A 72,089-nucleotide genomic window follows, 5' to 3' on the forward strand; every position below is an offset into this window, starting at 1 on the left:
GGAACAAAAACAAGCATTGCCATTTCCATGAGGATGTTGGCCATGACACGAACGACTGCTTTAGTCTCAAGCGGGAGCTCGACCGTCTGGCCGACAAAGGACAGCTTAAATCCTATGTGAAGTCCAAAGTGACTTCAAAAGCAAATCCGGGGCAGTCCAAGAAAAAGACTCCCTAGCCTGCTGTGAGTGCCGAAACTGATGAAGAACCGGTGTACACCATAGCAGGCGGATTTGCCGGTGGTGGCCCGACCATTCGGGGTACCAAGGACCATCTAAGAAAGATGGTCAATTCTGTTGAGGAGGGGGATACATCTAGCACATCCACCTTCCCTAAAGTTGTCATCACCGAACAGGACAGAGGCAAAGTCCGTCGGCCGCATGATGACCCTGTTGTCATTGAGTGTAAAGTCGCCAACCAGCTGGTTGGCCGAATTCTGATTGACACAGGAAGTTCCTCTGACCTCATCAGCCTCAAATGCTTGTCCAATCTCAAGTACAAACCGGATAGCATGATGGAGGTCACCCACACCTTAGTTGGGTTTGGAGGATGACTTGTGCACCCAGTCGGACGAATCGACCTACCTGTCCGCCTGGGAAGCAGGGGAGACGGTCGACACATGACCATCCGTCTCCTAGTGGTTGAAGAGCTCACGGCTTACAACCTCATCTTTGGCCGACCCACTCTTAATGAGTGTAAGGCCGTCATCATCCCTGCTCTCATGTTACTCAAGTATGAGAAGGATGATGGAACAGTTGGTTCCCTTAATGGGGACCAAAAGACGGCTCGAGAGTGTTATCTCTCGGACGTCAAGCTTGCGGCCGCAGCATCCGGCCGGGGCAAGCAAATGATTGACCTCGACGATGTCGAGGAAGAACAGTCGGCCCCACCAGCCGGAAAGAAAAGAAAGACTGATCAGCTGGTGGTGGTCAAAAAAGAAAAGCAATAGCAATCACTGACCGGGGAAAGGTCGGATGATCTTCGTCCCCAGCCTACTGGAGAGCACATTGATATCCCTCTGGATGATAGCCGTCCAGAGCGGACTGTTAAGGTGGGGACGATTGCCTTTGCAAAGTTGGGTGAAAACCTTCACCAGCTGCTCAAGGAATTCAAAGACATCTTTGCCTTTGAAGTGGAAGAGATGCCAGGCATCAGCCTGGATCTCGCCGTCCACAAACTCGCCGTGGATCCTAAAAAGAAGCCCATCCGGCAAAAGAAAAGAAACCACGGCGAAGAAAGAAGTCAGGCGGCAGCTGCCGAAGTAAAAAAGCTGTTAGATGCCAAGTTCATTCGGCCGTGCAACTTCCCTGAGTGGGTGGCTAACGTTGTGTTAGTAAAAAAGCCGAATGGAACTTGGCGGATGTGTGTTGATTACACAGACCTCAACAAGGCATGTCCAAAGGATAGCTATCCACTGCCTAAGATCGACAGTCTGGTCGACTCAACAGCCGGACATGCCCTGATGAGTTTCATGGACGCCTATTCAGGTTTCCATCAGATCCCCCTGTGGAAAAAAGATCAAGAAAAGACGGCATTCGTCACTGATCAGGGGTTGTTCTGTTATACTGTGATGCCGTTTGGTTTGAAGAATGCGCCTGCTACCTTCCAACGAATGATTAATACGGTCTTCATTAATCAAATCGGAAGGAATGTAGAGGCGTACATTGACGATATGATAGTCAAATCCAAACAGCAGGCGGATCACCTTGCTGATCTCCGAGAAACATTCGCCACACTCAGGCGGCACAAGGTCATGCTTAACCCAAAAAAGTGTGTCTTTGGTGTTGAGTCTGGGAAGTTTCTCGGATTTTTGATTGACCAAAGAGGAATAGAGGCCAACCCTGAGAAAATACAGGCGGTAATCGACATGCAGTCGCCCCGTACTGTGAAGGAAGTGCAAAAACTAACAGGTTGTCTGGCGGCCCTGGGGAGATTCCTCAGCCGTTCAGGCGACAAGTGTCTCTACTTTTTCCAGGCAATCAAAAAGAAGACAAACTTTGAATGGGGGGATGATGCAGAGGCGGCCTTTCAAAGGCTAAAAACTCATCTGCACTCTTTGCCGAGGCTTGTCAGCCCTTTGCCTAAAGAGAAGCTCTTCATGTACTTAGCCGTCTCTGATCATGCCCTCAGTGCTGTCCTCTTAGCTGAAAGAGACGGCATCCAGCTCCCGGTGTATTTCATAAGCCATGTTTTGAGAAATGCGGAGCTTCGGTACCCCATGGTTGAGAAATTCGGCCTTGCCCTTTACATGGCCATCAAGAAGCTTAAACCTTACTTCTTGGCGCATGCGGTAGAGGTCTATACTGACCAACCGATCAAACGGCCACTCACCACCTTGGAGTCTTCTGGACGAATGCTCAAATGGGCAATCGAAATACAAGGATTAGAAATCACTTATGAATCAAGGAAGGCAATAAAGGGACAAGCATTCGCTGACTTTATTGTCGAAATGACAAGGCCGGTTGTTCCGGACAATACGGACCAGGTCTGGAAAGTATATGTGGATGGGAGCTCCACTGTGAACGGCTGTGGTGCGGGGATTATCTGTCAATCTCCTGAAGGAGATAAGTACGAATACGCACTACGGTTCAAGTTTCAGGTCTCTAATAATGAGGCCGAGTATGAGGCCCTGCTGGCCGGCATCCGGTATTGCAAGGCGGCAGGGGCGAAGAAGGTATCCGCCTGCTCTGATTCTCAACTGGTCGTACTCCAGGTTAATGGAACGTACGAGGCCACTCATCCGGCCATGATAAAATATTTGCAGGCGGTCAAGAGTGAAGTTGGGTCACTTGAAGAATTTCATCTAACTCAGGTGCCCAGGTCTTCAAACAACCAAGCGGATGCTCTGTCCAAGTTGGCATCATCCGCCTCCTGTGAAACGCCTCGGTCAGTCTTCTGGGAGGTCATGGAAAAAAGAAGTATATCAGAGGGAGACCCCATTGGAATTCTTGACCGAAGCTCAACCTGGATGGACAGCATCCGGACCTATCTTGCAGACGGCACGCTCCCTGACTCACCACGGGAGGCGGCTGTTCTGAAAAAACGAGCAGCTAACTTCGAGTTACGGCAAGGAGAGCTCTTCAGGGCTGGCTTTTTGAAACCCCTGTTGAAGTGTGTTACCCCTGAAAAGGGGAAGGAAGTTCTCGAAGAGTTGCATTCGGGATTCTGCGCCTCCCATATAGGCGGCAGATCCCTCGCGGCCAAGGCCAGGCGGCTTTACTTTTGGCCGACTCTGGAGTCGGATGCCATGGAAATGGTGAAAAAATGTGACAAGTGCCAAAAGTTTGGCAAGCTCATCCATCGTCCGGCTACAGACCTGACGGCCATCCACAGCCCAATACCCTTTGCCAAATGGGGCATGGACATTCTGGGGCCATATACAACTGCACCAGGCGGCAAGCGCTATATATTGGTGGCTGTGGATTACTTTACTGAGGCAGTCAAAAACATCAAGACTAAAGACGTCATTTCCTTTATCTGGAGGAACATAATCACTCGTTTCGGGGTGCCCATGTCTATGGTTTTTGACAATGGTCCTCAATTTGAGACGCCTCAACTCAAGACTTGGCTGGGAGACCAGGGGGTCTCAAGCTTCTTCGCATCAGTCGTCCGGCCACAAGCAAATGGCCAGGTCGAAGCCTTCAACAAGTTAATCTCAGACGGAATTAAAAAGAAGATTGAGCGGGCTGGTGGCCTTTGGGCGGATGAATTACCACACGTCCTTTGGTCCATCAGAACGACTGCTAAAGGGGCAACGGGAGAAACCCCATTCCTAATGGTGTATGGTGCAGAAGCTGTTCTGCCCATTGAGCACTATGAGCCTACCCTTCGAATCATGTTGTATGATGAAGAGGCAAATTGGGAGGCCATGCGCCTAGCATTGGACTCACTTCCAGAACGCAGGGGCAATGCTGCCTTGCGTCATGAGATATACCGTCTGAGAATGACTCGGGCTTATAACAAAAGAGTACACAAGCGTCCTCTCAAAGTGGGGGACTTTGTGCTACGGAAAATGGAGGCAGTCGGTAGGGCGAATGAACAGGGAAAGCTAACCCCAAATTGGGAAGGCCCCTACCGAATTTATGAGGAGATAAGAGACGGCACCTACCGCCTGGAAGAACCAGACGGCAGGCAGCTGCCCAGAACTTGGAATGTAGACAACTTGAAAAAGTACTACTTCTAAGTACGAATGTAAAGACCTCAATTTTGTAAATCTCACGTATAGTTAATGAGAAAATGCCTTCATTTCCCAACTTATCTTTTTATTTAAGTTTTTTAAGTGTCGCCTGTACCAAATACAGACGGCCAATATGTTTGGAAAGCGTCTGTCCCAACAGCAGACGCCCCAATCCCTCTGAAGGAGCCGATTGTTTTAGAACAGTCGTCCCTACGAAATTCATCAAGTTTACACCAACACTTGATGAATATTTACTTGATCATTTAAGAGGCCTAAGGCCAGATAAAATCATGATGAGGCCCATGGCCGGATGTTAATAAACAAAAAGAGACCGAATGGTCACAGTTTGCCCCAACATGAGCATGACCGTCTGCTCCAACATGAGTCAGATAACCGGCGACGTCCATTTGGGCGAATTCGTCGAGGAGAAGCATCTCCCATTTGGGTGGCACATTGCTCTACGAATATATCAAGCGGCCCTACCGAATGCTAAGGCAGCATTCGCAGTCGTTTGTTTTAATCGAAAGTGAAATCTAAAAGACCTGAATTTTCTATTTAACGCAGTCGTCACTGTTTCATGAGTAGAGGCTAATTGAGGCATAAAGCCGGATGCGCCTGTTATTGCTCAGGGGCAAAACAGGCGGAATATTTTATACAAGTTAAGTTAACTACTTAGCAATTATTGAGGCTATTGGCCGGATGACGTCTGATCCTTGCCTATGGGGCAAGACAGGCGGACAATTATTTTTAAAGAAAATTGGTTAAGTTACAAACTTAGCATTTTATCTCAAAGAGGCCTATGGCCGGAGGCGCTTGTTTTTGCTTATGGGGCAGAACAAGCGGAGGTTTACCCTTAGCAAATTAGCTAAGTTGGAAATTTGAGTTAGTTCGAGCCAATGGCCGAATGAACACTTATGTTTGCCAATTCTGGATGGACGTCTGCCGCGTGGTTTGGGGCAATCACCATAGTGATTGATTGACTTAGAAACCATGCATACTCTTCTAAGTATCAAAAATTTCTAAGTCAATCAATCCAATAAACCGAAACCACCCGACATCCGTCCAGGGGCAAGAACATTCGCATGGTATACAGGTTATAATACTTAGCCAAAAACATGTAATGAAAAATTCAAAATGCAAAGGACAACAACAATATGGATAACTTCAGCCAAATAGCCGAAGGATTTAAATTAAAGACCAATCGTCACCAGACGATTGGTTAAGATTGTTATCTGGCAAAGCCAGAAAGATTGTCAAATTACCCGACCCCTCGGTCGGTAAAGATACAAATACTCGGCACACAGGCCGGAAAAGAAAAGTACATGGCCATTCGGCCGCAGAAAAGCATAAAAGCTTAAGTGATCAGGGGAGAGCCTCTTCAGTGGCAGCCGGCTTGTCGTCCTTCGGCTGCTCTTCCTCCTTTTTCTCTGGCTCCTCCGCCTGATCCTCCTCCTCGCCGCCCGAGGACGACTCCCCAGAAGAGTCGGACCCAGAACTTTCCTCGGCCTCAGCATTCTCAGCCTCTTCAATAAGGTGAGCGTCGAATGCTTTGCTGGCTTCCTCAAATTTGGATTTCCAAATCTGATAGTCCGAGTCCGGCTGTACAGCCGCCCAAGTGTCCCGCATGATGGCTTCATAATCGCTCATCATTTGCTTAACAAGAGCCTCTCTCTCTTGATCAGCCACGGACTCAAACTTGGACTTCAGCTGATGCTCCTGGTTGCTGAGGCGCTGCTCCAGGCGGCCCACCTTCTGCTTGGCTCTCTCGGCCTCTTCTTTGGCATCTTGAAGAGGCTCGAGCTTCTCCTTAAGAGTTGTAATCTCTTTCTTAAGGGAAGTGATGCGTAGGCGGGCCGAGTCCAGGTCCTTCTTCACCTGCATATTGGCTTCCGCCTGCGAATACATCATATCAAGCGTCAGATACTCATTCTGAGCAATATCAAATTGAGCTCGATCCAAGGCGGACTCGGCCTGAGCTTTAGCGACTGTTACCTCTTTGGATTTCTCCTTGAGGGGTTGCCTGAGCCCTTGGACGCGCAGCATGGCCTGCAAAAGAGCCGAATGGTTAAAACCAGGCGAAAAAAGAAATAATGCTTAAAAAAAAAAAAAAAAAAAAAAAAAAAAGAAAAAAGAAAAAAAAGAGGGAGTTGCTTGAGCTAACTCATACCTCGCAGAGGTTCCCCAAGATGCCATCCAAGTCAAGGGTGCCGACTCCTCTGACAGACGCCTTGTCGTCAGGATCGACCACCCTCAGCATGGACTTGGCCATCTGGACTACAGTCGGCCTCTGCACCGGAACTGAGAAGGAGAGAAAGTTAGAGAAAATAACTCAAGTACATCTAAATGGAAGAACAAGAGGGGCGAATGGATTTTACCGTCGTCCTTCTGTTCCTCCTCTCTCCCCAGGCTTCTCTTCTCTCCTGCTGAGCCGACAGCAGTGGTGGGTTGCTTAAAGCCACCCTTCGATGCCCTCTGGGCATCCGGTTTGCTGATCTCCTTTTCAGCTTCGAGAGAAGAGGCGTCTGGGCCCTTCTTGGGCTTATGAGCAACGTGCTTCCGGCCGCCCTTGCCGGATGCGCTCACATCACCCGCCCTAGTCTTTTGGATTTTAGGGTCGGATGGTTTTGAAGGAGATTTGGAAGGCGCACCCTACATCAACACAAGATAAACGCAAGTTAGAAATCATTCGGGCAAATTTAATATTGGTCAGAAATGAAAGTATAACAATTTTCTACCTTGGAGGTGCCGCCAGTTTTCTGTTCATCCACTTTGGTGTGAGTGGTTACTTCTGCCCTGTTTAAAACATTCGACCTGTATCGAGCAGCAGATACAGCTGGCTTCCTTGTGGCCGAGAGCTTTTCCATTGCTTTATCTGCAAAAATGAACAAGTGATTAGCTTCCTTAAACAAGTACTGAAAAGCAGAAGTAAATTACATATAAAACAGACGGCCGACTACCTCTCGGCATCTCAGAACTTAGCCCACAGGCGGCTAAGAATGTCCCTTCTTCAAACCACTTGTACAAAGGGAGATAGCATTGAGGGGTGACCTCCTTGTCCCCCTCATCGTTCGTCCACACGCACACGGTAAACAACCCCGCGTCCATGATCTCCTCCTTTGCCCGCCTGGGAATAGGCGGCAATGCGCTCCTGCCTGCTAGGAGAGGTGGATCCTTATTCCACCTATTATACTTTTGGTTCAGGCGGCTGTCGGTAGACTTGACTATATAAAACTTAGTCCTCCAGTCTTTCCACTTGTTCTCTTTGCCAACAGCCATCATGTACCCCTTGCAAGTGGTCAAGGTGTACCAGCCTTCACCGCCCCTAGCAGGCGCCCTGCTCAGATAGTGCATATGGGCGAACGCTTCAAAGCTCGCCTCCACCTGCAGCATCTCACAGGCGGCAACGTACCCCAGAATATTGATCCAGGAGTTGGGTACAAGTTGCCAGATACCCAGTTGGTATCCGTCCAAGATCCTCTCCACGGCCGGATGGAGAGGGAAGCGGAGGCCAGCCTGGAAGGCCGCTTCATAGCAGCCGAATGCTTTGTCTTGATAGCTGGCCAGGCTCGGCCAGGTTATGGTGTCGCCCTCGTTAGGGACCGACAAAGTGTAGCCATAGCCTAGGACGACCTTGCGCCTAAAATTGGCAAGGCCGGATGCCATGGCACTCCGCCTGCCTGGCGGAACATGCTGATAGTAGGGGGCTCTCTCCAAGCGCCTGGAAGCACTCGGCTCGGCCCAGCTTTCCCCTCTATCCACTGCCAGGGACTCTCTGGCAGAATCTATGTTTGATCTAGCCTCCTCTGAAGCTACGGAGGCATTCTCTGAAGAAGATGACGAGGCCGACTCGTCATCAGAGCTCTCATCAGAGCTAGGGGACCGCCGACTGGTGCCAGCGGGGTCCTCCCCTAGACTCTCTTCCGGCGCCTGTCCAGAAGGCCCGGGTTGATATTCTTCATCCGCCTCCCCCAGGATTCCATCACTGGGAGTTCCACTAGATGTGGGCGAATGGTAATAAGTGGGGGTAGGAGGAAGATAGGAAGGGCTGTCAGGGTGTTCCGACAGCTCACTTCGAGGCACTCTTATTGAGCCGTCTGAAAAAACAGTCGACCCATCCGAATGGTAGAAAACTCCATCGGAGCTACACTGCCTTGCTGTTCTTTTGATTCTGGCCATAGTGTCCTGCACAGACACGGAAACGGTCGGATTCGGAGAAGTTCGCAAAGCAGGGTCTTTGGCCAAGCATTCGGCACTGCTAGTTCTAGACTCAGCCGTCCCCGGTGACCGGCTGATCACTATCCTACGCCGTGCCGCATGCAATTGGGGAACCATTTTTTTGAAAACAAAGAAAAAATGAAGAGTAAAAAGAAAATACAGGCGTTACCTTTAGAAGAAGGGAGAAAGACGCCTGGTTGACTAAAGAACAGTCGAACTGGTAGCCGAGCGTCGAATGCTTGAAAAACGCTTAGGGAATTTTGAGATTCTTTAAGTCAAAAAGTCCAAGATTCTCCAGAGATTCGCCAAGGTGTGAATCCAAGAGGGGGGTCAAACCTTACTATTTATAGGGGGGTAAAAACCCTACTTTTTCCCTCCAGTAATTTTTGAATCTGACCACTCAGATACTGACACCTGTCACAGGAGTCGCGTGCAATGCACGTGTCCCCTGTGAGGGGCAAATGATTTGGGTATTTTTATACCCGGCCAGGTGGCCCAACCAGAAAGCGCCACGTGTCCTCCATATAGGTGCCATTTGGACCTATGGAGTGATGACACGTGGAGGGTGGACTCTTCTCCGTCCTACGTGGACTGAAGGTCCAGCAGGGACCATTCAGTCGGCGACACGTGTCACCCAAAAGGTGCTTCAGAATCCTTTTGGGCACAGTGACACGTGTCACTCAGGTATTGGCCCTGGGATGGCGGCCTTCTAAGGCCCAAATCCCGAGGCGCCGCAAAACGACGTGACCTAACTCCTAGGTCACCAGATCCTAGGAGGGCACACTTTTCCCTATAAATAGGGACATTACGTCATTTATGACGATACACGAAAAAAGAGAGAATTTTTGACACACAATACGAGACAATACGTCACTTACCACAGAGCTGTCGTTTTCAAGGAACACACAGCACTTTACCTGAGATTGGAATCCAAGCAGATAACTTTACTTCCGCACGTTTTATCTCCGAATATTTACTGACTTAATCTTCGGAGGCGGACCACCGACCATCCGGCGGTCCGTTTGCTTTGCAGGTACAGGCATCCTCAGTTGAATCCAGTTTTAGTGTTGTAACTCTCCCGAGGGACAAAAACCCCCGAAACACTTGTTATATATGGAATTATGGCGACAAAAAAATAAATGATCTACTATTATTTTTATTAACAAAAAATATAAATGACTATGTCATAAAACTTTGCTTGCTTGCATGCTAATCTAAAGAGTATAAAAAATATATAAATGAACCTCAACCATCAGCTTAAGATTTTGATTGAGATTGTCCTTTAACATGGTATCAGAGCCAGACGTATAATATTATTGAACCTTAAATGACTAAGGGGCTTTGTTTCATGTAATTTTCTGAGCTAGATTGCTTCTTCACTCCCCCTCACATAAACCTACTCAATTTGGCCCAATGAACTATAGTCATTTAGGGACCTTACATGTGAGGCCGTAAGGACTATCAAAGCCAGGCCTACAATATTGGACCCTATATCTTATACCTTGTTATAAGCACTTTAGCTAGGTCTCATGTTTAAGAATAGACCTCCCAAGTATAACAACGTGTATGTAACTGTCCCACATTGATTGAAGAAGAGAGAGTATATATCACTTTATAATGCTAAGGAGTTACTCCTCTTATTATCATATTGTATTAGGATGGATACTTCTTTAATCTTGCGAAATGGACTCTCTCACTTGGTTGCAGGTGCGGCCAAACTCGTATTTGACATGATATCAGAGACAACGTGACATAAAGTTCACGGGTTCAAATCTTATTCACCCCCAACTTTCAAGTAGAATATTTTGCGCTGGGTATGAGGAGGGCCCATGCTGCATCCACAGTTCAAGCCCAACGAGCTCTTGTGTGAGGGGGCGTGTAGAGTATAAAACATATTTATGATTTTCAACCATCAGCTTAAACTTTTGGTTGAGATGTTCATTTAACATAATCTCAAGATCTAAGGGTTGGCTACATGAACCAATATGAGGATTTCCTAGAAGGTCACTCATCCTAGTAGGCTAGTACTACTCTCAATCATTGTGTCTTATGTCAAGCAATTTGGCAAAGTCTACATTGACTGTTTCTTGCCTACCGTAACCCACCTCCTATATAAGGCTTGAGACTGGCAACGGGACATATTGATATACTTCACCCTTTTGTAAATTGCTATGCGCAAGATTGACTTGTATATTTTAAGGTGATGATGAAACAAACTTGTATAAAAGACACAACTATACAAGTACAATATCTGTGTACTTAAAATATAGGAAAATTTGCTGGGAATAATCCCACCTTTGGGGCGTTCGCAAAAAATAATCTCACCTTTAAGATATTTTTAAATAATCCGACCTTTATACCCAATCCGCTCAAAATGGTCCCAACCGTTCATGTAACTTGTTATAACAAGTTACATGATACTTGGCAGCTTGTGGTTGGTCAAAAAATAAAAATAAAATGAAATTAAATAAATTTAATTTTTTTTTTTTTGAGAAAAAATAAAAAAAATTGAAAAACCACCCACCAGCCATAGCCACCCTAACCCGCCGTCCCTAACTCCCCTGCCCCATAGCTCCGGCCACCCAGACCCCCAACCCCAGCACCTATGCCAGCACTTGACTCCCTTCCCCTAAACCATCACTCTGCCTCACTCTCCCACGAAACCCAGGGAGCGTTTAACCTCGATTCCAGCCGCCCAAACTATCAACCCACCTCCCTCCCCCATGAAACTCAGGCAGCAATTAAACCACCAACCCACGAAACCAAGCAGCAATAAACCCAAAAAATCAACCTCCCCTCCCCTAAACCACCAACCCATCTCCCTTTCCCGGCAGCGCTGGCCTTCCTTTCCCCTAGGCCACTTCGACCGCGTCGTCATCCCCGACCTCGATTCACGCCGTTTCCTGGGTTTAGTTTTTCTGGGGTTCGATTTTCGAAAAGGATATAATCCCACCTTTGGGGTTTCGAAGTTGGTTGGTTGGGGTGGGATCCTGTTTGTTGGTGCAGTGGTTTCCGGGAGGTGGTGGTTTCAGGGCTGGGCGTGGGGTGGTGGTTCTGGAGGTTTAGGTGGTGGGTGAGGATGGTGGTGGCTGAAACTTAGTGGTGGTAGTTTTTTCTTTTTTTCTTTTTTTTTTTTTTTTTTTGGAAAGAATGGTGGTTTATTCTTATTTTAATTTTTTTTGTTAATTTTTTTTGGACAAATTAAATTGTGACACATGTACATTAAACTTAATAATTTTTTTCTTTACTATAATTTTTTTTCTTTACTTATTCAACCGGTTAAAGGTCACTTGGGATCATTTTAAGCGGATTGAGTATAAAGATCAGATTATTTAAAAATATTCTAAAGGTGGGATTATTTTTCATAGACGCTCCTAAGGTGGGATTATTGCGGGCAATTTTTCCTAAAATATATCAAAGAAGATGTAAATTTTAAAAACACATATAAAATCTCATATATGAAGGACACCGCTCTTTTTGCATGTTTTCCCCAAAAAATAAGTATGACTTGACCCTTACATTTTTTGTTTTTCGTACTCCGGTGAAATAACTAGCAATTTTATTTGATTTACTATTAAAAATTCAATGTACTAGGAGTTATATAAACCGTTATCCACGAGAGCAGAGGTGTCAATTAAGAGTATTGCATGGGTCGGGTCCTCGGGTGTAGTTGAGTCTGCGTGGATTGAGTTCCATTGAGTTTAGTCAGGTCTAGTCTAGTTCGAATTAGAGTCATATTAAACCATATGTCCATACAAGTTAAAATCTAAATTAAATCACTTTCGAGTTAAATTATCGACTAGTTTTTAACACCTTTATAATGAAGTATAACAATTTAACTAGTCGGTACAGGTTCAAAATATTGCATTATTTTTTCAAAGACAGACAATAGAACGACAAAGATCAGCCTTTTGATAATTAAAGAATTACTAAAGCTGTGATATTATTGCCGTCTGCTTAATAGACTTACGACCAAGTTGGTAGCTAATTATTTCCTTTTTATATTAAGTATAGTCATCTAATTAGGCATGTTTCATAACGCAATAAATGACGGCGACGTGTAGAGCAATTAGCACTTTGATACCTTTTAAGAATCTTCTTTAAAAGGGCTTTTTTAGCCAAATTTAATCACCTGGTTTGACTCGGACTTATTCAGATTCAACAATCAAGCCTTGTTGGTTTAACTTCATTTAAAGGGGGAAAAAAAAAATCTCACACTTGATATGATTAAGTTACAATAACTGATCGGCAAGGTCTTGAATTAATGGTTTAAATTAGGTTTTGTATACAATAAGCTCTGTTTATTTTACTTTAATTTATTTTTGCTGAGCTAAAAATATTTTTATTCAATTGAAATTATTTTTGCTAAACATTAATTATTTTTACTGAATTGAAAGTTTTTTTTTTTTTAAATGAAAGTGATATAACTGAACTGAAATTATTTTAATGAACTGAAACTATTTTTGTTAAACTGAAGTTATTTTTACTAAATCTCTATTATATATTTTCTATAAAATTACTAATTTTTACTAAACTATTTTTTTTACTAAACTATAATTATTTTTATTTAATTTAAGTTATTTTACTTAATTAAAATTATCTTTTTTTTGAACTATAATTATTTTAATTTAATTAAACTTATTTTTATCAAATTGAAATTATTTACATTAAATATTATTATTTTACAGTGAAGTGAACAAAACCGAACCTAAATCAGGTCACATATTTAAATCTTCTATCCCCAATAATAATTTGTATTACCCTTATAACGAGTTCGCACCGTATATGATTCAAACACTCGTTTATTAGAAACATTTTATCTAACGTTTGTCTTTTTTAAACAAAACAAGACATGTCGACACATGCCTTATTTAAAGCTCTTGTGACATTTTGCTTGACGCTTTTAATAAATTGACAAACTGAGCTAGCTAATATCTCAATCTATAAATTTTGGAAATTTATCTTTGAGTTTTGTTTATATCCGAGAAGCAATCAGATTTATTTTTTGGCACTCTTCCACCACTTGAGAGTTCAAATACTTTACACTATAATTCACCTGAGGAAATTGCATGGAAAATTCAAAGCATACTCCTTAATTTGTAATCATATACAAGTATATGATTACAAGTATATGTATATCTATCAAATAACGTCAAGTTTTTAATCATAGACATTTTGCTATGGAGTTTTTCATATTGGGGATGCCAACTAACTAATAATTAGTTGATGACAAAATGTTATTTTAGGGTTAATTACCCGAGAATTTGTATTGAAATAAACTTGTCTATAAAGTTTACTTTGTGGCTCCCTATCACACAAAACAAACTGATACAAGTAATACATAATGGTGGCGTGGTTTAGATGCATTGTAAAATACAATATTCAATCTCTATCATTTTCTTAAATTTAATTTGGATTTTTGATCTAGCTATATGCGAAGAAATTAAATGGTTTAACTTTACTCCGATACATCTATTACTGTGCAAGTACTAATAAAAACGAGGGAAACTAAAAACACTCATAAATGTACCAAACGTCCTAACTCTCTCTCTATATATATATATTATATATACCTTAAAACAACTAAGTATTTGTACGTATAGGCGTATAGCAATCAATTTTGTAGTAACTACCAACCCGAAATATCTCATGAACATTAACAAAAAGACCCTAAATAACATTAATCAATTCACAAATTTGTGATTACTGAATAATTTAAAAAACGAAAGAGAGTACGTGATGCTGGACATTCTGCACTCTTTGGCACTGCATGCCGCCTTAAATGTTGAAGTCTGGTCCCTGACCTCATATTTTAAGCTCACAATAATAGTGACAAAATTAACAAAGAGAATCTCCAATAAATAATCCTCAAGAGATTCAGATCTTACATACAAATATTATGGAATATTATACTTAGTAATGCATAGAAAATGTCATTATTATAAATCTACTAGATGAAGCCCGTGCGATGCACGGGTCGATCTATTTTTTTCTAAAAAATATTTTTTATATTTATGTGATTACATTTGTTATTTTATTAGTTGTACGTAATATATCATTTTCTCCGTATTTGTTTTAAAATATTAGATAAAATTCCTAATCTCAAAAGATAATATTTCGTATTTAATTAATGTAACCATTAAAATCTCATTGGTCAATTATGCTTATGTGACACTTGAATTATTTATTGGATATAACTATAATTTATAATCTTACGTGGCACGTTAACTAATTTTAGGTGGCATAATCCTATTGTAGCGTTTTAAAAATATTAATCATATGTGGCGCTCTAATAACTTTTTTAAAAATAAAAATCCTACATGGCGCTCTAAAAAAACTCCCCTTTATATATAAATATATATATATAAATCTATTATTTATAATTTACTAGTTAGTCACAAATATATATATTCAAGTATGTAGCATATTAATATCAATTTGGCATGGAATACAGCGTATTCTAGCTATGCGGCATTTGAACATTGTCCGTCACTAACCACCCTTGCGCCGCATAGGAAATATTGAATATTCTGCACAAAGACTGAATCTCGTGCATCAAAGCTTCTAGCGTAATCGACTACTATGCTAGAATTTTTCTAATCGCCCTAATAAATTTTCTATCTTAACGTATATATTAGTTTCCTTTGGTATTTTAGAATGATATATTTTCTACCTTAGGATATGAATTATATATGTCAAAACTATATATTATCGTTGTTAATAAAAAAAAAAAAAGGTTTATTTGTGTTTGTGTGCTAAATAACATAGTAGTAGGTCCTTACCAAAATAATGAAGTATTGCAATTATTATGAAAAGGATATAAATGAAAAATGTTACAATTATTATAAAACGGAGAGAGTATATGTTATTAATACCGCTAGCATTTTCTAGGATCAATTGGTGAAATTAAAATGTTTTTTTTTAGTGTCAATTTGCTAGAAATTAAAACTTTTGGTTTGGTAGTACAAATAAACTGTCAAATTTTTTGTTTATGTTCTTCCGAATTTATTTTTCTTAGAAAAACAGCCATAGGTGAGTTAAATTATTTGAAAGTTGTTAACAGTTTTGACCTACTCTATAAAAGACAATTAAGCTCATTAGAAAAACTTAGATAAATTAGTAAACAATACTCCGTAACACCCAATTAATAAAAATTATGTAATTTGCTAACTTATTTTAATAAAGGTAGAATACATAAATTATGAAGTCATGCACAACAGTTTGGTTTTTCAGCATAACCAGAGGCCAAATCTTAGTAGCCATTTAATGTTGCAAAGAAAATTGGTAATACGTAAGATTCCAACACATCGAACTATTATTATAATTATAAAAAACAGATACAAAACATAGATCTAAATAATTTATCTCTAATGTACCAAATTTGGATCTTAATTAAGAATTATATCTAATGCATGTTAATAATAATGGAGTAACTATTCAGATCCCTCAACCACAATTAATATTCATCATTTGATAAAACATTAATATTTTGATCAGTTTCAAATAGCTCATGATTAAAAGCAATATAAAATCTAATCATTGAAATGCAAACTTATATGGTGTTACTTAGACCTTATAAAAAGCTGTTGTTGCATGGGATAAATAGTTTGTGATGACCACTCATTTACAAAAGAGTCAACTTAAGAAATAGTCAATGTTGTCCTATACTTTCTCCGTTCTTTCCATTCTAATCGCAACGTATTTCTGTTTGGAAAGTTGAAAATATTTAGACAATGATTTCATATATCTCATTACATGTGTTTCATTCTATATTTTTATTCTATGTCGATTTCATCTCCTAAAATATCGCTCATCTCCAATCGCAATCGAAAAAGGACGGAAAAAGTATTAAAATAAACATGGTGTAATTTAGGTTAAACAAGTCAACTGAGCAATGTTATAGTTTTCAAATATGACCTTGTGGCCAGGCAAAACTTTTCCTTGGAGCCACTACTAATGCTAATACCTAATTGTCTTCTTGTTTGTTTTGCCCCTTTATTGAATTGCCTTCCCTTTTATTTTCTTTTTTGAAACAACATACGACCTTGATGTAAGGATTGAGAATCTCTTAGTCATATCGCATAATTAATGTACACTTGTACTGTCCATTATCCAAAATTAAGTTAGCTAATCAACTATTTAAGTTATCAACAAGTGAGTAGCCCAAGAGGTTTACTATGTACGTTTATGTGCCACGTAGACCCCTCATCATTATGACACGTAGAGTATCAAATGATAATTAGTCTAGATGATTAAACAATGATCTTTCTTCTAAAAGGTTGAGTGTTCAAACCTCCTCGTCCTTGATGAATTGAACATGTGACGTATCAAAATGCTTAGGGGTTTACGTGGCACATAAACGTTCTTAGTACCATCGTTTAATAGATTAATACAGATATTATCGTATTTAAAATTGCCATTGACATTAACAATCTGATAGGTAAGCCTTTTACTAATGAGCATAGTGTTTAATTTGTGTACAAGTGATTAATGGATGAGTAAATTTTACAATTTCAGAGTTTTAATCCATGTTTTTGTAAAAATAATCATTGAAGTTGTTCTTTACTTTGTACATCTCTGCATCAAAAATACGTTGTGACACAATTAATAGTAGTTTATATATCGCATAATCCACTTAAACTATATCATATACATACTTTATCATGTGTTAGATATGTATAATACACGTGTTAGATATGTATAATGCACATTCTATGTCTTGAAATAACGGTTTGCATTATTGCACACTTGTAATGTACATTGTCCAAAACTAGCGAAAGCTTAGCTATGCTTTGAGCAAGTAGAGAATATGGTAGAAGAGTCCATCAATCCTAGGATTTTTGTCGGGGTATAAAGACATTAATTTCTCAACTGAAGCTTTCTTGGAGTTTTTCCCGTATAAGATATAGGTTCACATATGATGTATTTACAGTGCTGAATGCCTTCGCCCAGAAACATGAACTAGGGTACTGCCACAGGACATCAGGACATCAATCCATACGGCAGTTTCCCATGTAAGGGAGAAAAATATATTGCCGTAAATAGTACTAAATTCAAATTGGAACCTAATTACTTAAAAATTGGAGCGCTGAGCAATTTCAAACTGGAGCTACGTTTGATATCCTTGTACTCAACACCTATCTGATGCACCAAAAAGCAAAACCCATGCTTCAGTGACGGAAAGTTCGAACAACCTGTTCAATGCGTCGTCGACAGAGTGGACATGTTGACAATTGCGATGAACAAGCTGTGCAACAGCACATATGACCACACCTGTGATAAATTTGTGTCCAAAGATATCAGTAAAATTATGCACAAAACACTACCACCAGTATCATAGCTTTAAAAGAAAACACCAAAGCATTTGGACCTAAAAATTCTCAAATATAACAAAAATTGAAACAATAAAGCTTATTAGAATTTTAATTACAGGCCGAATTCTAAGATAATAATATCTAGCCATACCACACTAGAACTTTCTCAGGCACATATGCTCATGCCAATAGCCCACCGTCAACCAAATAGCCACAATGAAACTGTTCCTGACCTAATTTTCAGATGTGCCTAGAATGCAGTTTTTTTTTTTTGTTTTTTTTTTTTATATTAAAAAATAAATGACAATGAATCAATACCTAACAGACTGTCAAACATGCCTGCTTGAGATTCAAGCAGCCAAGATAGTAAGTAATTGCAAATACAAGAGCCAAAGAAGGGGAACCTTTGGGTAACATATGGTATCAGGAATGATAAAATAAGAACGTCTTTCCATCACATCAAAGCTAAGATATCCTTGGAATCAGTAGTACACAGAAGAGTAAGAAACTCCAATTAGAGAAACTACATAATATCCATACCAACACTTCTTTACCAAGGGGTCGAATCTGCATCCTAAACCAAAAAATACTCCTAACTTCCTAAGTATCTCAGTTATACAAGACCACACCTAATAGTTGTCTCTGATCAAAATAAGATAATAATTTTCTGCCTATTAACTGTTAAATTTTGCACAAATTAAGCATCTAATCTTGACTTACTCTGACACCTCCCTGATCTACTTTTTTGGGGTTACACCCAAAAAGATTAAATGCAATACAAGTGAGATGATAAAGGGTTGACATAGAAGAAATAGAGTAGCCATATAGAAGAAATTGATGGCTAGTGGATTTAAAAGGGGGTATGGCTGTTAATTTTGAAGATATAAGATTAGCTAGAGGATGCCCCAAAAAAAAAAAAAAAAAAGGAAACTGTTCTTGGAATATGACACTAACAGGTGGAGGATGGTTAGTTTCTAAATAAAGCAAGCAAGCCATACACTAAATCTGTTAGTTCAATCTCATGAACAGCTTACTAGCCTATGACTCCAATAGCTCTATAGCTGTAAAGCAAATTCAATACGAACTAAACCATGGCCTTGCGTTCAAACCATGGTTAGTCTTCAATTCTTAAATTGCATTTAGTAGAAATGACCATTTGTAAATATCAACTGCCTGAACCATAACATGTCAGAGTATGGTATCAAGTCAACCAACTATTAATAGTATCAAATCACTGCCAGACCCCAAGCTTTCTGTATCAATAGTTACTTGCATGCATTCTGTAAGTGTTAACTTAAACAAACAGGTTCCAGCAAATACTACGAAGCGAAAAAAGGAGGGGATAGAAGCATACGGGACAAACACAGCATTATACTCTTGCTCCAGGCATATGACACAGAGATCTGGCATTAAACAATCTCTCTTAGCACTATCTGATCCACCTTCATCCTTTCCATCTGAAACAAGGAACAGAAATCATTCAGCAAATAACCAAATAGAGCATTAATGAAACAATAAAGGGATCCAAAGAAACTAGCATCACCATCCCGGCCTGATCTTTTTGCTGCTGCATCACGAACCCTGCACAATTAGGAGATATATTAAGTTAAGGCCTGATATCATAGATGGTGAGTGGGTTACAGAAGTTACAGAACCAACAAGGATCAATTAAACTTCTAAAGAAGGAACAAAGATGAACTATTGATGATTAAACTTCAGAAAAGATTCAAAAATAGACCAAAGACATTGATCACTGTTATGTTCATCCAGTCATCAAGTTCACAAATCAATTCTTTGCCAGGCAATGTTTTCACACAATCTTAGGTTTCTAGTGGAAGAAAGATCATACTTCAGCAAGGGTGAAAAAAGAGAGTAAGCAACTTAACTCTATTGCCATCTAGCACCTATCCTTGATAAAATGTAGTTAATTTGTGAGTGGAAGTGTATATAATCAGCAAATCCAATGTAATAGAGAATCTAAACAAAGTTCAGACAATACTGTAGCATTCGACACACATATAACATAAAACATCTAACATCTAACTTATTAGAAAATATAAAGATAATCACAAGCATTCCTCTGAAAGCTGTAGACGATGAAACAATGAGCAAAGACTAAAACAATACAATTGTTGAATTGAGCCCGAGTAGGTAATATTTGCTTTAAAGTTGTGGGGTTATTGGCTTCTTCACAGTTCAGGTTTTTAAGGTGGCCACAGGAATTTAGTAATAGTGGTATCTCAGTCGATTACTACATTTTTTCTTTGAAAATAGAATTGAAATGATCGATGGTAAATATGGATGAGATGAAAACTAAGCTTGCTCTCTTTTCATTTAAAAATTAATATTACTGTATGAGTATTACACAATCTATCCTTAATATATATTACACTGTCTTTTTAGAATAACCCAATATAAACTATGTGTTCCTATTTCAATTAGAATTTTCTTTTTTTCAACCTCAATCACATCAATCCTTATATCTCTATCTTGGCACATCTCTTAGACCTTTTTTTTTTTTTTTTTTATTGAGGAACACATCTCTTAGACCTAGATAAATTTTACTTCACCAAAAACAAAAAAAAAAATACCTTCAAATTATTATAATTTGGGCATAAAGCTGCAACTTCAAACTTATCGAATCCAAGACTACAAATGGCAGAAAAAAGGATTAAAAAATATCATGGTCGTCCATGGCAAGTCATTCAATTCATTTTTGGGTCAATTCAGGCCAAATTTAGCTGGGTTTACATTCAAGTCTATGATAATTGCTTTATTAGGATAAATCCATCTACATTAATCATATGCCATTTTCAAGTTAGATCTTTCATTCAGATATGGATCTTTATTGCTTGCTGCTAAAAAATTGATCAAAACTCCCGCTGGGTCAAGACAATCAAATTGGAACAGTAGTTTTGGGGGAGGGGGGGGGGGGTGGGGGGGACGGTTAACAATGATACAACACTTGAACCTATCATTCTTTTCCTTTTTTCACTGTATTGAGTTTAATATATATGAAATTACTTTCCCCATCCTCATTTTTTTAATGTTTGTGGTAGATAGGTTCAACTTTTGTGATTAATTTAATTAATTAAGGAGTCTTCGGAAATATAGCAAAAATATTGGATGAATAAATTTTTTTAAGAATTTTGACTTCAATTGAAAAATGATGGGCACATATTTAAAGGAAAAAGTTAATATAAAATTGGAATATTATGTATTTTACAAAAGGAAGCGTAAAGAATAGAAGGGAACACCCAAATGGAATACATAATAAAAAATGAACGGAGGGAGTAGTAGTTTTTCTCTTATCAACAATTGTCACAGAATGATGATTTATATAAAATTTCAATAGCTTAATAAATACTTCGTAATATATTTCTAGTGATTGTATTCTTAGTACCATAACAGAAATTAAAATGACATATTAAACAGAATTATATGCATTTAAATAAATAAGTAAAAGAAGCTCTCAACCTATTGGGTCAACCAGAAAATGAAATTTGGAGTTCTGAACCTTTGTTAATCGGACTCGGCATTTTGGCCGCCGAACGCGAGTCGACACGACGCGTATGGGATTCGGACACGAAATTCGTGTCCAATTCGTCAACTTCTCCTCGGATTCAGCAGAAACCCTAATTCCCAAATTAAACAAAAATGAAGAAGTAAAAAGTAATAAAACTATAGGGCTTTTACTCGTGGGCCTCTGGCGAGCCAAACGCCATTCTGATTTTGCATCGAGGGTGACGGAGAAAAGAGACTCCATTGAAGTGCAGGGAGTTTTTAAGGTGAAGAAGAAATACGAAGAGAAAGACAAGAAAAGAAAAGAAAATGTTTTCACGTGACCCTTACTCTTTATGCTTTAACAGCCTGTATTTTCTTTATTATTTTCATTAAAGGCGGTTTCTTTTTTCCTATACTGGCCCGCATCAGACATCCTTTTTTTCCTTTACTGTTTTTTTCATTAAAGGCTTCCTTATGGCTTACTCCGTAGAATATATATATATATATATATATATATATATATATATATATATATATATACACACACACACACGTGTCCCCGCACCCGTGTCCAAATTTCGGAGTGAGTCCCCGAGTCCCAAAATTTTGGACTTTGCCGAATTGGACACCTTGACGCGTGTCCGTGTCCGACACCCGTACCCGAGTCCTGGTAACATAGTTCTGAACCATTTCCTAATAAGAAGCCGAAATGACTACCAATAATAACCCAAACAGAAAAAACTGACCAACCAGTTTTCCACCTTTGCTTTCTCTAACTTTGTCCACTCTCTATTCAAATCCAATTTTTCATTCAAATAAACCTTCCACGCCAAACAAAAGTTCATTTTCCGTTTGTAAAACACATTTTTGATAGATAAGATTGTAAATGCATTCCATCTTGGACAATGAAATATAAAATTATGGGGTTTGGTTGAGTAAGGGTGAGTATATATATATATATATATATATATATATATATATATATATATATATATATATATATATAGGGAAATTCTCAATGGTAGCCTCGTGTTTTTGCTTTTTCTCAATGGTAGCCAACAACTATTTAAAAGTTACAACTGTAACCTTAATCATGGTTTTTTTTGGATTCTTAATGGTAGCCTCCAAACTATTTAAAAGTTACAACTGTAACCTTAATCATGGTTTTCCGTTAAAACTAACTTTTTTATAAATATTTTTTTTTATATTTATTTTTATTATAAATATAAACCAAGGTTAACTTAATTTTTATTACGAGTATATAAAAAAAACCAAGGTTAACTTTTTAAAAAAAATATATAATTAAAAAAACCACCCCGGCCTCCTCACACCACCGTCTCCCCCTCCCTTACCGTATGCCGGTGCCTGGCCAAACCTAGCCCGCTAGCGGCCGTCCAACCCTTACCGGAAATTCTTTCCCAACACCACAACAACCACCACCCCGAGACCCCACCCATCCCTTCCACGGTTCCACCCCTTTCCCCAAAACCTGAACTGTCTCTCCCATTTCCCCCAAACTTGATCAAAAACTAGGGAGAGAGCCTCAGATTCGAGAAATTGAACGTCTTAATTTGAATTTACAATCCTTTTTCAATTTCGAAATTAGTATTAAGATTTCCAAATTAATGAGTGCGCGACTTGTGGTGGATGAAGGGGGAATGGGGTCGAGCCGTCGAGGCTCATAGTTTGGGGAAATGAAGGGTGGCAGGCAGCCATGAAGGGAAGGAGAGAGCGAGAAACAGGTTTGTTGATCTTGAAGTTGCCGGAGATTTTGTGGCGAGGTAGCGGCGGTGTATAGCTAACCTTAGAAATGGGGTTGCAAGTTGAAGGGATGGAAATGGGTCTGTTGGTGAGTTTCCAATGGTAGAAAGGGGTTTGGAGGAAGAGAATTGTGTGGGTGTGGCATGTGGCTGCCATGACCATCTCCTCAAAGGAGATACAGTGAGAAGGAGGGGGAGAGGGTGGCTGGGATGGTGGGTATTTGGGGGAAAGATCGTGACAGCCATGAAGTGAAGGAGAGAGAAAAAAATTGAACATAGTTAAATGTTTTTTTTTTTTTTTTGTTTTTTATATTAAGAAAACATGGTTAAATGCTCTAACTCTAGTTACATTTAACAGTTACTTAACCTTTTTAAGTTAATAAGATTACGGTTGCAACTTTTAAAAAGTTGAGGGCTACCATTGAGAACCAAAAACAAAGTTGGCTACCATTGAGAAAAAGCAAAAACATGAGGCTACCATTGAGAATTTCCCATATATATATATATATATATATATATATATATATATATATATATATATATATATATATATAGGGGGAGACTCTCGTGAGAATTTTTCTTATGTGAGAATTTTTTTTTATGTGAGAACACTCTTTATGTTCTAAATTTTTACTTGTATGTTCTAAATTTTAAATATGATGTTCTAAACTTTTCCTTAGGTGTTCTAAATTAAATCAAATGTTCTAATTTAGTATTCACATGTTCTAAACCATAAATTAGTTAAGTTTAATATCATAAATTTTAAATAACTTGTTACAAAATTTTAACTTATATGTTCTAAATTTTAAAATGTGTGTTCTAAGATTTTTAATTATATGTTCCAGATTTTAAAGCGTATGTTCTATATTTTTACTCATATGTTCTAAATTTTTTACTCACACTTTCTATATTCTATATTTGTTTGTTCTAAATTTTTATTCACATGTTCATAATCTTAAATCAAATGTTCTAAATTTTACTCATATGTTTAAATTTTCATAAAGCAGATTTTATAAATTTTTAATCACTTGTTCTAATTCTTAAATCAAATGTTCTAAACATATTACTCACTTAGATGTTCTAAATTATTACTCAGATGTTCTAAATTTTAATTTCAGACGCATGTTCTAAATTTTTACTCGTATGTTCTAAACTTTTACTCACATGTTCTAAATTTAAAATCAGTTCTCATATAAGTATGAATTCTCACATATGAACCTATTCTCACCGGATCCCTCCCCTATATATATATATATATATATATATATATATATATATATATATATATATATATATATATATATTTTTTTTTTTTTTTTTTTTTTTTTTTTTTTTGTGTAAAAGCACACCTATTTTAAGAAAAATTTTGTTAAGTCTCACCACTCCCCGGATTCCGACCCTTGACTTTATTTTCCGGCATTGACTTGCATGTGCAAGTCACGTGACCCAGTAATCCTCCCTTTTTCTTTTTTTTTTTCTCCTTTTCCCTCCATTCTTTCCCCTCTTCATTCTCTGCTTTCTTCTCTTCGTTCTATGCTTCAATTCACACATCACCCTTGACGAAGCTCCAGCAATATCGCATCAAATGCAATGGAAAAACGCAATTTTGGCAAGTTTTTTATACGAATTTCCTTATTTTGTAAAGTTTGAACAATTACTTAAAAGCTTTCGAAAACTAGGGTTTGTATAACCAATTGAACAATAAATTATACGAATTTGAGTTTTGCAATTAGTTTTATGCGAATTTTAGGGGTGGTTTTGCAATTTGTTTTGTGATGTATAATTGTTTATGGGGTGTATTGTCAAGTAGGACGGCTCCTGTTAATTCATTAAGAAGGGACCAAAAATTCTTCTGTAGGTGGAATTTCAATTGCCAGTAGGACATCTTGCACTCATGAGAATCCTGGCAAGAAGTTCATAGCTTGCAAATTCTATAATTTTGAGACAAGGCATAGCTGGCAGGAAGTTTCTTCAAGTGGATAGATGAGGAAATATTGGATTGGCAAAGAGATGTGACCAACATGCTTGTTGCTGAGAAGCAATCACCAAATTGATGAGAAGCAATCAATTTCCTCCTGCCGTGGAGGACTCGTTGCATAGAAGAGTAAATGCGTGTGATGCGAATTGAAGCAGAGAACGAAGAGGGGAAAGAATGAAGGGAAAAGGGGGGAAAATAAAGAAATTGGGGGATAATAGTGGGTCACGTGACTTGCAAATGCAAGTCAACGCCGGAAAATGAAGTCAAGTGTCAGAATCCGTGGAGTGGTGGGACTTAACCAAAAAAAAACAGGTGTGCTTTGACAAAAAAAAAATTATAAGATGGTTTTTACCAAAATCAGTTTTTTATAAGATGGTTTTTAACAAATTTTCCAAAAAAAAAAAGGGGGGGATAGTGGGGTTTGGTTGAATAAAAAGTGAATAAAAAAAAATAAAGTCTCTTGCAATCTTGCATCACATTGCAGTTGTACATCCACCATATTTGAATGAGCATATGGAGGTATTGTACTATTGTGTGCTAAAAACCCTACCAAAAGATGGGAATCAATGAAGTTACAAATAAGCAATTCATTGGATGGTTCCATGATGACTTGGGGGAATATAACAATTGTCATTAATATGGAGTATGTGCTAAACCCAAAGTAGATAATATATGGGACAGAGGGAATACAAAGTTTCAGGCAAACATATTTGCTTGCTCACTTGTAATTTCAGCTTTCATTCACCAGCCATATAACTATCCATTCTCAGATCAAATACTAAGATCCTCTTTATACCCTTGCTTTTTTTCATGTTCCTATTTTACATCACCACTTAATGTTAAAAGCAATCAAAATTAATGTATCAATCTACAAGAATCCATGGAAAAATGAGCAAAGAATCTTTAATTTTCTATCCAATAAGCCAATCAAGTAAGTAAGCTTGTTTCTGAGCAGGAACAACAATCATTGTTTTGTACATTATTGTTCACAACTATTTTACAGCAACAACGGTTATAAATAAACAAGACCACATACCGTTTATGCATCTCCCATCGACGTCTTCTCTCAAGGATAAGTCCAAGAGCATGCTTAGCAATCAGATAGACACCAAAGGCAGTGAATCCCAGGGAAGCAAATTTGTACCACCTGATGCATACGCCGTTTATACAGAGAGAGGATGCATAAAATATGATTGCCAAAAAATAAAATAAGAGAAAACAAAAAGCTGTACCTAGCCCACTTTCCAAGATTTGCAATTAGCTGATCAATAGTTTTTGGAGAAACATAAAAAGGCCCTTTGTGAGGGCGCTGAATGCGAACTGTCCCCACATCGTCTTTGATAGCCTGCAAATGTAAAAGATAACACCAAGAATTAATTGAAGCCCATCAATGCAAACAAAACAAAAATAAAAATAAATAAAGAACGAAAGAAAATTACAGTGATCAAATGAAATAAGAACCTAGATACTCATAAGTCTAAACATGTTACATGTGTGGAGAAGGAAAGGGCGCAGATATATAATCAATGACACGTTCCCGTATGATTAATCAAAGAAGCATAAGGTTTCTAAGTATAGCAGACAAAGCTACAGACATAAGCTGGTGCATCTCAAAAGTGTAAGAAAAATACTTTCAAGATTCTTATCAGCATTGAATCATACCTCCCCTACAACAGTCAAGGGTGTCCCAGTTGGAAGCACTCGTTCTGTGCGCTTCACTCCCAACATCTGAAAAGTAATATCAACATCAGCAAGGACAAAAATGCATCTGGAACTGGAAGCTTACATTAAAATGAACAGATATGTACCTTAAGACCTTGGAGATAGTCCAATGTCCCACGGACAAGAGATCGTCCTGACTCCTCAAAAATCTCACTCCCAACAGTTAATTCCAGACCAGTAGCACCTCGTGCGCCCAAAACAAAAACACGACCTGTCCCATCATCCTTAAAAAGAAAAAGAAGAATTATCAGCTAGTTTAATGCAATGCATCATAAGGGTCTTCCTCATAAATAACCATGCATCAATATCACATAAGAAACATAGTAACAAGCTTAAGTTAAATACTTCATAGCCAATATAACAAGGATGAAAGTATTACCAGGTACCAGGGCACCTCCTTACTCATACATAGCATCAACGCGGAATCCTGTACCCATGAACCAGCGTCATTGTGTTTCAAGAAATGTTGCTCAGCCTGAGGCAACCACAAAAGGGCATGAAAAAAAATATCAATGCATAGGTATAGATAGAGAATGAAGAACATAAATGCAAAATTCTATCCTAAATTCAAATTTCATTCTCCCTCCATCTAAAATAAATACTTTGTACCTTACATATAAAGATTACAATACTGTAAACAAACAACAATGTAGAAGAAAACTGCAAAGTTTTTAATAAAAACTATATCTAATTTACATCAAAGCCCTATTCAGCACAGGTTAAGCAAGATAGAGAAAGATAATACTACGTTGCTCATAAAGTGAATTTTAAATCGTTGCTGTTAAATAGGATAGCATGATTTACATACCGTTTCTTCCACCATGACACCTCGTAAACCACTGTATTCACATTTTATTGGCGTTTCAGAACCAACACGTCCAGAGACGCAGACGACAAAAGGTATAACTTTGCTTGCAGCATCTAGCAACAGTGCTGAAATTATATAAAAACAAAACCTCGGTAAGCAATTAAGAAACACCATTGAATAAACCCTTATCTCCTTAAACCCCTGCCCTCTGGCCTCTACTGATTCATTTCAGGTAATATCTCAATTTTATACTGATGCATTGCTTAACACAAGTTGTCAGGTAACAATATGGATATAATACAATGCCAAAGTCGATTAAAATTGACCAAGGAACAATACATTATATAATCCAAGACTAGTTATGTAGCAAACTGCAATAAACAGGAATTTTTTTTAATCATCTTACCCAAATCTTTCAGTTGATTAACTCGACCCACGGATTTCAAAGAGTCTGCATCCCTGCAATCATTATAATTAACAATTACAAGTAAACAATCAATCATATAAAAAATGCAATTGATAATCACAAATAACAACGATCGACTTAATCAAACAATCCATAAAATTAACATGAAAGAAGATTAAAAACAGACCTCCCACTACTTCTTCCAAGAAGATAAAGTGCAGCAGCACTCAAACAACAGCTAATCCCACCCCACGGAAGCATAATTCATGAACTCGAATCGCTTTACAAAACCCTAATTGCATAATCCGAACAAATATACGAATTCATACGCAAAAATCACGATATTGCTAAAAACTCCAATAATGCTGAAAATCCGCCATTAAAGCCTTCTCCAAAAACCCGATACCTCTAGCAGAAAAACGCAGTAAGAAAGTTTCAAAGCTTGAAATGGAGGATGGCGGAAAAGTAGCGAGAAAAGAGAGCTTTTTGGGCCTGGAAAACGGAGTTGAAAGAGAGAATCTGATGCAAAGAGTAGGAGGAAGGAGAAAGGAATTGAATGGTGAAAATAAAGGGTTGCGAAATTGAAGCAGAAATTGAATACTGTCAGGTAATACAGAATCTAAATAGAATTGTTGATGGTACTGCCAGAGAATTTCTGTAGACCCTGCAAGGAAAGAAATGGATAAACTTTGTTTTGGTGTGTAACGGATGGCGCAAATTTATGTCTGAGGTCGTGCTAGGCTGAAGTCGCGCCCAACAAATGAACATTTACTAGAAAAAAAAATGATTATTTTTTTTTTAACATTACATTATATAAAAAAAAAATGGACATTTATAATAAAGAGACTATAAAACTGGAAAAAAAAATTAAAATTAAAAAATTGTACATTCAATATTATATAACTGAGCATTTCAGTTGTTATGTATAACTAAACATTTCAGTTTTTATAGTAAATGTTCATATTATCAAAGAAATTTTATCAAAGAAATAAAAAATCAAGTAGAAAAAAATAAAATAAAAATAGACTTAACGAGATAAATACGAGGATCAAAGAAGTTGATAGAGACAACATTGGAGTAGTTGGAAGCGGCGTAAACAATGTTAGGATGATCGCCGTCTTGTCGATTCGAAGGTCATGCTTGAACTAGACAATAGCAACGCTGCCATTGTTGTGGCTCGGTCTTGAAAAAGAGGAGTGATTGAAACAAGGAGGTTTGGGAAGGAAAGTGGAGGGCAGAGAAAGAGACATTTTTGTTTGAGACAGAAACACCATCTTTGGGGAAAAAAGAGAAACTAAAGTATTTTATGTCATTAAAATTACATTTTTGCTTTTTTTAGGACAAACAAGAAATTATAGTGGAAGAGAAAAACAAAAGACCCTTATTCCTTAAATAAATCAACCATATGTTTTTTTAATAATGAACAAAATGCTTATGTTAATTGAACATCCTTTATCTTAAAAACAAACATTTTACACAACTGAACATACACAAAAATTTGTATTAATTTAAAAATAAAATGAACATCGTACGACATGAAAATGAACATATATTTTATAAGAATGAACATCATAATGCATGAAAATGAACATTTGATTATTAAGGAATACAAAATTACTGTAAAATATGTTTAATTAGAAAATCTCATTACTATACTAAATTTTTGTTTTGGCAGCGACCTCAGCCAACATTAGCTAAGGTCGACGTCAGTCATTAACAATTGTAACGGATGGTGCATGCGAAAAGAGGTGGGCATGGGTCGTGCCGGCCCGTAGGCGACACGGGCCCGGCACGGCACACGCCTGCTAGTGACACAGCACGGTGATCGAGGAGTGGGTTGTTCCATGAACACAATTTTAAGAATCTGGCACGAGCACGACACAGTCCGCGGGCGGCATAGTAGTTTGGCCCGCCGACAACACCCGATACAGCCATAAAATACATAAATAATACTTCCTCCGTTCTATTAATATTGCAACAAGGAGGAAATTACGCATCCCTAAGCACATTTTGTATGCTAAATATCTATAATTGTGTAAGAGTAAAAATTATAAAAAGTTGATATTGTGAAAGTATTTTATGAGACGAATCCAACAAGATCCCACATGGCTATATTTTGCTTAACGTATAAATCATATTTTATGGTCAAACTAGAGTGATAAACAGTGCAAAAAAATCCATTGTTGCAATATTAACAGAACGGAGATAGTAATAAAGAACTATAATAATAAAAAGAAGAAGAAGAAGAAGAAGAAGAAGAAGAAGAAGAACAACAACAACAACAACAATAATAATAATAACATAAGCATACATTAATAAAATTATTTAAATAGTATATCCACTTTAAAAGTTGTACAAAAAAAAAAAAATATTATAGGCGGCCCGGTGCCCGCCAAGCACGTGGGTCGGGCCGTGCCATGCCGTGGGTCGTGTCGTGCCGTGGGCTGGGGTGTGCTAAATGGTGGCTCGGCACACACGACACGTCAAGATGCAAGCACGGCACGAGCCATCACCAAGCACGGCGAGGCACGACCCGCGGCGACCCAACACGACACGTTGCCCACCTCTACATGTGATGTATGCGATGATTAAAAAGGCAAATGATGTATGTAGAGGTGTTACGGAGTAATTCAGATAATCGGATGGAGTTGGGATTGATCTCTGACGACTCAGGTATGTTTAAATCGAGTACATTCAATTCAAAACTACCATGTTAACCCACCTCGGGTTGGATCAGGTCACCTTCAGGTCAATAACTACTAGGTCCAGATTGAAGTTGGGTCAAATCAAGCCGATCAACTTTAATTAGTTCATATTCCATTGGGATATATTTGAATCGGGTACAAAATGTGTTTGTCCGGTTTAATTTCTATTCTAATGACTTTGGATCGAGTTGGTTCATGTTCGGTTGATTTTGATTTTGTTAATTTCTCCGTGTTTTAATAAATGTTACACTTACGAAATGCAGCCGTGTTTTAATATGTGTTACACTTCCTTTTTTGATAAAAAGCTACATTTTAATATTATATATCTCTCCTCTTATGACACCTACCCAAACCCACTACTCCTTTTTATTATTATTTCCTTCTTCTCACATTCATGACTTTTTAATAAATTATGAAATCCCACTATCTTTCTTTTATAATTTTTTATTTTTCCAACTACTCCACTTACCTTTTATTTTATTTAAGTTAATAAAATAGTGTAAAATTATGTGCCAGTCAAAATGTAACACTTATTAAAACACGGAGGGAGTAATTTTGGTCCGATTAATATGGTTGATTCAGAATTCGGTCAATTGTTATTCAGATTCTTTTCGTGTTTGACTGCGTTTTGGTTGGGTTGACCAAATTTAATATTCAAATAAGTACATTTTTAATAAAACTGGAGTAATTATTAGGAAAAATTCACATAAATTATCCAAATTATGGTCATTCTTCCAATATTAATCCTAACTAAGGGTTATTCTGTAGGAAAAATTTCCAGGAATAATCCGACCTTTGGCTCATCCGTCCAAAGTAATCTGTTAGAGATATGATATCGAAAAATATATCATATATCTAACATAATCCCACCACAAAGGCACCAGATTGCCTCGTCCCCTCCACTTCAGCTACTTGTCACGTGCTGACTTATTTGGCTAAGTCCCCTTGCACGCGGTCCACTAGTCGACAACACCCGTTAGTCTCCTTGTTAGGATTCCTCTTGTTTTGCTAGGCTAAGTGTGCTACGAATTTGGCTAAGTAAGAGCAGTAAGATGCTCACAAGAGATTTCAAAGGAAAGCTTTGATTGCTTGAGAGAAATTACAAGTGTGTTGGCTGAAATGTACAAATGAATGGGATAGCCTATTTATAGGCATCCAAGCTCTACCCTAAGTTTCTAGAGAATTCCTAACCTCCTCAAATGGAGGGTTCTAGACTAATAGACTCCACTACTCTCTAGAACGTTCCCACCTCCAAAGGAACATACATACAAGGAGGTTTCTACAATCTTCCCTAGCTAGAATGTCCAAAACCACCCTAGAACATTCTAGAACACACTACACTTATGTACATACATAGAAGACCCTAGACACTTCTACTATGTACATGAAGACCCTTAAATATTCTAAAGACATCCCTTCTAGAATACTCCACTAAAAGAACACTTTAGAGAAGCCAGGAACTTTCTAGAAGCACCTCACGTTTTTCGGACTGCTCGCTGCCCAAACTCATACTTCGGGACCTCCGTTTAGAAAACCGACACCTCTAAGTCTTCCTTTGCCCAAAATATGGCGGACCCCAAAATTTGAGCCCATTTGGAGCCCATTAGCCCGTCCAAATGGCCCATTATTGTGTTACTATCAAGTGGGTGTTCACAAGAATTACAAGGCCATATCAAAATAAAGCTCTTTAGGGGGAAGTGCTTAGCTGAGCAACAAGGCAGGCCCCCTAGCCCCGATTGTTGCCTTGCTTCCTAGTGACCCTCTTAACGCCCATCCTTGGTATGGGAGATGTCTCGAGACATTCTCCCCCACCCAATTTCTTGCCGACCTCGGAAAGATCGACCCTTGGAGTATGTGCCCGCGCCCCGGTTTAGCGCATCATTTATCCCTTTGATGCTTCCGCGCAACGCTGCTACATCCCTCCTTTGGACTCCACACTTGAGCCCCTTGTCCCATACATGAGACGTACCTTGATGTTTCGCCCTTGGCACCGAGTTTCCGACCCATCGTCAGACCGACCCAGTGCCCACCATGCCTTCATGGAAGTGAGCCTTGCCCCAACTTCCTCGCCCCTTGAAAGCTTGATCTCGTGCTTGCACCCATTGTATGTGATTGTCATCACATCATGCCCTATAGTGACGAGCGCGACTCTAAGAATGAACTCCATGCCCAGCACCACGTCCTTGTCGTCCAAGTCGACTACCAAGAAATCGACCTTTTCCTTCCACTTCAATTCCCTAAGCGGATAGGAACTTTCCACGCTCTCCCATGCACCGGTGTGGATTCAGTGTTGATGACTTTCAACTCGCCATCTACCTTGGTGAACTTTATGCCTAGGTTCTTGGCTTCCCTCAAGCTCACAAGGTTGTGTGACACCCCTGAGTCCATAAGCATCCTAGCATAACCCCCGTTCACCTCTCCGTTGACGAACACAAAGTTGCCCTATTGCTTCGTGCTTGCTTCTTTATTTGTCGAGGGTGCCTCTCCCATGAGCACTTCATCCTTGACTACCCCAGCATTGAGGAGCCGCATATTGGCTAGGGTGGCCTTCTCTGGTGCGGACTCATCCCCAAAGTTGGCGATGATGGCACTCAATTTTGTCGTTGTGGCCAAGTGCGAGCCATGTGCGGCCCTCCGCACAACTAGCAAGAGAATGGCTTGCGAGACTTACCTTCCTCGTTGCGATTATCCCCTTTGGACTGGGCCTTGTCCTTTCCATATGCGTCGTGCTTGACTCTTGATTAGAGTGATGCCTCCTCAACCTCATGGTCACTCTCCTCGGCCGTCTTGCCCCTATCGCGCCTTGACCTACTTGAAACTTCGACCAAGGACTCCGCCATAATAATGCCTTCCGTAAGAGTCTTGACTCCACGTCTCCTTAACTCTTGCTCGGCCCACCTTTGTAAGTCATCCGTGAAAAAGATAAGGCGATTCTTCTCCTCCATGCCTGGGATCTCAAGCATGATTGACGAGTACGCACTGATGTAGTCCCGAATCGACCCCGTTTGCCTTAGACCACGTAGCTTCTTCATAGCTAGCTCCTCGGCATTCTCTGGGTAGAATTGCCTCTTCAAGTCCTTCTTGAACTCATTCCATGTTGCAATCGAGCACAACCCCTTCTTGATGTCCTCTTGTCGCCTTCTCCACCATAGGATAGAATCATCCGATAAGTACATTGTGGCGGTGCAAATTTTGGAAGCATCATCCTCCACGTGCATAGCCTCAAAGTATCTCTCGATGCTCCACAAGAAGTTGTCAAAAGCCTTGGGGTCACGCTTCCCCTCAAATCTTGGCGGCTCCGGAACCTTCATCCTAAGCCCCGACCCCTGTATGGCGCACCCGGCCACTGCCGCCCTACATAGAGCCACATCACCTTTGAGTGACTCTACTTGCTCCTTCATTGCTTGGAGCTGCCCTTGAAGGGTTTCTTAGATTTTTGCAAACTCTCCCCTGATTGTGTCGGCCACTTGAGAGACAAGCTCATAGGCCACGTCCTTGGCTCCCGATGCCGCTGCCTCTGCCCTTACCTCCAAGACTTAAATGCGGCTATCGATCCCATTGATACCTCGTTGGCAAGAGTCTTCACTGTTTCGACGTGTTGTGTAATCCCCCGTATTTTTAAATATATTATATATGAAATTATATTTTATTTATAATATTTATTTGTATTTTTCCAGAATTTTTCAAAAGTTTCAATTTTTAATTCGGGTCGAAAATTATTTTGGTACAAATTATTATATGTACCTTCATTCTATAATTCATGTCTAAACAAACAAAACCAAACTCATCTTACTTACTTAATTGGCCCATTAATTTTATGAGGCCCAATTTTACTACTTACCCTACACTACCCTCTCTCCTATAAATACCCCTTACATCTCCAAATTTTTCCCCACACTAAAAGGTTAGTACATTCTCTTCTCTTTATTTTTCCTTTAATTTTCTTTTCCTTTATTTTTCTTTTTATTTTTCCTTTTCCTTTACCTTTTTCTTTTCTTTTTCTTTTCTTTTTCTTTTCTTTTCTTTTCTTTTTTTTCCCTTTCCTCCACTTACGTGAGAAACACTGCTGCTGCCCCCTATTCATGCTTGCTGTCGCCGCCCCTGCATGCCGGAAACCGGCGTCGACCACCTCTGGCCGCCGGTGAACCGCCAGCCCACCACCTATGGCTCCCTCTCCTTCCTCCTCTTTGTTATCTTTTATTGCTTAATGTTTATTTAATTATTTTGGGTTTTGATTTTGTAGTATAAAGATTATATTTTTAGTATCAAAATCATGTTTTTAATAGTTTAAAGTTATAACTTCATATTATAATTGTGTTATAAATTTTCAGATTTTATAATTTTAAAACCAAGGGTTTCAATTTATTTAAATTGGGATTTTAGGGTTCTTATGTCAATTAATTTGGGGCATTTGTTCCTATTGCATTTCTTATGATTAATTAAGTATAAAAGCATGTTTTTAATGAAGTTTTTATGGACTTTTAATCAAATTTATATTGCTGGAAATTTGTTGAAGTGTTAATTTGTGATTATTGGTTGTTTTCTAGGAGGTGATTATTCTCTAGGAGACTTTTAAGTGATTAAAAGTGGCACAAAAGATTGTTTATACGAGGTACGTACATGTCTACTTCGTTGTAAGTAGTATCATGTTTAGGTACCAAAGAAAAGAACTTAGTTTCATGATTAGAGAACACTTGGATGAAAATTGTTTGGTTATACATAATTAATTCATGTGCTTATGTTTACGAGACATGTTTTGGTGAATTGATTATGTTTGTATGGAATTATGGATGCAAACATATTGAATTATATTGGATTAATTGTTTGTATGGAATGTTGATACAAACATAATTTTATTGGATTGGTTTGTTAACCACATTTGGATTATTAAAGGATTGGAATTGAATGGTTTAAGTAAAATGAATTTATTAATTATTCTACAAGGTTGTTATTTATTTTATTTATTACTCAATCATGACTTTTTAGTATGTTGAGTAAAGGTGGATTAAGCCAAATGGTTAGGTGAGTTGACTATGTTCAACAATTTTGGATAATTTGGAAGTTTAATGGAATTAAAGGTCAACTTGTGATGTGATCACCATTGTCCTAAATAAGATTAAAAGTGAATTGATGTATGATTGTTATGTATGGTCTTCTTGAATGAGTCGACTATTAATTAAAATTGTAATCACGTAAAGTGACACATGGATGAGCAATAAAACTCTGGAAAACGTGCACTTCTAGAGTATTGACAATTATGGGTTGGGGTACACGGTGGTAGCCCGTGGCTTTTCGAGGCTTGTTTGATCAACATGTCCTCTTTTCTTTGGTATTTACATTTTTATTTTATAATGACAGTTAGATGAGATCCTAGACTAACTTTGTGAGAAAGGAGTCGCGCCCATTCTTGCATCGCGCTAAACTTTTATTTTAAATGGTCATTTGGGACCAAAATGATTTGGTGGATTGGACAACCTCGTCTATTGCTTACTCCAAACTAAATTAATTAAATTAAATATAAAGAGTCAAGTGTTTGAAATTTGTTAGTAAGTATGTTGAGTCAATTAAATTGTTAAAGTGTAGAGTATTGATTAATGAATTTGTGTTGTATGTTCATTTACTTTAATTAGTTGAGCATGCTAGGTTTTGTGCATTGTAGCTTGTATGTACTCAGCTTTGCTGATTGCGTGCTTTTGTGTGTTTTCTTTTGGTCATGGCCTTCGCCTTTCAATGACCCTGTGATGATTCAATTATTACACTTGTATTATTGGGGAGCAGTATTGCACAGGTTAGCTTGATGATGTGAAGTTTGGGATTTGACATACGCATTGTCAAGGGATTAGTGTGATTGAGAGTACTCGATTCTTGTGTTGAACTTATTTATACTTTGCCATTCATTTATGTTTTGGATTTTGATTATTCGTTTGTTTAAAATAAGGGCCTTATATGGTTCCAATTTGTAAGCTTTGACTTATTGGTTTTCTAAACTATGTTATTTTAAAGATATATGTTTGGTTATTCGCTGCAATACCTTGATAAAGCCTTAACGTTTTAACACGTGGCGGTAACATGCCAATGGTTCTCCACTATTTTATTTAAACTAAGTGGTTTGGAAAAGGGAGAATTATTGGGGTGTTACATCTTGCCCCATTGTCGAGGTGAGCTCCTTGATCCCCTCGACGTCGTCGGAGATAGCCCTAATGCTACCCTCCAACTTAGTAACACAACCATCTAACTCATTGATCGTTTGCTTCTTCTTCTGTGTCGCCTCATCGACAACCCCCGATTGACCAACACCAAATTCCATTGCAACCCCGGTTTCCTACTTTAGCCCTTCGTCCACACAACAGCTAGCACCCAACGCAACAGACCGCCCTTCGATCGACGTTGCTCTGATACCACTTGTCACGTGCTGACTTATTTGCCTAAGTCCCCTTGCACGCGGTCCACTAGTTAGGACTCCCCTTATTTTTCTAGGCTAAGTGTGCTACGAATTTGGCTAAGTAAGAGATTTCAAAGGAAAGCTTTGATTGCTTGAGAGAAATTACAAGTGTGTTGGCTGAAATGTACACATGAATGGGATGACCTATTTATAGGCATCCAAGCTCTACCCTAAGTTTCTAGAGAATTCCTAACCTTCTCAAATGGAGGGTTCTAGACTACTAGACTCCACTACTCTCTAGAACGTTCCCACCTCCAAAGGAACATACATGCAAGGAGGTTTCTACAATCTTCCCTAGCTAGAATGTCCAAGACCACCCTAGAACATTCTAGAATACACTACTCATATGTACATACATAGAAGACCCTAGAAACTTCTAGTATGTACATGAAGACCCTTGAATATTCTAGAGACATCCCCTCTTGAATATTCCAACAAAAGAACACTTTAGAGAAGCCCGAAACTTTCTAGAAGCACCTCACGTTTTTCGGACTACCTGCTGCCCAGAATCATACTTTGAGACCTCCGTTTGGAAAACCAATACCTCCATGGTCTTCCTTGGCCCAAAATATGGCGGACCCAAATATTTGAGCCCATTTGGAGCCTATTAGCCCGTCCAAGTGGCCCATTGTTGTGTTACTGTCAAGTGGGTGTTCACTAGAATTACAAGGCCATATCAAAATAAAGCTCTTTAGGGAGAAGTGCTTAGCTGAGCAACAAGGCAGGCCCCCTAGACCCAATCGTTGCCTTGGTGCCTAGTGACCCTCTTGACGCCCATCCTTGGTGTGGGAGATGTCTCGTGACATATCGCTTTTTTTAACAGCTAGTAAAAGAAGCATGGGTGGTGATGTTGGTGGTTGTTCACTAGCTTGTTCATGACGGTGCATCCATTCTTCTTGTGTATGAGAATGGAGACCAAAGATGATTTGGTAGTTTTGTCGTTGATAGTGGAATAAAGTAGCATGTATGATTATGATATTGTTGTGGGAAGAAATGTATGGTGTGGTGGTGATGGTAAGGAGAGGGGCGTAGGGCTTTGATTTTGGTGGCTATTATTGGCGTTTATGGGTCAATTTAAGTTGTGGGGATTAGAGTTATGGTGGCTGGTGGTGAATTCGTGATGGCATTGGTAGTTGGGTAAAGATATTGCTTGTAATTGCTAGTGGTGGTTAGGGATTATTTTATAATCATACATAAATACCAATTAGATAGGATAATGGTCATTGAGATTATTTTAGGAAGGTATCCCTTATATTCTAAATAATACTATAATAACCTATAGTTGGGATTAATATGGGAAGAATAGTTATACATTGGATTAAAGCTCTGAATTTTTCCTAATTATTAAGTTTTTTTAATCTTGTTGTTGGGTTATCAAGTTATTCATGTATCATTTTCCTTATCATGTCATTAATATATATTTAAGTAAAAAAAGGTAATTTTTTTTTAAAAAAAAAGTAATAAAAAAGGTAAATAGGTTGGGAGTTTAAAATTATGGTTAGTTTTAAATATGTCAAGTAAAAATCAGGTAGGGTTAAAATCGAGTCAGGTTAATAGCAGTTCGAGTCAATAACAAATTGGATTGAATCAGGAATCTGTTGGGTCAATTTTGGTTCAAATTGAGTTCAGGTCGGGTCAAATGAGTTTGGTTTGAGTTTATGTCGGGTTAAATCGATTTCGGGTTAAGTTCAAGTCGAGTCAAATCTGTTTCATGTTAAGTTCAAATCGGTTAAGATTCGGATTTGGGTTGAGTTCAGTTTGGTTACAGATCGGGTTTGGATCTTAATTTTTCGGATCAAATTGGATCGGTTATAGTTCAAAACATATGTTATTTTCGGGTTGGTTTGGCTTGACACCTCTATATCGACTATATGTATGCAGCCTTACTCCTCCGTGTTTTAATAAGTGTTATATTTTGACCAACACGTAATTTTAGGCAATTAATTGACTTAAATAAATACGGGATAAGTGGGGTAGCTAGAGTATTAAAAAATTGTAAAAGAAAGATAGTAGGGTCAATAGTTTATTGTAAAGTAATGACTGTGAGAAAAAAAATAAAAAAAATAAAGTAGTAGTGAGTGTGAGCGGGGACCATGAAAGGGGGAACATATAATACGAAGTATTAAAATATAGCTTTTTGCCAAAAAAAAAGTTTAACACTTATTAAAATACGGACACATTTAGTAAGTGTAACACTTATTAAATATGAGGGGAGTATAATAAATTAATGACAGTATATACTCTCTTATATTTCATATTTCCTAGAATTAGAACGTGTTAGTGCTAATGTATGGGATTTATTTCATGTGATGAGAAAAATACTTACATACTTTAGTTCCTTAAAAGAAGGAATTGAGAAGAGTAGGTGAAATTTCTAAAGTATAGACGGTTGTATCATGCTTGGTACATTCGGCTAAATTTTCAGTTAAAATATTACTCATATTTATGTCTTTTTTTTTTTTTTTTTTTTTTTTTTTTTTTTTTTTTTGTATATCTCTTATGTTCTTTTGTTATATATATTATGTTCTTTTGATCTATTTCTTATGTAATTCTATGTATATGTTTTTATTTTCTTTTGATCTATTTCTTGTGTAATTCTATGTATATGTTTTAGCGATGATGCTCTTTGAATTTAGCTCTCTTATATATTCTTTGAATTTGGCAATTGTGTTATTTGGGGTATTAAAGGACACATAATTTTTGTTTTTAATTAACATATGTTATTCTCAAATAAGTTCTTAGCGTCATTTTTAGTTATCATAATATCAATTTTGAATATTATTTTTTTAATTCTATGTTTTTAAAAAAAATATTATTTACTCATCATGATCCAAAGACAAAATTCAAAAAATATTTCACAATAAACATGGAATATTATATGACAATAAAAGTGTATTACACTTACAATCAAAGAACAAGGACATTTAAAATAGTTTATCAAAGATCTAATAAAGATCATTATCTGATATAATAATTGACATGTAAAGAATATAGTGTTGAACATTAATATGACATTATATACAAATATAAAACACATCATGGTTTAGGATAAAGAACAATATTTAACCATATAAAGAACATTAATTATAAGGAATTCACATTACAATCGTTAAGAAGTACGAACTATATATATATATATATATATATATAAAAGTATATTATATTAATAAAGAACATGATAACATTTTGTCATGAACATTATTTAAATTTAACAAGACGATCCAAAGACAAAATTTTGAAAATAAAATCTTAAATTATTTTAAGAAGAAAATAATTTTAAGGAAAAATAGAAATAAATAATCTAAATCTGATCATGCTTAGCCCGCCCTACTGGTCCAACCCGATTTCGAGGGGTTTTGGGCAGAATTCTAATTTTTTTGGACGGGTTTGGGAATGTGCTCTTATGCATTTTTAGTTGATTTTTTTCACCCGGTCCAAAAATGGTTCGAAAAGCCCGCACGACCCGGCCATTTTGGGCGGGCTTGGGCAAAAAAAATTCCGCCCGGCCTAAAAAGTGGGCTTTTTTTTTTGGTTGCCTTTGCCCGCCCAATGATCACCTCTAAAATAATTCCACCTTTGCGTGGTTTGACAATAACAATTGCACCTTCTGTTCATTACGAGACAATCCCACCTGGGTAAGTCATCTTCTTTTAATACAGATTTTTACTTAAAACTTGTTAAACTAGTTAATTTTTCTTAATTTTATTTAAAGACACGTGCGCTCAATAATTGGTCAAAATACAAAATATTTAAAATTAAAAGAAAAAGCAGGCAAACAAAATTTATAAAAAAAAAAAAAGAAAAAAGAAAAAACCCCACCAGACACCGTGAAACTCTAACTCTTACCCTATGCCCACCAAAAACCGACCGCCCCTGTTGTAAACCCCTGAAAACGGCCTGCTTAGGGTATGTTTGGCCAAGCTTTTGGAAAACAACTTCTGTTTCTTAGAAGTAGTTTTCCAGAAACTATTTCTAGAGAAACACTTGTAAGAAACAGAATTGTTTGGCCTAATAAATTTAGAAGTGATTCTTAGAAATAGAAACTATTTTTCCCTATTTGGCCTGTAGTAGTTTTTTTATAATTCTAAAACAAAGTAAGCTAGTTGTTTATTTTTTAATTGAGGGTTATACAATTAGTTTCTTATACATTATTGTTTATAGTATAAAAATTCAATTTAAAATTTTGAACAATTCGTAAGTGTAATTTTTTATTTTTTTTTTGAAAGAATGTGGTCGGGCTTTTATTAAATCAAGTCAATTTGCGCCAAAGTGGAAATGCTTTGGGGAAAAGAATCGATACAAACATATTCATCACAATTATACGTATCCCATCTAGCAATACAATGCGCAACCGTATTACAAGCTAGCCCTTCTCACATGAGATAAAATACAAGAACTGAAAAACATGCTATTTTTCCTAATGCCATCATAGATATGAAAGATCAGAGAGAAACCCACATTCCTTTGCTTTACTCCATTGATTACCAACTCTGCATCAGTCTCCAAATGTATGTTATTATATCCCAATCATCGCAATCAATATTTGAATTAATCATCTATAAATAGCACTATTGAATTCAACAAAGGAACCCTACAAGGCTACAATTTCAAACATATGCAAATCAAATTGAATCTTTAGAAAGACAAAGAGATGTTACTTGGACTGAATCCATGGAGAAGAGCTAGACAAAGAAAAGATTTAAAGTAGCAGAGGAGGAAACACAAACCATGGTGGAGGACGACGCAACGACGAAGAGTGACGATGGTGGCGGTGATGATGACGTTGGATGAAGCATTGCTGATGAGTTTGGTTGGGTGGACAAAAAGCTGGCTTTGTTAGTCTCGGAGGACCAGATTGCGTATCGCCAGTGACGTTTCGCCGGTGGGGTTGGGTTTCTTGAGATGAGAGAGAGAGCTCAGACATGTTCATGAGTGAGGAGATGAGAGAGAAAATGGGTTTTTTCTTATTAGATAGGATATTGGAAGTCTTTTTTTAAAATATTGGGGGTGTTTTTGTCCAAATGAAAATTTCATTAAATGGGGGAAATGGCTCCCCGAGAAACAGCTAAGAGAAGCTCCAATTTGGTGCTTCTCATTCTACCCATCCCAGAAGCTATTTTGGGCTTCTTATAAAAGTGTTTCTATTTCTTAGATTTCCCTTGTTTGGCCCAATTTCTGTTTCTTAGATTGAGAAACAGTTTCAGAAACTAGGCCAAACAGCTCCTTAGACCCCTTAATACCAAAAACCGCCTCGCCAACCATAAGCCACCCCAGAAATGAAGGATTTATGTCTTTGTCGTGTGCAATTACTAGATATATAATTGGATTAAATTATGGAGATAATTAAGTTCGTACATTTGGGTTGTCGTTTTATCATAGCTAGAGTTACTAACGATCTTTGGGCTAGTAAAATAGCCAAAAGCCCAATTGGACGGATCCTATAAGGTTACACAAAGGGGCTAAATTGAGCATTAGAGGACGAGGCCCATCATGGACCTCATCTCTCTAGGTGGCCGGCTATGTAGGGGAATTAAGAGGGTTTTGGGCCTCGTGCGGTCGTGCCCTAGTCTAATTATAATGAGATTATAAATAGACTAGGTGCCTAGGTTTTCATGTAAGCAATTGACTGATCATTTTCATTAAACCCTAATTAGCAAACACGAAACCCAACCCTCTCATTTTCATGTAAGCAGGTGGTTCGTGCGGTGGTCGGTTGTCCATAAAGGTGGTGATCGCGATTTTCTTCAATCACTCGACCAATTTAGTATTGGTGGACGGCTCGTTCGAATCTCGTGGACTAAGTAGAGGAGCAACATTTGGGGCTCTATTCTCTCCCTGATTTGTCTGTCAAATAGCTACGTGGAATTCACGCTTCAAAGGTATGATTATGTGTCTTGTGTGTTATGCATGTAATTCTTGGGATTAGGTGCTTAATTGAATATGATTCATGTTATTTCTGCTGCGTAGTACCTATAAACTCATACAGTGGTATTAGTTAGCCTTTGTAGGGAATATTTCAAGCATTACCCCTAGCTTGAACCCCACTGTGATCATACACTAAATTACGGTGGCGTCCAAAGGGAAAGAAGATAGAGAAAAAGAGTCGCTAACAAGTTTTAGGAACTTGTAAACCGTTCACGAGGTGAAGGTTACACCCCTTAACGATCCAAGAGATCGTCAACTCCAATAGGTCTGGAACCATGACTGGTAGTTCGGGGATGAAGGTACAAATCCAACCTAAAAGAGATTGAACCTGCCCTAATAATAGGCCTCTACTTTATTCTGATCGTACTCATGTGTGCTTTCTGACTAACATGCAATCAATAGGTTTACCCTAAACCTGTTTATCTATGTTGGTTGAATATTAATGCACAAATAAATCTATTATTGGCGATCACTTGAATTATTATCAAATTAACCCTAAACAAGATTATTAATTATCTTATATAAGCGTGATTACAAGTACCAATTCCCTTTAAACATGCATAAAAGTTGTGATCAAGCAATAAATAATCATCAAGTAATAAATAATCATCAAGCAACATAACAATAATAATAATAATAATAATAATAATAATAATAATAATAATAATAATAATAATAATAATTCTCGTTTAGGGGCGATTAGGGTAGGCTTCCATGTCCTTTTTCCGACACATTTTCCGGCGATTAGGGTCGATCAGGTCAGGCGAGTTCAGGCCAGGTGGTTCAGGTGGGTCTTCGGTTTTTTTTAGGGGCGAAATTAAGGTGGTTTTGGGCAATTTTGGTGCAGTTTTGAGGCGCAATATCCTTGCAAGTTTTCAGGCAGCATCTCCGTGTTCAGTCTGGTGTTTTGCTGGTTTTCGGCGACTTTGAGGCAGGTTTTCCAGGTGTTTCTGGGGCTGTTTACAGGCAGTTTTCAGGCAGGTAATCGGGTCAGTTTTCAAGCAGTTAATCGGGTCAGTTTTCAGGTAGGTTTCCAGGCGAATTCTGGTCGTCTTTTTATCAAGTTTTCAGGCTGTTTCTCCGCGTGTTTTAGGCAGCGTTTTTCGTAGCATTTCTTTGCGCTAGTTTGTGTTCTTTTGGGTGCAGTTTCAGGTCTGTTTTTGGTGCAAATTCTGGTGTTTTCTGCCATGTTTTTTAGTGCAATTTTGGTGCGAATTTCAGGGGGCTATTGGGTCAATTTTTCGGGCTGTTTTCCTATCATATTTTGGTGTTGCTTTGGTCAGCTGGTGCAATTTTCAGGCGGTTTGTTTGGTACAGTTTTGGGGTTGTTTTGGGTGCATTTTTTCACCAATTTCCTGGTCAGTTTTTTTGGTTATTTTGAGGTGCAAATTTCTGGTCTGTTTGGGTGGTGTTTTTCGTGCTTTTTGGGTGCATTTTGCTGGTCATTTTGGGTGCAGTTTATTGTGCTTTTGGGTGCAGTTTATGGTGGATTTTTTTAGGTTTTTTAAGTGTTGTTTTTCGATTGGTATTTGCTCCGATTTTGGTGGTGGCTATGTGTAGCCATGTTGGTGAAGTTTCATTGTCCTTTTGTGGGTCTTAGTGGGTGTCAAGATGGGAGTGGCAATGGGCTTACAAGGCGTTCTTTAATCAAGCATCTTCATGATCGTCATTGTTGTACTGGTGCGCGGGATGTTACACGTCAGTCTCTTACTTCTAATTTGGCTGTTTATACTGAGGCGGAAGTTACTTTTACGCGTATGGGGATTTGGTTTTGTGGGGTTTGTTACAAAACTCATACGCTTCGTTCTTGGTGTCTTCACGAGAGGGGTGAGGATGTATCACCCCCTGATGAAGGAGATGGTATTATTCGTTTTGTGCTTCATAATTTCTCCAAGCCACAAGCTCCCTCTTCTTCGGCTCGTATTGGACTTGTGGATGGTTTGGCGCGAGATCAGTTTTGTGGTTTTGATGTGGCTCTCATTAATGCTTTGCTCTCTAAGGGGTTTCACACTGTGAAATCTATTCCTCCCAAGTGTTGTTTGGGGTTTTCTCGAATACTGAAAGGTGCTCTTGATAAGGTGATCTCTAACCCTAATGACATTTCTAGTTAGGTATCGTTGTTAGTGTTACCTCTTTTCACCCTTAAAACCTTTTGCCCGCGGAGTAGTCGTGAGTCAAGGTCTTCCGTAAAGCGTCGGCATCAAGAAGAAAGTATTTCCCGGGCTATTTGTTCTTGGGGTGCACCAGGTGGTAGTGTGCAGCTTGTGAGGGAAACTTTGGCTGAGGATGCTCCTACTATGTTGGTGGTTGATGATGAGGATCTTGATTTGGAAGAGCGTAATATCAAGCAGTGTCGTAGGAAGATTTGTGATGGCCATTACACCGCTGCAGTCCGGGTTCTTTCTTCTTCAGGTGTTGCTCCGTATAATGATGCCACTCTTGCGGATTTGCTTTCAAAACACCCTTCTTCTTCACCTCCTTCCTTGCCTGCTGGTATTCCTGTTGATCAACTTCATCTCGTTGCTTCCTCTGCTGTTGTTTTAGATCAGATTTAGAGTTTCCTGTGTGGCACAACGTGTGGTAGGGATGGGTTACGTGCTCAACACCTTATGGATTGCTTGAGTGGTGCAGCTGTGGCTGTCTCAGACGAGTTGGTTGACTCTATAACCGGGGTGGTTAATCTGTTTCTAGTTGGTAGATGTCCTATGGAAATAAGAGAGTATATTGCTAGTGCTCCTCTCACACCCCTTGTCAAGCCCGGTGGTGGAATTCGTCCTATAGCTGTGGGTACCGTTTGGCGGCGTCTGGTTTCAAAAGTCGGTGCTGTTATGGTTGGGCAGTCTTTGGGAAGTTACTTTGATGGTCTTCAATTTGGCGTTGGGGTTTCTTCAGGCGGTGAGGCCATTCTTCATGCTGTGAATCGATTACTTGAGGTTCGTGGATCTGATGTTGGTCTTTCAATGTTGTTGGTGGATTTTCGTAATGCCTTCAATCTAGTTGATCGTGCAGTCATGTTACGTGAGGTCCGTCGTCGTTGTCCGGGTATTTTGCGGTGGGTTGAATTCTGCTACTCTAATCCAGCTAGATTGTATTATGGGGACCACACCTTATGGTCGTCTCAGGGGGTGCAGCAGGGTGATCCCCTTGGTCCTCTGCTTTTTGCTTTGGTTTTACAACCCTTGGTGTGTAAAATCAGAGATACTTTTGATGTATGTCTTCAGGCTTGGTATTTAGATGACGACACTATTATTGGTGACACGTTGGTGGTGGGGAAGATTTTGCAGCTGATTATGGAGGAAGGGCCTCTTTTTGGGTTACATCTTAACGTGGACAAAACTGAAGTTTTCTGGCCTACAGAAGACCCCCGAAGCAGGCTTTTGGGTGTCTTTCCACCTAACATTGCTCGACCTTCGCGTGGTGTTAAGTTGCTTGGTGGTCCTGCTAGTTCTGATTCTGGTTTTAGTAGTGAGCTTGTGATGCATAGGGTGACCAAGACCATTGCGCTTATGGATAAGGTTGCTACGCTGGATGATCCTCAGTGTGAGCTATTGTTACTTAGGGCTTGTACCGGAGTTTCTAAACTCTACTTTGCGTTGCGTACTTATCCCCCTAGTACTTTTGAGGCGGCTCAGCGCACTTTTGACGAGGCTCTTCGATCTTCTTTGGAGCGTATTGTTACTGCTTCAGGACCTGGGATTGGTGATTGGCAGTGGTGGCTTGCCACTTTACCATTTGCGTTTGGAGGGCTTGGTGTTTATTCTGCAGGTGATGTTCGACATTATGCTTTTCTTGCTTCTCGGTTGCGGTCTACTGGGTTGCAAACAAAGCTTCTACGGCATGCTGACATTGTTGGTCATTGTAGACACCTAAAAAGTCTCCCCAAAACCAAACCCGATAATGAACAACCTTTCACCGCCATTATTGGTCGGGTTGAGTATTTAATCTTGGAGTGCTTAAATCCATATTTCCATTTCATAAACCAACCCAACTTCTAGCCCATTTCCCCAACCCATAACTTATTTTTCTCTTTTCGTGCCTTTAAACCCAAAATAATTCATTTCATGTCCTTTAAAATCATTCATTTCGTGTCCTTTTTATAAAAGCGTTTAATAAAGTTTATTTTGGTCCATAATCTGGGTCTAATGATTGAATAGTTTGATGGGGCTTTAAAAGAGATTTCCAACGATATATTATAATCCCAAATCTGAGTTATAATGAATAAGTTATGACCAAAATATTAAACTGAGTCCAAACCGAACCTAAGCCCACCTTACCTACGACCCAATGATCATGTGGAGGGTCCAAATTATTTAATCCCATTTCTAAACCAATTAGGATTAATTAGAAGTTTCTATAAGTTTCTAAAAGATCCTAATTATCCTTTTTGAAAAGATAAGATTAAAGAGTTTGAAATTGAATAAAACTCCTTTTTTTTTAAAGTCCTAATTTTATCCGAATTGAAAGACATACAAATATAGACAGATATTATTTTCGTGCCTCATAGTTTTTATCCAAATTTTATATGGTTGGATAGCCCTTGAAATTATCTTTCCAATGATATATTATAATATCAATTCCGAGCTATAACGGAAAAGATATGAATAAATGTCAAACTCTATCCAAAACTGACACTGTCTCACTATTTCGGCCATATATTTTATTCTACAAAATATTTTAATCTGATTCTAATTGGGTTAGAAAGTAGAATTCAAGAGCTTTCCAACGATATCTTATTCATCTTATTCCAATTTAATTCGGATCTTATCTTGTTTTTTCGACCCTTCTTTTTTCTCTATAAGTAGAGGTCATATCACCCCTTTTTCAATGATCATCAAGCTTGATCATAAAATAATTCTCTTCTCCCTCTTTAGCCTAAATACTAGCCATCCTATTTTCTCAAAATACTTCCCCTAATTAAGCACTCCAAGGAGTTCATACAATACCTAAAGTTCTATACTTAAACCAAGGCGTGAAAGGTATAATTGACTAAGGGTTTGGACCAAATCAACTCTACTTTAATTTAATTTTCAATTTGATTTATATTTTTATTGAAGTTACTAACAATTTATTCATGATGTAGCAATTTAAAGGAACGCGCGGGATGTGAGTAATTAATTAATTTAATTACTCTTTTTATTTTATTTTAATATTGCTAGCATCATGATTAGGTTATTTTATTATTCGATTTGATTAACAATTTTTTGTTAAATTGCTTCCAATATTAATGTTTATTCTATTATATTTATTATGATCACCATATTGCATGTTAAAGGGAATATGTAATTGAAAATCATGCCTAATAAGATAATTTGGACAATCGGTTTAGGTTCCTTTTTAATCTTGTTATTAAATCAAGTGATTACAATATTGTAGAATTATATGTTGCATTAATATTAAACCAATTTAGCTTAATAATAGTTTGGAGCAAATTGAATATTTTGTTTGTATGCCTTTGAGATCGCAGGAATCATTTTTCACTATAAGAATCGAGTAGAGGCCAATACGGGCGAATGTGACTCCATGACTCACTTCGTACCATCATCCCCGATCCTCCTTTTGTGGTTCCGAACCATATGGAGTTAGCAATCTCATGGATTATGAATGGGGTGTAACCTTCACGGGTCAATCGTTGTTGCCTTCGTTGTCCCTTATTCGTGGTTGCCTTTTATGATCCGTGAACGGTTTACAAGTTCCTTAAAAACTTGTTGGCGACTCCCTACTTTATTTGTCCCTAATCGTATTATGTCAAATCCCACTTCCTATGAGTGCCAAGCATATTCACACATGCTTTAACGTACGCGCACTTCGAGCGACGCCTACAGTCATGGTCGAGCTTTTGAAGACGCTTTGGGTTTGTTTAATGGTGTGGCTGGAGTCTGATTTTTTAAGTAATCCTAGTGAGGTCGCTGCCCCAAAACTTATGAAGAAATTGGCAGATATATATTTCACGAAGCTTACCGATTCTGCAGAATCCACCTTTTCATTATCCCCTCGTCTATCAGCATTGTGGAAATCTCAGCAGGGAGATCACACGTCTGCTTGGCTTCGGGCCGTTCCTATTTCAGGATTGGGTCAGACTATGAATGCAAAGACTTATCGATGTGTATTATGCTACCGATTAGGTGTTCCGTTGTTCTCTGCCTCGACACCGTGCTCTGCTTGTTCGAGGGTTTTTCCAGGGGATATTTTTGGCGATCACGCGGTGTCGTGTGCTGGTATCGTGGGTATTAAACATAGACATAATGTTGTTCGGGATACCCTAGTTGATGTTTGCTATCGTTCTGGGATTTCAGCAAGGAAAGAGGTTGATATTGGGTTGTCTGGAGGGAACGATGAGGCCCTCAGACCTGCTGATGTGTTACTTTATTCTTGAGATTGTGGTCGCGATGTCTGTGTTGATTTGACAGGATCTTCTCCTTTGATACATTCAAGGCTATCTGACTTTATTCCGTGACGGGTTGTGGCTGATGCAGCTCAGCGGAAGTGGGATAAGTATGAGGCTCGTTGTCAGGCGATTGGATATGGGTTCATTCCTTTCTCCTTTTCTTCGTTTGGTGAATTAGAGAAGGAGGCTGTTGCATTGCTTAAGCGAATTTAGAGGTTCTCGACGACGCAAGACATTGGAGCAAGTGTTGCAGCTCATATTTTTACTAGGGTAGGCTTTGCTATAGCTAGAGGAGTGGGGGCCCAGATTGTATCTCGGCTTCCCACTAATTTATTGTAGGTTGTATGACTTTTTATTTTTGAGATATAATAATAATAATAATAATAATAATAATAATAATAATAATAATAATAATAATAATAATAATAATAATAATAATAATAATAATAATAATAATAATAATAATAACAAGTATAATAATCATCATAACAATAATTATGACAATTATAATCATAAATCATAAAAATAATCATAATCATGTTAAAGCATAATAATAATAGCAAGATCTTAGGCATGATACTAACAAGATTAATAACAAACCCTTGCATGTCACAAAGCAATAAAGATCAAAGCTTTAACCCTAACATGATACTAACAATCATATTAGGAAGAGAAATAAGAAGCATCATAACAATCATACTTGATTTAAGGAACTTATTCTTTACCCTAAACATGATACTAGGAAGCAATAAAACATCCTAACATGATACTAGGAATCAAAATAACAATCTAAGCTTGATTTCTATATCATAATATCAATTAAACCATGAAAGTACTTACTTGGATGCCTCGTATCTCTTTCTAATAACAAAATACACGCGTTAGTAACTTCAAGGAAAATAATAATTAAAACAATTAAATTAAATAATTGAAATAGAGATTTGGGACCAAACCCTCAGAAATTAAAACCTTTCACGTCTAGGGCGAAGGCAACTTCGAACTTGGCTAGGTGTGTCTAGTGCTAATGTATGAGGAATTGTGTTTGTAAAAAGCTAGGCTAGAAAGAAAGAGAGAATCAAGAATTTCTTGATTAGAGTTGATGAGAATTGGCGAATGAAAACGGAGTTTTTAAAACGCTATTTATAGAAAATCAATGAAAAAGATAGAAAATCAAAACAGAGTTCTGACGCGTAAAACGAGAATTAGCGCCAAACGCTGACGTTAGCGCCAAGCGCTAAGCGTAGCGTCGGGCGCTACAAGTGGCGTTTGGCGCTAACTAAGAAATTGACGCGTTTTCTTAAAATAAGATAGAAATTGCCGTACAGGAGGATAAAATCATATTTTCCTCAAAAATGTTCTTTTATTATGATTAAAACTCTAAAAAGTCAACAAAAGTCAATTTATCAATGCTAATTGAATTAGGAATGAAAAGAACCTTCTAGAAGAATCTAGAAGACTAAAACCATTCCTAATTGCATTAGGAACGATAAATCTACATTAGGCCCTCCTCTAGATCATTGGGCCGCATATAAGGATCAAACCAGGCCCAGTTCAGTAATTTGGCCATAACTTCCTCAATATTCATCGGAATTGGGCTTATAATATATCGTTGGAAATCTCTTTTCAATCTCTATCCAACTACACTACTATTGGACCCATATCATGGACCAAACAAACTGGATTGGCTGTTTTCTCAAAATAGGTTTTCAAAAAGAAAGAGATTAAAAGAAATTAAAACTATCCGCAACACTAAACTTTCCACACTTTCACTTCATTCGATTATGATTCGACGCGAAAGGTACTCATCACTGGGTTTGGTTTTGGGGAGACACAAATGGGTGTCTATAGCCTTGAACACGCTTGATCATAATAATATGATTATTTGATGTCCACGTTAATTATATAATCATTAAGAGGGAGAAATTAATGTAATTATGGTTCAATTATTATATTTAATGTGATTAAACTCTTGGAATTGATTAAATGTGATTTAATTATGCTCAAAATAGCCATGAAGAGACCGAAATTTAGCCCTAAATTGTTCGAAATTTTTGAACACCCTAATCCTAATTTCGAATTAGTTCAAAATCCTAGCCCTAAAATGTGATTTTTGTGCTTGATTTTGATTTAATTCGAATTGTTTTATGCTTCATAATTTTAATCGGATTTATTATACATAAAAATGTTTTGTGTACGAAAAAAAATTCTAGAACTAAAATCTGATGAACTAAAAAATGATATTGAAAATGAAAATAAAAGAAATTCATCAACATATCAGATCTAGCTAACACAAAAGAAGAACGAAACGAATAATAATACATATAAAAAAATAAACGAAAAATCAACTAAACTAGATCTAACACTACAGAAGATCTAAGGGGAAAAATTGTTAAAAAAACGTAAAAGAAAAAGGGAATAAAGCTAATACATCCATTGAAAAAACCCCCAAAACGAAACCGAAAAACACATCATGTTCAAATATCATAAATTTTTATTTGCAAAAATAAGTTTAAAAACAAAAACATTAACAAGAAAACTAAATGAAAAATCAATTATCATAACTAATGAAAAATTGTATAAATTTTTTTTTACAAAAACAAATATTATAATCAATTATAAGATAGTCAGATTTTCATTAAAGACAACAAAAAAATGAAAATCTATCAACACTTAAAAACAGGGAAAAAAAAATTACAAACGCACCTTGACAGTAGATCTTTAAATTTTGATATGCTAGAGTTCTTGAAATTGAAAAAAAACATGAAGGAAATTAAAATTGGGGTGAAAAAGATAAGAGATTAAAGGAGAAGGGAGAAAGAGATGGGTACTCCCAAAAGTAAAATAGAAAGAGATGAGATGCGAGAGTGGTCAGCGGAGTGGGAAGAATGAGAAAGTGAGAACGTTTTTTTTTTTAAAGGTAAGGGTTTTGAACTGGGAATTTTAAGAGAACCCTCTAGATTTATAACAATAGGTCTCTCTGATTTCTCAAATAAAAAAATTGAAAAACAAGAGACCTGTTATTTAGAAGGACGAGTCTCTCTTTATACCTTGAGACCGGTTTTCTTAAATAACGGGTCTTTTTGATAATTTGAGAGGTGTAGGGAATAATTTCAAGCTTTAATCCCACTAGCTCGAACCCCACTGTGATCATACACTTAAGTACGGTGGCGTCCAAAAGGGAAGAAGATAGAGCAAAAGAGTCGCCAACAAGTTTTTTAAGGAACTTGTAAACCGTTCACGAGGTGAAGGTTACACCCTTTAACGATCCAAGAGATCGTCAACTCCATAAGGTCTAGAACCAAATAAGGGTTCGGGGATGAAGGTACAAATCCAACCTAAAAGAGATTGAACCTGCCCTAATAATAGGCCTCTACTTTATTCTGATCGTATTCATGTGCGCTTTCTGATTAACATGCAATCAATAGGATTAACCCTAAACCTGTTTATTTATGTTGGTTGAATTTAATGCACAAATAAATCTATTATTGGCGATCACTTGAAATTATAATCATATTAACCCTAAACAAGATTATTAATTATCTTATTAAGCGTGATTACAAGTACAAATTCCCTTAAAACATGCAATAAAGGTGTGATCAAGCAATAAAAATAAATATCAAGCAACATGATAATAATAATCAATAAATAATAATCATAATCATCAAAACAATAATTATCATAAATAAAATATTAATCATAAATTATAACAATTATAATCATAATCATGTTCATGTTAAAGCATAATAATAATAGCAAGATTCTAGGCATGATACTAACAAGATTAATAACAAACCCTAGCATGTCACTAAGCAATAAAAATCAAATCTTTAACCCTAATATGATACTAACAATCATTAGAAAGAACATAGGAAGCATCGTAACAATCATATTTAATATTAAAATTACCCTAGACATGATACTAGGAATATCATAACAATATAAACATGATGTCTACATCATAACATCAATAAATCATTAAAGCACTTACTTTGATGCTTCGTACCTCTTTCTAATAACAAAATACACACGTTAGTAACTTCAAGGAAAATAATAAACAAACAATTAAATTAAATAATTGAAAAAGAGATTTGGGACCAAACCCTCAGAAATTAAACCTTTCACGTCTAGGGCGAAGGCAACTTCGAATATGGCTAGGTGTTTCTAGGCGCCAAGGCCTGGAGTCAGGTGCCAAGCCTAATTTTAACGCGTTTTCGAAAATCCGATAAGTTTGCCGTACTGGAGGATAAAATCATATAATTTCCTCGAAAATGCTATTTGATTTTGATTAAAACTATGAAAAGTCAACAAAAATCAATTTATCAATGCTAATTGAATTAGGAATGAAAAGAACCTTCTAGAAGATTCTAGAAGACTAAAACCATTCCTAATTACATTAGGAATGATAAATCATATTAGGCCCTCCCCTAGATCATTGGGCCGTATATAAAGTTCAAACCGGGCCCAGTTTAGTAAATTGGCCATAACTTCCTCAATATTCATCGGAATTGGGCTTATAATATATCGTTGGAAAGGTCTTTGCAAGCCCCATCCAACTACACTACTATTGGACCCATATCATGGACCAAACAAACTGGATTGGCTGTTTTCTTAAAATAAGTTTTCAAAAACCGAGAAAAGAGAAAAGAAATTAAAACTATCCGCAACGCTAGACTTTCCACACTTTCACTTCATTCGATTATGATTCGACGTGAAAGGTACTCATCACTGGGTTTGGTTTTGGGGAGACACATTTGGGTGTCTACAGAAGCCCCCACTTTGACTGAGTTTGGAGAAACGCAAGTTTCGAAAAACGAAAGCCAAAGTAGCGATAGGGACGGAGAATGATTCAGAACGTTCTGCGATCCTAAATCACTCTTATAACGCCGATACCTGCAAAACTAGCGTTAGTCAAACAGATAAAAGAGTTAAGAAACGCGTATCTTGCACCGTCGAGCACACGTCTCTGAAAGTAACCGATTGTTATTGTCGCTTCTGTTGTTTTGATGACCTCATGCAAGCTAGAGAATGCCATCCCGCTTGAAAACCGCTACGCCCGTAACTGCTTCCAAATTAGAAGACTGCTTCGCCTGAAACGATCCTCCTCCGCATTGATAATATTCCACATCCAAGGGAATACTATCGAAGATTGCTTCTCTTAAAACAATCCTCAGTTGTTTGTGACAACCCTCCACAATCTAGGGAACGCCATCTTACTGTTTGTTCTGACGATCTTCCGCAATCTAGGGAACGCCGTCGATCAATGTTGCTACATCTTGAGCCTTTTCTTGAATCATAGTGACAACCTTTCCAATCATAGCAAAAGTCGTCGAAGACCGCCTCATCATGAACCGCTCTTCTCATATCTTGGTGACAACCTCCACAATCTTAGAGAACGCCGTCGAAGACCGCCCATCTCGTGCTATCTTCTCAAATCTTGTGTGACAACTTCCACAATCTTAGCGAATGCCGTCGAAGACCGCCCATCTCGTGCTATCTTCTCAAATCTTGGGTGACAACCTCCACAATCTTAGCGAATGCCGTCGAAGACCGCCCATCTCGTGCTATCTTCTCAAATCATTAGTGACAACTTCCACAATCTTAGCGAACGCTGTCGAAGACCGCCCATCTCGTGCTATCTTCTCAAATCTTTAGTGACAACTTCCACAATCTTAGGGAACGCTGTCAAAAATAACTTTACTTAAAGTCATCCTCAGTTGTTGCGATAATATTTCGAAGAAAATTACCGAAGACCAACACTTGTCGATCTTTAAAGCTCGCTCGAACTTTGCTTCCGCTATGCCTGTACGTCGGCACTTTCGTTGTTTTGAACCTATACGTCGGTGCCTTTTCTGCTTTTGAGCCAATGCTTAGGCGCTTTAAGCTAAGTGAGGCGATCTTTCATCAGGTCGATCACTTATTTGCTGTCGTAATCAAACCGACTACTTAATCATGTCAAATTGCTTATAGGGGCTAACTGGCGTACCAAGGAACCCGAAATTGTTGTTCTGTCGCTGCTGGAATATCTCTGGCGCCAAGAATTGACTCTGTCGCCAAACGCTGTGATAGGGTCTTCCCTGTTCTGCTACACCTGTATTTATTTTGACTAAATAACTTTGCCAATCTCTTTATTAATCTTAGGGTCGACCTAAGGTTTAGCATTGCTTGACTCATCGACTTGACACGACTCAAGGTATAAACTTGACTCTCTGTGATTGACTGACTCGAGGTTGACTCGACTCAAAGTAAAATGACACATGTGACTCGTGACCCGTGTGTGCATAGTAATGTGATCGTGTGACTCGAAAATGCAAAAATTTTCCGTCATTTTTATGGAGGGTACCGACTTTCTCCCGAAAAAGAAAGACGCGAAAAAGAATCGAAGTTTTGAAGGTGCATGTTGAATGAGCTTAGTCAAATGTCATTTGATAATGTCTCTCAAGGTGCAAGGATTAATTCATCCTAGGCTATCTCAATTTTTGACTCAATGATGAAAGCATTTGGGTAACTTAGGCACGGAGGCTAAGCACTTCATACTTCGTGATGCAATGACAATTATGATTGATGAGTGATGTTGATATGACAAGGCATGCTTCAGCGTTAAGATTTCATGACAAAGGGTTCCTAAGGGAAGTATTTGGTCATGTATCTGTGATGTGTGTGATAGTGACACTAAAGCTAAGCCACAAGAGCTAAGTGTGTGGAAAGATATTATTTGTTAAAAGAGTCAAATGGGGGTGACTCTTAGGCTAGGTAAGCTAATGATGTAGGGATCAAGCCCCCAAGTCTAGCTCTAAGTGAATAGGGATGAGCATTGGATATCCCTTGATATGATCATGGTGCAAGTGTGTGAATGTGAATATGAATGCATGTTTATTACGGCCGCACCTCGATGTGAGGTTGCCTACGTATCCGTTAGGAATCAGGCCGAACGTAGCTCTAGCCGAACCTCGCACAAGTGTGTATACCTCAAAAAGGTCTTTTTAAGGGTTGTAACGTGGTTAGGCTAAAGGTTTGAAGAAGAAGGGGATAAAGGCTTAAGACCCTCGATAAGCCCCCAAGGTGTGCAACCTCGCTTTTGAAATCTTTGTATTTTTATGCTTGAGTTTCTACTCTTTTTTTTAGCTCTTTCTTTTGCTTTAGCATATATTTTATTTTTGCAAGTGTGGGCAATCCCGATCATGCGGTCTATCACTCACTTGGCATTCATGTTTCTCAGGCACGGTACCGAGCACTCGATAAGAGACGCAATCTGAGACGTGTTCTTATCGAAGATTTTTTCATATCAAAGACATTGGAACACTTGCCCTTTTGTACACTTTTATTTATTTTTTTGCTATTTTGATTTTTTGAAATCACTCAAGCTCTTTTTTAGAATTGCATAAGGTGCACACCATCCCATCCCAAGGTTAGGTAAATGTAGGTTGAAGAAAAGAAAGGTCTATCGTTAGACGAGGCTCAAAGTGGTTTACCAAAAAAAAGATGTATAATTGAAGGGTGAAAGGTAATATAATGTGGCTACAAGGAGTGCCTCAAATCATTGGTATACCTTGTGCTTAATTCGACATGGATTTTTTTTTTAATGAATGCAATGATCATATGCAAGGAAATAAATACTCATTTTATTAAAAAGGAGAAAAGGAAAAAAAAAACTACAAAATTAATCTAAAAGAAAAGAAAAGGTTCCTATGCTAGACTTATTGGGGAAAGGAAAAAAATGAAAAAGAAAAAAAAGAGGTCATGAAATCTTGTCGTTGAAGCTCGCCTCTTGTCTTGTGTTGTTTGCTTTATTATCACTCGCTCTTCTTGTTAACTGAGGGCATGGGAATCTTGTTATTATCAATCAAATGTTGGATAGCCTCCTTTAGCTTCCAACAGCTCTCAGTAGTATGACCCCTACCTTGATGGTACTTGCAGTGTTCCTCCGGATTCCAACTAGGCAATCTCTTTTCAGGTGCGGGATCTTGAATAGGTCCAATGGGAGTAATGAGTCCTTTGGAATGGAGTCGATCAAAGGCAGTATCGTAGCTCATCCCAATGGGGGTGAAGTCTTTCCTTAGTTGCTTCTTAGATCCTTGGTTATCTATGACTAAAACTTCACTGAGATCAAATGTACTAACATTGTTACTAGAGTGGGCGTTTTCGAAAGAAGAAGGATTGTCGTTCTTCTTTCCTTTCCAGCCACCATGGTTACTATTGTTAGTAGCTTTTTGCTTTGCGAGGTCATCTTCGATTTCAATTCCGATGTAATAAACGGCCTTGAAAGTATTCAGATTGTGTTGATATTTTAAATGCTTCGAATACTTCTCTTGGAGATTCTTGATAAACATCCTCACAGACTCCTTTTCGGTGGGGACCTCAATCATCTTAGCGGAAGTTTCCCTCCACTTATTAAAGAAAGAAGTAAAACCTTCATTCTCTTTTTGTCTTAGCATCTCAAGTTGTCTATAATCGGTTTCAACTTGAATATTGCACTTGTATCTATCAATGAAAGCGTTTACTATCGATTCCCAGGTAGAGGTTTTCTCTTTGTCAAGGGAGAAGTACCATTGTTGGCAAACGGTTTCAAGAGATAGTGAGAACAGAGAGGGAAAAACTTTCTTATCGATACCCTTAATGTTCATTATAGTTTCAAAAGCTCTTAAATGGAAGTAAGGATTATCTGTTGCCTTGAATTTAGGGATGTCAGTGGCGTTGAACTTAAGCGGAAGAAGTTCCTTGTCCAGCGAGACCCCTTGTGAACTCATGCCCTGAAATTTATAGTCTCTAGATTGCTTCCTCAAACTTTCTTGCATGAGGTTCATTTGTTGTTGCTTCATGGGATCATCGACCTTGAGGGTGAGGAGCTTCAGTGTTTCAGTCATGGTAACTAGTTGGTTCTTAAGATCATTGACTTCTTCTTGTGTTGCCATTATGGTCTTAGCTTTCCTCTTTTGACGAATCGATTTATCAAAAAGCGAGACCTAAATAAAGAGGTTGTCCTTGATTAATCGCCCTTCTCTCCTCGACCAAGTACTGTGGAAAAGGAAATTGGGGATATTTATCGTTAATTATTTGACTCAAACTTCATTCAACATGCAATGGATGGAGGAAGTGAAGAAAAAAAATGAAATAGAATATGGAGGAAAAATGATGTAGATGGAGGGATATGAAGAATTTGGAATAGAATGTACCCCCAACTCAAATGACGGAAAAAGACCGACTCATGCATGAACCTAAGACATGGTCATGGTGACATATACTCAAAGTGTGTGCTAAGACTAGTGAGTGTAGATGGTATGTTAAGACTCGTGTCATGACCATGTGGCTAGACTATGTGACTAGACTATGTGACTAGACTCAATCAAAGACTAAATTAAGACTTCACGTATATGCATTAAACTTGACAGACTGTGGTATTTTAGTCATAACTTTTTATCTGTGACTCTGATTTGGATGAAACCAACGCCAAATTAAATATAAAACTCGGGGCTACAGATTCATAGGTTGTACGACTCGTAGTTCTTCTTATAACTCCAGATATGACCAAAAAAGGTTGACGCTTGTGCAGTAGACGGGAATAAAAATCCGGGTTGACTTAAAGGAACTATGACTCGATTTTATATTTATTTATTAGCTCAAATTAATTAATTAATTAATTAAACAAAGTCCTTTAGTCATTAATTAGTTTATTAAGACTTATTTACAAACACAAGTCAAATCAAACGATTAATTTAGTCACATAATAAGTATGCACAAGTAGGAGATGCACAAGTAGTCAAGTAGTCACAACATGATGCAATGAGTTTGCAACCTAACCATGGCTCTAGTTCTCTAAAGTTCGGGATATGGTTTAGTCAATAGAGGGTCCATGGTTAATTGTCCGGATGCACCGCGCGGAAGCCTAACCGTGAAGGGTTGGCGCGAGTGGATGGGACACCGCGAGCTTTAGAAAAAACTCGCTTCCATGGTTTGGTGAATTCAACATCTCGGATGTACCCTTTGTTGCACGGAGCGTTCAATCGGGTAGATGGAGCATGAATTCCCAGAGGGTTATGTCCATATGTAGAACACATATGGGTTTCAGAAAAGTGAGAAAAAATTCAATTAGGAAGTAGGATCGAGCAAACAATACGAAAAACCGGTCGAAATTAGAACGCATATTTCTGGCTCGGTATTGGGGGAAATTGGCGCCAGCAAACAGAAACTGGCGCCAGCTTTTAACTGTAGCGCCTGGGGCCAATACTGGCGTCTGGCGCTACAACTAAAATGCTGGCGCCAAGCTCTGGCCCCTGACGCTACTTCCCACATGCCTCAGCAGCTTTCTGTGCTCGATAAAATTTTCCAGTTTCGCGCGGTGTTATTTCAGTCCTAGTTGTGAAAGATATTTCTCAAATTCCCTACGTGTAAAATCCTATGTTATTAACTCATTACGGATGGTCTTTCCAATGAGATCTTTTTTATGCATATGACAATAATGTTAATCAAAATTACGCACATGAAATACTTAGAACGTTTCAAGTCTCATCCACTCATTCTAAATCATTGCCGAAACAAATTCAGGAATTAAAATGGAAATCCTCCCCAGTGGAGTCGCCAAAAAATGTAGGGAATAATTTCAAGCTTTAATCCCACTAGCTCGAACCCCACTGTGATCATACACTTAAGTACGGTGGCGTCCAAAAGGGAAGAAGATAGAGCAAAAGAGTCGCCAACAAGTTTTTTAAGGAACTTGTAAACCGTTCACGAGGTGAAGGTTACACCCCTTAACGATCCAAGAGATCGTCAACTCCATAAGGTCTAGAACCAAATAAGGGTTCGGGGATGAAGGTACAAATCCAACCTAAAAGAGATTGAACCTGCCCTAATAATAGGCCTCTACTTTATTCTGATCGTATTCATGTGCGCTTTCTGATTAACATGCAATCAATAGGATTAACCCTAAACCTGTTTATCTATGTTGGTTGAATTTAATGCAAAAATAAATCTATTATTGGCGATCACTTGAAATTATAATCATATTAACCCTAAACAAGATTATTAATTATCTTATTAAGCGTGATTACAAGTACAAATTCCCTTAAAACATGCAATAAAGGTGTGATCAAGCAATAAAAATAAATATCAAGCAACATGATAATAATAATCAATAAATAATAATCATAATCATCAAAACAATAATTATCATAAATAAAATAATAATCATAAATTATAACAATTATAATCATAATCATGTTCATGTTAAAGCATAATAATAATAGCAAGATCCTAGGCATGATACTAACAAGATTAATAACAAACCCTAGCATGTCACTAAGCAATAAAAATCAAATCTTTAACCCTAATATGATACTAACAATCATTAGAAAGAACATAGGAAGCATCGTAACAATCATATTTAATATTAAAATTACCCTAGACATGATACTAGGAATATCATAACAATATAAACATGATGTCTACATCATAACATCAATAAATCATTAAAGCACTTACTTTGATGCTTCGTATCTCTTTCTAATAACAAAATACACACGTTAGTAACTTCAAGGAAAATAATGAACAAACAATTAAATTAAATAATTGAAAAAGAGATTTGGGACCAAACCCTCAGAAATTAAACCTTTCACGTCTAGGGCGAAGGCAACTTCGAATATGGCTAGGTGTTTCTAGATCTTGTGAATGCGGAATTTTGTATATGAAAACAAAGTTAGAGAAAGAAAGAAAGAGAGAAATAATCAAGAAAACTTGATGAGAATTGGTGATGAATGATTCTAGAAAACGGAGTTTTTAATACGATATTTATAGAGAAAATCAGCCAAAAAGATAAATTAAACAAAACAGAGTCTGACGCACAAAAAACAGAGCTGGCGCCAGGCACCAACACTAGCGCCAAGCGCCAATGGCTAGCGCCAGGCGCTAGGCCTGGTTCCAGGCGCCAAGCCTAATTTTAACGCGTTTTTGAAAATCCGATAAGTTTGCCGTACTGGAGGATAAAATCATATAATTTCCTCGAAAATGCTATTTGATTTTGATTAAAACTCTGAAAAGTCAACAAAAGTCAATTTATCAATGCTAATTGAATTAGGAATGAAAAGAACCTTCTAGAAGATTCTAGAAGACTAAAACCATTCCTAATTACATTAGGAATGATAAATCATATTAAGCCCTCCCCTAGATCATTGGGCCGTATATAAAGTTCAAACCGGGCCCAGTTTAGTAAATTGGCCATAACTTCCTCAATATTCATCGGAATTGGGCTTATAATATATCGTTGGAAAGGTCTTTGCAAGCCCCATCCAACTACACTACTATTGGACCCATATCATGGACCAACCAAACTGGATTGGCTGTTTTCTTAAAATAAGTTTTCAAAAACAGAGAGAAGAGAAAAGAAATTAAAACTATCCGCAACACTAGACTTTCCACACTTTCACTTCATTCGATTATGATTCGACGTGAAAGGTACTCATCACTGGGTTTGGTTTTGGGGAGACACATTTGGGTGTCTACAAGAGGCCTGTTAATGAAGATAACGGGTCCCTCTTTTCACAAAGTCCACTTATGTTGCTAACGGGTCTCTTAGTTTGGGTCTCTACGAGCATTTTTGTAGTAGTGATAACATATCCTAGCATGTCACTAAACAATAAATATAAAAGCATTAGCCCTAACATGATACTAACATGATATTAGAAATAGGAAGCATTCTAATCATGATACTAAAAACATACATGATATTATAAATTTTAGTTATTGCTAAACATGATACTAGGAATCATAAAGATACCCTAACATGATACTAGGAATTAAAATAATCAAATCATGCTTTCTATATCAAAATAATGATTAAAGTAATTACGTACTTGGATGCCTCATATCTCTTTTTAATAACAAAATACACACGTTAATAACTTCAAGGAAAATAATAAATAATAAATCTAATCAAAGAATTGAAATAGGATTTGGGACCAAACCCTCAGAAATTATAAATTTTTCACGTCTAGGGCAAAGACAACTTCGAACATGGCTAGGTGTGTCCAGAACTAATGTATGTAGAATTTTGTGAGAGGGAAGGTTTAGAAAAAGAATAGAGAGAGAAAGCTTCTATCTTTTAAAGAGAGTATAGAGAGAGATGATGGTTGAATGATGATTCTAAATGAATGAAAACGGGGAGATACAAACCCTATTTATAAGAAAAAATAGTCCTGAAACAAATCAATCCTATTCGGAATAAAATACCTCTTGTTGCCAATGACAGGAGTTAGCGCCAGATGACAAGATTAGTGCCAGGCGACAGTTGTTAGCGCCAGGCGACAACTATTAGCTCCAGGTGACAGCTTTATCGTCTTGCACTAAGTCAAAATTAAAATGCACTTTCCACGCCGAATCCTCTTCATAAAACGATTAAGCAACTAATTCCGCGTTGATCAGATGAAAATCATGTTTGTGACAAATCATATATTTTATTCAAAATAAACTCTTTAAAAATCTAATTATTAATCCTTAATCTCATTAGAATTTAAAAGTACCTTCTAGATTATTCTAGAAGATCAAAATCAATCCTAATAACTTTAGGAATAATAATTAATAGGCCCTCCTCTAGATCATTGGGCCACATATAAAAATCATTTCGGGCCCAGTTTAATATTTTGGCCATAACTTCCTCATTATTCATCGGAATTGGGCTTATAATATATCGCTGGAAAGCTTTTTTGAATCCCAATCCAACTACACTATTATTAGACCCTTATCATGGACCAAATTAAATTGGGATGACTATTGTCATAAATAGAGTGTAAAAAGAAATATTTTCAAAAACAGGTTGAAAGATATTTTAATACTACCTCCGTTTAGAGGTGATCGTTTGCGGGCTTGGATGGGAAACGGGCCGGGCCTATACTTCATTTTTTGTCCAACGGGCTAATTGTAGCTGACCCGAGCCCTTTTATGCGGGCTTGATAAATTGTCCAAGCCCGCTCTATTAACAGGTCGGGCTTGTCCGCGGGCCTAAAATATTTGTTTTACATACATCTAACACTAATTTTTTTTTTTTTTTTTTTTTTTTATCATTTACATATGTTAATAGTATTTCGATTTAGTTATCTTAAAAAAATTTTGGTCACTAATGATACTAGAAAAAAACATATTTAACTTGTGACATATGTTATTGAAAAAAAGGAAAGAATGAACTTATTTAATACAAGTATAATGATTAAATATAAAATTGAAATAAATAGTTGTAGCTAATAATAGGTTAGAGTCTAATATAGTCTCTTTGTATTTATTTTCTAAAATATACTAAATAATCAACTAACTAAAAAATCATTAAACTATTACTTTTTGAAATAAACGGGCCGGGTGGGCTAGCCCACGGTACATATTGTCTTGTCCGTGTCCGCCCATTTATATTAACGGGTCGGGCCTAGCCCGCCCAAATTTTCAATTTCTTTCAAAATGGTTGTCCAAGCCCGCTTATTTTGCGGGCCGGGTTGGGCGGGTTTAGCTGGTTGACCCGTCCATGAACAGCTCTACCTCCGTTATAGGTTATATGCAGCGATTTGACATAAATCAGAGAAGGAAAATGTCGAATCGTTGCACATAACCTGTAACAGAGGTAGTTAAAAGAACCACATCACTAGACTTTTCACACTTTCTCTTCGTTCGATAATCAAATAACGTGAAAGATGTTCATCACTGAGTTTTATTTTGGGGAAACACATTTGGGTGTCTACAATAACAAATCCTAGCATGTCACTAAACAATAAAAATCAAAGCTTTAACTTTGTAGACACCCAAATGTATCTCCCCAAAACCAAATAATTCAAACTACATAAAAGCCGACTTTGTCTCTAGAGACCACCAAATTCAAAAACAGAAAGAGAAAAATAGCAGTCAGCGCAATTACAACACACAACATTATTAACAGTAGACAGCAGTAGCATCTAGCAGGTCAACAAATAGCGATAGCAGCAAACGATAGCAGCATTCAGCAATAACAGTGACAACAGCAGCATCAATAATTGCAGAGAGCTCCGAACTTTTCAATCTTGGAAAAAAAACGTTTATCTAAGTTAATCTTGTACTCCGTAGTATCTATCTATCTATCTCCCCAAACATCGACATCTACAAAATATGCAAATGTGTTTCTCGTGACATCATTACTTGCTACTCCAATCCTTCTTCTTGATCCATTTGATCCTATATATGTGAGAAAGCATCATATATCAAAGAACCAAAAATAAACCATTCATGAAAATCATTAAAAGTATCACATGAGTTTTTATCAATTAGTATTGAGGCCAAGAATAAATATATATATATATATATATATATATATATATATATATATATATATATATATATATATATATATATATATATATATATATATATATATATATATATATATATATAAGCACATTCTTATAAACTACTACTTATATAATTCACACATATATATAAACTTGAATATATATACAATCGCATTATTATCCTTCAAATTAAAGAGCAAATGATACGTCAACCATTCAATGAAACAACATAAACCCCATCAAATTAGTTACCATCAAATTAGTTATAAGGCAACAAGGTACAATGAACCAGACTAATCGAACACCACTAGGCTTCCGAATCCCTGATCAGCGAACGTCTCATAGTTGGTGTTCAGTGTGTTGAAAAGGGGGAAATCTGTGGTGTATAATGCAGGATTTTCGTTATATCCTAAGTTAAATGAGAACTTGCCACTCGAGTAATTCTTTCTAAAAAAACTTGCAATGAGTCGGTTTCCTTGATTCAACATCTGTGTAGGCAAAAGAGTGTCAGTTGGCTCATTAAAGCTTTGCCAAAGTATAGCTGACGCTCGATCCATCAGCACGAAGTTTCCAGTGTCGAGCATAGTTGTAGAGGCAAGTGTCACTCCTGCTGCTGCTGCCAGCCAACAACCTAGCTCTCCATACCTCGCGCCCACTTGGGTCAGTAAGTATCAAGCTTCTTGCAGTATGTTCTACTTTTGAACCCCTGGGTACTGGAATGTCTCTGTTGGCAGACCAAGTTATGGTACTTTCGGGTATTATATTGAACCATATGGCTAACAGAAAACTTCCAGACTCAATCTTCTGAAACCCGAAAGCAAAGTCTTTGGAGGGAGATACCCAAGGCAAAGAGATATCCCTAGCAATGAGGGATGAGCCCAAGGTTATGCTGTTATAACTTTGAGCTGAGATAACGAAGCACATTAGAAAAGAAAAACAGATATAACAAGGTAATTTTATTGATAAACCATGGTGATACTATTGTTATTACAGCAGAAAAAAAAAACGCAGCAAGCTTTGTTTATTTTAGCTCTGCTTTATTAATTAAAGCATGCTGTTCATGGTACATATCATATATAGTGGGTATGGACAACCCATTTATGAAAGTTAAACTTTATAAAAGTATGTAGATGTATGTCATTTTTAAAGTCTAATGAAAATTAAGGCTCGAAATTGTTTTCAGAAGGTTGGACCAATTTAAAAAATTGCGTCATTCTAAATTGACTTTGCTCGAAGAATATTACTTTTGGAATTTGGAAAGTTGATAAATTTGTCGAAGAAGATCAGTTGAAATTTAGAAAAAGAAGCTACCACTCACAAATTGGAAATATGACAATTCTGCCTGGTGGTGTTTGATCAATCTGGTTCACTGTCCACAGATTTCCTCCCTAAATGTAAGCTCCTCAACCTATTTCCCAAGCTGCCTTATAACAGAAATACACTATGATGCCAATAGTATCCCTCCCCTCCCAAGGTTAGTCTATTACACCTATCTAAGTGGTTAAGTTATTAGTAAAACTTAAGAAAAGGACCAGTTTCATAAGATAAAGTAATGTTTTTTGTTTGAGCACTGTACCAATAGAGGGAAATGCAAACTTGTAGATACAACAGCAGTGGCAGATCCAATATTTCGGATCTAGTGAGTCACCCTGAATTTGATGACCTGTAAAAGTATAAAAAAAATTTTGAATCCATCATTTCGGAGCTTCGTGGCATCTTATCAAAAACCCGACGAGCTTTCTCTAATAAACCAAAACTCACATACATGTAAAGCAAATTGTTATGAGAAAACCCATCATTTAAAAACCTAAATTTGACAACATGGGCATGAATTTGCTTGCCTTCTAAAATCCAATTATCAATGCGACAAGCACTAACAAGAGAAGGATACGTGAAATTGTTAGGCAAAACAGAGTCCTGCAACATTCGTAAGTACAAAATCAAGCACTCCCTATCCAAATAGCATTGCAAACAAGTAAATAACCCTTGATTAAGGTGTTGTATATAGAAGCATCTGGTTGGGGAATTTTATCAAACAGTTGGTGGGCATAAACCAAATCACCAGATTCCAACAAAGCATAAAACTTGATAGCTCTACCCATTACATCAAAGTATGAAACAATAAGTCTAATCACCAACTAATCAAGACTACAAAGTAGCAATTTTACCAAATAAAGTTCAATTCAATTCAACATTTCAACACCACAATGAACATATTGAACAACCTTGTCAAAGAACTGTCAAGATTATGAAATTATAAAAGACTAAAATTATAATTAATTAAGTAATAACACAATAATGAACAACAAATCAACAATTTAATCAATTAAATGACTGAAATTATACATAATTAAAATTAAAACTAAATAACAAATTAAATAGTTCATAATTTAAATTTTAATACAATAATACCTTGCTCAGTTGCTCTACTTCAATCGGTGGTCACTTACTCACTCGGTCACTCCGGTCGGTGGCGGTAGGCGGTGTGGCGGCATGGTAGGCAGGAGAGTGAGGACTGGTGGTCACAGATCTACATACTACAACAAAAAGGTGCGCTGGTGCCTGGTTATCGTAAAAAATGGTGGCTGATGCTTACTGTGGCACTGGTACGATGCCTGGTGGTCGCCGATCGAAATGATGTGAGAGAGACAAAGAGGGAGTTAGGGTTGTGTCGCTTCAGACTTTGAGTTTCGTTTGGTTTTGTTCCGTTGTCGCTTTTCGCTTTTCATGGTTTTGCCTTATTTCTTTTTGTGCATTTGGTTTTGCCTTGTTTCTTTTCCTCTTTTTTATTTCTTCAATAAACTTTATTTTATTTTGAAGCAGGTAAACAGTTTTGATAAGAAAAAAGAAATTAAAAAAAAAAGTGTTACAACCAAGTGATACATAATATCTATGTGTTACAAGAAAGTGCTACATAATTTTAAAGTGTTACAAAAAATGTTACCTAATACCACAATGTTACAAAAGTGTTACGTAAAAATCAAAAAATCATGAATTTGTTTAAGTGTTACTAAAGGGTGTTACTTAAGCACAATTTTGTACTAGTGAAACTCAATGATGAATATCTTTCACGTCATTTGATTATTGAACGAAGTGAAAGTGTGAAATGTCTAGTGATATGGATGTTTTTATTAAAATATATCTCTTTCTGTTTTGAAAATATTTCTTCTTACACTCTATTTATGAAATAGCCAGTCTAATTTGGTTTGGTCCATGATAAGGGTCCAATAATAGTGTAGTTGGATTAGGCTCGAAAAGAGCTTTCCAACGATATATTATAAGCCCAATTCCGATGAATAATGAGGAAGTTATGGATTAAATTAAATTTGGCCCAAAAAGAATTTTATATGTGGCCCAATGATCTAGAGGAGGGCCTATTAATTATTATTCCTAAAGTTATTAGGATTGATTTTAATCTTCTAGAATTATCTAAAAGGTTCTTTAAAATTCTAATAAGATTAGGATTGATAATTATATTTTAAATAGTTTTATTTTGAATAAAATATGTGATTTTATTACAAACATGATTTTAATCTGATCAACGTGGAATTAGTTGCTTAATCGTATTAAGAAGAGGATTCTGCGTGGAAAGCGTGTTTAATCTAACTTAGCGCAAGACGACAAGGCTGTCGCCTGGCGCTGACAGCTGTCGCCGTTGGCGACATGATGTATTTTATTCCGAATATGAATTGATTTGATTCTGGACTATTTTTTCTATAAATAGGGGTCGTATCTCCCGTTTTTATTCATTCACAATCATTATTCCTAATCATCTCTCTCTAAAAGCTAGATGTTTTTTCTTTCTCTCTCTCTATTTTTTTTCTAAACCTTCTCTCTCACAAAATAACACATTCATGAGTTCTAGACACACCTAGCTAAGTTCAAAGTTGCCTTTGCCCTAGACATGAAAGGTTGATAATTTCTGAGGGTTTTGTCCCAAATCTTATTTCAATTATTTAATTTAATTATTTGATTTATTATTTTCATTGAAGTTATTAACGTGTGTATTTTTTTATTAGAAAGAGATACGAGACATTGAAATAAGTAATTTAATTACTTTATTGATCTTTTGATATAGAAATCATGCTTAGATTATTTTGTTGATTCCTAGTACCATGTTAGGATGTTTTATTGCTTCCTATTATCATGTTTAAGGTTAACTAATATTTCTGATATTATATTAAGATGCTTCCTATTTCTTTTCTAATATCATGTTAGTATCATGATAGGGTTAAAGCTTTGATTTTTGATGTTTAGTGACATGCTAGGATTTGTTATTAATCTTGTTAGTATCATGCCTAGGATCTTGCTAATATTATTATGCTTTGAGAATATTATCATGATGATGATGATTGTTATTATGTTGCTTAATATTATTATTATTATTTCTTGATCACGTCTTTTATGCATGTTTAAAGGGAATTTATACTTGTAATCACGCTTAATAAGATAATTAATAATCTTGTTTAGGCTAATATGATTATAATTCAAGTGATCGCCAATAATAGATTTGTTTGTGCATTAATATTCAACCAACATAGATTAAACAGGTTTACGGTTAATCTATTGATCGCATTTTAGTCAGAAAGCGCACATGAATACGAGAAGAATAAAGTAGAGGCCTACTAATAGGGCAAATTTAATCTCATTTAGGTTGGATTTGTACCTTCATCCCCGAACATCCAGTCATGGTTGTAACACCCCAATAATTCTCTCTTTAAACCTGTAAATATCCCTGAACAAAATCCAAGAGAATTACTGATGTGCTACCTCCATGTGTTCAAACATTAAGGCTATATCAGAAATTAGCAGCGGAAAAACTAATTCAGTTATAAAAAAGTTTCAAAACCAACGAATAAAACCAAATTAAGTCTTACAACTTGGAACCATTAAGACCCTTATTCAAAACTTAAACCAATAGAAGTAGTATAAAAGTTAAAATTGAGTTTAAATATCTTCAAAAGTAAACAACAATAAAAATGAGAAAAGCAACCATTACTCCATTCAAGATCCCACCACCTAGATACGGATGCTACATGTGTAAGAACCTGTGGTTAATCTGCTCCCCCAATATTACAAGTGTAAAAATTGGATCGTCACAGGGTCATTGAAAGACGAAGGCCATGACCAAAGAAAGAAACACAAAGCACGCAATCAGCAAAGCTGAGTGCATACAAGCTGCGAAATATAATAAGAAATCCCTAACATGCTACAAATAATCAATCATCACGCATCATTAGATTATAGACTCAACTAGGGGTGAGCAAAAATATAAGGTACCCGATTTTGGAACCGGTATCGGTTTGGACCCGGCGGGTCTAGACCCGGAACTGGTCCAATTGGGTTCTGGTCCGATTCCTAAATTTTGGACCCGGTTAGAACCTGTTCCAATTCCGGATCCAAAAAATTTGGACACGGAACCCGGTGGATGCCCGGTTACTACTTACAAAAGGATGAGAGATAGCTGTGTGCTAAAAGCCCAAAAGACAAAACCCAACATACATCATGCACCTAATATAAATAGTCTAATCTGACAAACCTAAAATATCTTATTCTTTCACAACCTCCAAACACACCATTTATACTAGTACACTGATACTTTAACCCCTTCACTACACTAATTCATTTCACCAAAAAAAATCTATCACATGAAAATTGCAACTTCCATACTCTATGATTCATGAAAATCACAATCTAAACCACGTCATACAAGAGATTTGTTGCACCTTCTTCTTACAAGTACTTTCTTATTCATTGTTGGGTTATTGATGCAATGTTTACTTCAATTGATTGGTATTTGTTTCATTTTTTTTATTTTTTGTCAGATCTAGAATTAGGAGAGACAAATAGAGTGTTATTTAAAGAGATGAAATACTTTTTTTTTAAATTCGTTTTTGTTAATATATTTGTTGTTGTAAATCTGTAATCCTTTGTATCATTGTAGATCTAAGTGTGTTGAATATAATAATTTTGCAAGAAATTAATTTTTTTTTGTTTGAAAAATCTGGATAATTACAAGGAACCGGGTACCCGGTTTTGGAAATGGTTCCCACCAATTCCGGGACCAGTTTTCAAAATATGGACCCGATTATAACCGGTTCCGGGACCAGTTCTAAAATCGTGGAACCGGTTATAACCATTTCCTTAATTTTTTACCGAGTACCCGGTATTGCTCACCCCTAGACTCAACACACGACTCAACTATTAGTTTTACTAAGACCTCACTAGTTAATAGTAGCTAACTCATATTATTTTAATCATTGGATTAAGCAATATACAAGGTTGTCCATCCCATGCTCCATTTGGAACATCAATAAATGAAAAACCCCTAATTTTTCTTTCAATAAAAGAAAACTCCTTTCGGAAACATCAACAAAACATCCAATGACCATGGCGCGACTCCGTGACCGTAGCTAGTATGAGATCCCATCTAACTCCTAATTTTTGAAAAGTATTTGAAATAAGAGACTCGTAGATCAGACGACATCGAGAAAAGTGCACGGCTAATACCCTGTGTACCCCAACACCTAATTGTCATTACTCTAGATGTGCACAAATTTAGAGTTTTATTGCTCATCCATCTTGCACTTTACGTGCTTTACAAGTTTAGACTTAGTGACATGCAAATAATACAATCAATCCAATATCCATTCAATCAAGTAAAGCAAGCTTCCAATTTCAATTTTTAATTTATTAGTGACAAGCAACATTTATTATTTATTCCTTTAACTACCTCAGTGTATAAACATCTTGAGTGCATAAAGCACTCCAAAACCTTAACCTCATCTTATAAGACTTTAATAAACTCTCTTTACTCAAATCATAATTAATTCATCAAAGAGTATTAAAAATTAACCTCATGGAACCATTATCAAAATTAATTCCACTTATTAACAACCAAGAATTCATAACCTTTAATTAATCATAACATATCCAATTGATAAGAAAATCACTAATACATCACCCACAACCGTAGTGATATACTTATACCTCAAACATGTCTCATAACAATATACGAAAATCACAATATATAACCAAACAATTAAGCTCAGTCTTCTCTATACATGATACTAGATTCTTGATACATCCCTAAACATGCATCTAAAGGCAAGTTTTGTAACTCGTAGTACCTTGAATAAACAAATTGGAAAAAACCGCTTTTCCAACTAAAAACACCTTCTATGAGGTCCTTTCCTAAACCAAACAACAAAATCTCAATTAATATCCAAACAATCAAATTTACAGCAATATTAACTTACTTTAAAACCTTCAAAATCAAATTAAACAACACTTTAAAACCTTCCCTTTAGTTAAAATTAAAGGCATTTATATAGTTCTTTAAATTTTCTTCACAAAAACCTTAAAATACATTCTTTTACATGAAATTACTGCAAGTTAAAAGCTTTATAAAATCTGAAAATTATTTAAAGACACCTAAATAATCTCTCTTTTTAATGGGTGGT

General features: G+C 37.3%; 2 protein-coding genes and 1 long non-coding RNA gene across 3 annotated transcripts; all 3 read right to left on the bottom strand.

Annotated features, from left to right (window-relative positions):
* Positions 1-17,200: 17,200 nt before the first annotated feature.
* LOC145623999 (E3 ubiquitin-protein ligase SP1-like) lies at positions 17,201-28,608 on the bottom strand. The gene is made up of 11 exons (XM_081676922.1): positions 28,070-28,608; positions 27,883-27,935; positions 27,477-27,601; positions 27,048-27,143; positions 26,755-26,892; positions 26,609-26,674; positions 26,179-26,291; positions 25,983-26,093; positions 19,248-19,285; positions 19,059-19,161; positions 17,201-17,663 (listed from the first exon to the last, which is right to left on the bottom strand). Exons 1-11 carry the CDS (start codon positions 28,141-28,143, stop codon positions 17,561-17,563), a joined length of 1,020 nt encoding a protein of 339 aa, XP_081533048.1. The 5' UTR covers positions 28,144-28,608; the 3' UTR covers positions 17,201-17,560.
* Positions 28,609-33,328: 4,720 nt separating this feature from the next.
* On the bottom strand, positions 33,329-33,988 carry LOC145625150 (uncharacterized). The gene has a single exon (XM_081678228.1). It carries the CDS (start codon positions 33,986-33,988, stop codon positions 33,329-33,331), a length of 660 nt encoding a protein of 219 aa, XP_081534354.1.
* Positions 33,989-63,980: 29,992 nt separating this feature from the next.
* On the bottom strand, positions 63,981-67,397 carry LOC145624000 (uncharacterized). Its single transcript, XR_014110355.1, has 3 exons — positions 67,039-67,397; positions 66,203-66,289; positions 63,981-64,513 (listed from the first exon to the last, which is right to left on the bottom strand). It is a non-coding gene; the product is annotated as an uncharacterized LOC145624000 (long non-coding RNA).
* Between the last annotated feature and the right edge of the window lie 4,692 nt (positions 67,398-72,089).

Source organism: Chenopodium album, chromosome 3 (assembly GCF_948465745.1).
Source record: "Chenopodium album chromosome 3, dcCheAlbu1.1, whole genome shotgun sequence".
NCBI lineage: Eukaryota > Viridiplantae > Streptophyta > Magnoliopsida > Caryophyllales > Amaranthaceae > Chenopodium > Chenopodium album.

What these genes read in the sequence shown, in the direction of transcription:
- LOC145623999 (XM_081676922.1), bottom strand. Translation starts at nt 28,143, where the DNA reads ATGCTTCCGTGGGGTGGGATTAGCTGTTGTTTGAGTGCTGCTGCACTT. An exon ending in AATCTTGGAAAGTGGGCTAG is followed by an intron (nt 26,094 to 26,178) that starts GTACAGCTTTTT and finishes CGTATGCATCAG; the next exon opens with GTGGTACAAATTTGCTTCCC. An exon ending in AAAAAGATCAGGCCGGGATG is followed by an intron (nt 19,162 to 19,247) that starts GTGATGCTAGTT and finishes TCCTTGTTTCAG; the next exon opens with ATGGAAAGGATGAAGGTGGA.
- LOC145625150 (XM_081678228.1), bottom strand. Translation starts at nt 33,988, where the DNA reads ATGAAGGAGCAAGTAGAGTCACTCAAAGGTGATGTGGCTCTATGTAGG.